This window comes from Xenopus laevis, chromosome 6L (assembly GCF_017654675.1).
Source record: "Xenopus laevis strain J_2021 chromosome 6L, Xenopus_laevis_v10.1, whole genome shotgun sequence".
NCBI classification, from domain to species: domain Eukaryota; kingdom Metazoa; phylum Chordata; class Amphibia; order Anura; family Pipidae; genus Xenopus; species Xenopus laevis.
The window spans coordinates 24,281,565-24,342,512 of NC_054381.1; the positions used below are offsets into that span (position 1 = coordinate 24,281,565).

A 60,948-nucleotide genomic window follows, 5' to 3' on the forward strand; every position below is an offset into this window, starting at 1 on the left:
GGTTCGGAGTTCTAGACAACTGCAGACATACCTATTGCAGAACTGGGCCTACTGCATCACATATATGATAAGGGAAGGTAGCATTCTGCACATACTTCAATACAAATTAAAGGAAAGTCCCACATCTTTTACTTAAAGGAACAATAACCCCAAAAAATGAGTGTTATAAAGGAATGACAATATAATGTAGTGTTGCCCCGCACTGGTAAAACGGGTGTATTTTCTTCAGAAACACTACTATAGTTTATATAAACAAGCTTCTGTGTAGCCATGGGGGCAGTCATTCAAAGCTGAAAAAGGAGAAAAGGCACAGGATACACAACAGATAAGAGATTAGCTCTGTAGTATACAATGGGATTCTTCAGAACTTATCTGTTATCTACTGTGTATCCTGTGTTTGAATGGCTGCCCCCATGACTGCACAGCAGCTTGTGTATATAAACTATAGTAGCGTTTCTGAAGCAAACACCAGTTTTACCAGTGCAGCACAACAATACAGTTTATTGTTATTCCTTTATAACACTTTTTGGTGTTACTGTTCCTTTAAGTAACAGAAGTGGGACTTATTTTCTATTAGACGCATTACCTGCTGCTGATCCACCCCCTTTGGCTTCCACCTGATGACATTTTAATACATTTTATAAAGAATAAAACATTGTGAGCTTATCATGCTCTGGAACCAGCACAATTAAGGGTATATCTATATTATATATTAATTTATATTATGTTCTATTGAAACCTACAAAGGCTGTAATTAAATTTCTTCTAAAGGCAGTTTTTTGCAAAGGAAATAAAAAAAACATTCACGTTATGTTTTGAGGTCCCATACCAGCCCACCACAGCCCTTTAGCAGTAAAGATCTGTACCTCTGAAGATGTACCGTGTGTATTCAATATAAAACTGATGACAAAAGGCTGATTTTTAATTAATTCAGATTCCCATTATGCGTCCGCTTAAATTCCAGAGCCTTCTGCACCTGCACCGGCCCTGCACAGAAAAGAGATAATCATTTTTAAAAATCTGGATTATTTGGATAAAATGGAATTTATGTGAGCTTTCTGGAAAACGGGTCTCATACCTGTGTAAAATACAGCTATATTCATTCCTAGACATTGGTTCCATTTGAACAGTGCAGAATATAATCTAATTTTTGAGCTGGACCCTTTTGCCAGCAAGCAGCTCACTTATTCTGCAAGTCTGGGCGATCTGCTATGGCAACGGCCAAAATCCCACTTTATAAATATATATACCTGTCCCATATTTCCAGAACTCTGCATTGACCTGAGCCACCATTAAAAAAAACAAAACAAAACATAGATTTACACACTTAAATTACTGGGGTCCATACGAGTGTCTGCTCCAGTCGTTACTGGATTGTGAAATGGTTTAGCCAAGGTTTATACCAAGATGCGGGTATTTATGCAGGGTCTGTAGTATGTAAGTAATGCTCCGTGGATAACATTAAAGGCATACTAAAGCTTTGAGGCATGATAAGAAGCTTATATACTGTGGCTGATGCATGAATCCTATAATGCATGTGTCCGTATGGGCCTTTTGTGGGTGGGAATAGTTTTAACCCTTTCATGTCAACGTTTGGATTTTCCCACTAGACGAATGGCTAAGAAACACACGTTCTGAAGGACTTTGTTGGTCTCAGGCCCCAGAGGCCTTTCAGAACTTGTTTTAAAGGAACGGTAACACCAAAAAAAAAAAGAAAAAGTGTTGTTAAAGTAATGAAAATATAATTTACTGTTGTCCTGCTCTAGTATGACTGGTGTGTTTGCTTCAGAAACTCTACTATAGTTTATATAAACAAACTAATTCATAGCCATGGGGGCAGCCATTTAAAGCTGAAAAAGGCACAGGATACACAGCTGTTAAGAGATGAGCTCTGTAGTATATAATTGGGATTCTGCAGAATGTATCTGTTATCTACTGTGTATCCTGTGCCCCCATTGCTACACAGCAGCTTGTTTATATAAACTATAGTAGTGTTTCTGAAGCAAACACCAGTTTGACCAGTGCAGGGAAACACTACATTATAGAGTCATTCCTTTAAAACACTTTTATTTTCTGACGTTACTGTTTCTATCATTAATGCATATGACGTGTGAAAGGGTTAAAACAAATAAGCCAATGCCATGGCAGGGTCCTAATCCTGGCTGGACGTTTCATTTTTTTGCTCCTAGTTGCCGACAGTCCAACACCGCCACCACCTCCACCGCCTGATGAGATCCCCTTGTTTGATGATTCTCCTCCTCCACCTCCCCCGCCACCAGTTGACTATGAAGAAGAAGAAGCTGCTGTTGTGCAGTACAATGACCCCTACGCCGACGGAGACCCGATTTGGGCACCCAAGACTTATATTGAAAAAGGTGAGTCTCTAATGCTTCATTAAAGACATCTTGCATTTTCTTTAATTTCATGTGTTTGTACAAATGGGTGCCTGCATGACACCTGCATAGTTTAATGTATTAATGGAGAACGAACCCCCCCCCCCAAAGAGAATAGCCCCTATCCACTGGCCTCTCTCCCCGTTTCCTCTCGCATAGTCTTTTACTTGAAAAAGTGTCCATGCTAGTAATTCTGACCAATCCATACAGAGTAGTGCAGCGAAGCTCATGGGAACCATTGTAACGGCCACGTTGTCTGGAACCTTGGTTGGTGATTGTACCTTGTGGACGCACAGGAATACCCTGTGGGTTCTGGTGTTCACGGACGCCCTTTTGGGAAGTGCGGAGCAATAATCGTGAGATAGGTACCGGCAAAGATGAGACATAGTTGAAGTCAGGCAAAGGTTCAAGGCAGGCGGCAGGAAACGAGTCAGGCAAAAAGCAAAATAAAAGCAGGAATTCAACAATATAGAACGCTTTGGCAGGATCAGAAAAACTGGAACCAGCTTGGGCATCAGCAAAATGGTGGACTGGCCGTTTAAGCAGTCTTTGGCGACAAAAATTCAAATTAGACACATCCTGATGACGCCTGCGACTTGACGCATGCGTCAATATGATCAGCGTCAAGACGCCAGCGTCACTTTAGAGACGAACCCGGAAGTGTTCGCATGCGTGCCATCATTCGAGGAGAGACGCGCCGGGAGGTAAGGAGCCGAGGAAATCTCCCGGCGCTTCTTACAGCCATATTTGGTATCTTCCAAAGATGGTGCTCATGAGCTACACTGCACTACTCTGCATGGATGGGACACTTTTTCAAGTAAAAGGCAATGGGGCATGTTTACTAACATTGGAGATAAATATCCACAGATTTCCGGAGATGTTGCCCATAGCAACCAATCAGATCTTTGCGTTGGTTAACTTGTAGGTGACTGTTTAAATCTTATTGCTGATTGGTTACCATAGACATCTCAGAAAATCTGTGGCGATCTTTATCTCCAATGTTCGTAAACATGCCACTAAGTGGGGAGATAGCACGGAGGGGGCAGTGGAGGGTAGTGGATAGGGGCTTTTCGCTTAGGGAGGCTTATTGCTTCTTTAACCCTGTATGCACCATTTAGAGTACAGGGCAGATAAGAAGATTAGTGGTGGCAGATATGGTGAAGGGAGTCTGCTGTCACTCAGAGCTGACTCGCACAGCTTTCTGGGCTTTGGAAGTGTTCAGCTAGCTCAAGTATTTGAGCCAAAAGCAGACCTCTCATTCGTCTACACATAGTGGTTGACACATTTTTTCGGTTGAAGCCCCACTTGGTTGTTCAGACTTAGACCTTAGATTGCCTTATTTCCTAAAGCCTAATGGCAGAGACGCACGTGGAGATTCAGGAGATTAGTCGCCCGGCGACAAATCGGCTCGTCTTTGGGCAACTAATCTCCCCGAACTGCCTTCCCGCTGGCTAGAATGTAAATCGTCGTCGGGATGGCATTCTGAGTGCTTCACATTCCTAAGTTGCCTTTGCACTTCGGGTGACTTCGGAAAACGAAGTGCTCTGCGTGCTGAAGGCATTTCGGGGAGATTAGTTGCCCGAAGAAGAGGCGATTTGTCTCCCCGAATCTCCACGTGTGTCTCTGCCCTAATGCTTCTGTACATAAGCGTTCTGATTTAATAGAATTCTGGTACTGTAAAGAAAAATGGTCAAAAAAGACTGAAGCCACGGTGTCGGCAGCATTTTGCTAGTGCCTCAGCTGCACTTGGAATGCACATGGGCACACCATACATAATACCTGTGGGATATATAGGCAAGATCTGTACGATTTTCACCTGAGTCGCAGTAAACATCACACTTCTTCCTAACTAAAGCAAAGCAGAAAAAAAAAATGGAATTATGTAGTGCCTAGAGTACAAGAGAGGAATCTGTAGGAGAGCTATAATCCATTTTTTTGTAGACATTATGGACAAGTGTAGGAAAAGCACATAGTTGTATTCTGTTGATTTATATGGGAATGTCTGAGTGGATATAGTGGTGCAGTGGAAGAGCACTGTGCAGGCCATATGCTACAGGCGTGGGATCCGTTATCCAGAAACCCCTGAATTACGGAAAGGCCCTCTCCCATAGACTCCATTTTATCCAAATTATCCAAATGTTTAAAAATTATTTCCTTTTTCTCTATAATAATAAACCACTACCTTGTACTTGATCCAAACTAAGATATAATTAATCCTTATTTGAAGCAGAACCAGCCTATTGGGTTTATTTAATGTTTACATGATTTTCTAGTAGACTTAAGGTATAAAGATCCAAAATACGGAAAGATAGATTATCTGGAAAACCCCAGGTCCCGAGCATTCTGGATAACAGGTCCGGTACCTGTAATTATTTTTCTTCTAATTATTGCCAATTATCGTGTACTTCGACATTTAGTGATGCCACAGCTAATGACAAACCTAACCCCCCCCCGTTCTCTTTTCCAGTGGTCGCCATTTATGACTATTCAAAAGACAAAGAAGACGAGCTGTCGTTTATGGAGGGAGCCATCATTTACGTTATAAAGAAGAACGACGACGGCTGGTACGAAGGGGTCTCCAACGGAGTGACCGGCCTCTTCCCTGGCAATTACGTCGAATCAGTCATGCACTATGCAGATTAAAACTCGCATTTTAAAGGTTTTTTTTTTTTTAATTATCTGGTTCCTTGAGAGAACTGTCCGTTTCTTATCAAGTCTCAATCTGGTTTTAAATCCATTTTAAGAGGTAACGTCTATGTATGTTGATCTAAGGCCGTGACTTCTATTTAACCCATTTGGTGCCAGGGCATGGCTCTATCATCGAAAGGGTTTAGACCTTGATTCATATGTGGTATGGTAGAATGTCTGACATCCATAAGCCTCAAGCAACCAAATTGGTTTAGGGACCTACCAACAGCGACTCCAGTTGTCCATGCTTCAGTATTCCTCCTCCTGCATTGTTGATCCGATGACCTAAATACACCACAGGGGAATGAGGGTGTCCGGTTGAATTAAAGGGGACCTGTTGCCCTAAGAAATAATTCCAAATTCTATTTTATGATGTTAGTCAAGCAAAATGAACTTCACTTAGACTATATAAATTATTTAAATCTTGTTTCTGTTAGTCTTGGAATTCACAATCACGTCAAACAGGCAGCCGCCATTCTGTGGACACGTATTAAAGAGATACTGACACCAAAAATTTAACCTTTTTTTTTTTTTACATCTACCATATTAATGGCTTTGCATGCTTCTTATAATTTTGCCATAAAGTATTTGCCCAAAGCTTTTACATTACCTAACTGAATCCCTGTGATGGGGGCTGCCATATTTGTGCAGCAGGCGTCCATTAGCATTAGAAACTTCAACAGGCTGAGATGGGACAGTCAGGTTGGCAAAACTGTCAGGTTTAGGAACTTCATCTAACAATTACTGACAAAAACAAACCTCTCGACAAAAAACAATCAGCATGACCTATAGGTAACTTTTAATGGACATTCATATTTTAAAAAGTAGTTTTTTAGTGTCAGTATCACTTTAAGGAAACTTTTGCATCATGCCAAAATCTTGGTTTTTTTTTTTCCCAGAATGGGGCACCTGATGCCAAAGCCCATGCACTGGCTTCACAATAAGATGGTGAGGAGGGAGGGGGAATGTGGGGAGTGCAGTGATATCTAGGAAGTGCAGAATCAAAAGTGAAAGTAATTGTCTGCCCTGCCTTAATGCCTAAGGCATAGAGGAGGGGGAAGCAATATATGATTGACAGCTGAGATTTTTAAACAAGTTTATTTCAGGTAGGGATATTTTAATAAAAAATTGGGCTTCATGTTTAATTGTGAAAAAAGGACTTTTATTATACAGCTTTTTTTTTTTCTCTGGATGACAGGCCCCCTTTACTTTCTCAGTTCTCTTGTGCCATTGACCTTTCTTTCTTTCTGTGCAGCATGGCAGCTAACACTAAGTTAGGCAAACATTAACCCATGGACTGGAAGCCAATGCCGCGGCTGGTCATATTGCCTTCTCATTAGATAATTGCTCATTTTTAATATGAAACTATTCGTTTAAAGCATGCGTATGAAATTTAAATATTTTCTTTTTTTTAAAAAAAATCCACAATGCTTCCAGTCTATTGTACTGTATTCCATGAGTACTCTCACACGTTCTAAGATTTTTGTCCGGTCTCTTGAAGTGTCCATCGGTGGAACCATTGTCGTAATATGTCATACTTTGTATTCCTGCCTATGTTTTCTTTTTAATTTCCCTGACCCCAAAAACAGCCATATTGGATTCCTTATCACAAAATACACCTCAACGTTCTGTGTGTATCCTGATTTATGCCCCTCAAAATCTATGGTAAAGTCCAAGACCAGAGAGGGAAGAATCCAAATTCTTCCAAGCCACAGTCTTTTCCATTAAAAATGGGAACTGTTTTCCGTTTTTGTTTACACTTAAGGGCAGATATATTAAGGGTTGAATTGGAAATTCACATTTTTTTAATGTTTTTTTTGGTCAAAAATCATGAATTCGAATTGGGAATAATCAAAACTCGATTAGGATTTTGAGATTTGTCAAACCTTTACCCTGGGAATAATTCGAATTTGACTATTCACTTAAAAACCTGCCAAGTTCATTTGTAAATCAATGGCAGAGGTCCATTGACCCATTTGAAGATGTTAATAACCTTCCTTACATTCAATTTTGGGTTTTTTTTGAGAAAAAAACTCAATTTGAGTTTAATTAAATTCAATTAGAGTTTCCAGTCGGTAAAATTAGTTCCAGTTTTAGATATTTGATTTTCTTCTTAAATAACCTCCCATTCGAATTTATTAGAGTTTAAAAAAAACTTGAATTGAATTCGAAATTAGGCCTTTGATAAATGGGCCTCTTGAAGGGGATGAGTATTTGCAGCAGCATTTACACCTCTCAAATAGAAAAGCTGTGCCTTTAGGTTCAGGGCACACACGCAGATTCGGGGGGATTAGTTGCCCGGCGACGAATCTCCTTTTCTTCAGGCGACTGCAGTCATATCTTTCCCTGTGCGAAATCTGGGCTGTGATTGGCTGCCCACATCCTACTGTGCTTTTGGGATAGGACACCCCCCAAATAGAATATTAATACTTAATTTTTTTTATTCTGTTCCCCACTCTTAACCACAGGGGAGCCTGGTAAGTCTATCTTTGGCAACAAGTTATTTTTATTACTTTAATAAAGTATATTTTGCACCTTTTAACATTACAAGATTTACAGACTTGCTCATTTATCTGATAGATATACGTGGTTGGGAATAATGAGGGGCTAATGCAGCAGCAGCAAGGGACAGATAGTTACAGGGTTTGCTGTGGGCTCAGGCCATGGTCCTGGATCTGATCATAGATTAGATTTATCAAACAGTGAAGTTTGAGATCGCCACAGTCCGCTAAGGGTCAGCCCATACTAGCATTCGGGGAGATTAGGCGCCCCAGCGACAAATCGCCTCTTCTTCGTCTGCCCTCTGCCGGCTAGGCGACCAAATCTCCCCAAAACGCCCAGTGTGGCCTTACCCGAAGTGTTACACTGCAACCCTGGGAAATTGTACCATGACTTTCGGCAGATTCCGATGCCCCCTCCCCAATAAAGTATTGCAGAATTTACTAAATGATGTGCATAGCTGTATCAGCTTTCATTCTGTCACTCATTCTGTCGCTCAATCATGGTGGGAATTATGTATTAATGAGAGATAATAATGCAGAACCGTAGGGAATTCCGACCAATCGTGGCAGTACCCAAAGGTCAAACTAAAATGTTAGTGAAGTAGTTTGTGTATAATTACAACATGCAGTGGAGGTGCCAAGATACAGTTCTTTGCTTTGTCATTTCAAGTCCCTGCAACCAGTGTATTGCACCAGTGTATTGCACCGAGAGCCGCGTCACCTCAAAACAAATGAATGTAAAATTGCTGAGGTTCCTGAGGTTTTTTTTCAAAATAAGAGCAATATTTAAACTGCTAAAATAGTAAATCAGAAACAGAAAAGCTTCCTTATGTTCAGATAAAGTTAAGGAGATCAAATGCCTTTAGAAAGGCTCTTTGGGTCAGCCCCATGAGCCCCCAGACAGTCAGCCTGGGGGGGGGGGGGGGGGGACTGCTTCCGACCCCCCATTTGCTCACCGCAACCTTCTTCCATCTGCCCCCAAGCAGCGCATACCAGTTTTTCGGTCAGGGAGCTGCAGCTAGAGGGGAGCAGATCTGGGCCAATGGGGTCCACCAGATTTCTTCCCAACGTCCTGCCGGCCCCATCTGACTCTGCTTATGTTAATTCTCCTCTGCTGTTTTTTTTTTAAAGGGGAACTGTCGCGAAAATTTAATTTGAATATTAGCTTCATCATACTTAAATAAGAAACTTTCTAAATACAATTGGTCAAAAATTCTGTACCGTTTATGAAATCATCAAGTTTACGTTCGATATTCCTCTCTCAGCATCTGTTTCTCTTTATTCTCTCTTCATGCAGCAGTTGGGTGTCAGATGAATGATCCAATATAACTTATAGGGGGGCTCCTTTTGCCTTGAAGATGTATTAAAGCTCACTCTATTAAAATCACCAGACATCATGTCTCTCTACATGCAGAATTTGTGCAAAAGGCAGTTATTTTGTTAGATTTTATTTGTACTGGAATCAGTTATTTGAGTGAGCTCTAATTCATCTGCTAGGAAAGGGAGCCCCCCTATAAGATATATTGGATCTGTCAATGAATTAGGGATGCACCGAATCCAGGATTCGGTTTGGGATTCGGGCTTTTTCAGCAGGATTCAGATTCGGCCGAATCTTTCTGCCCGGCCTAACTGAATCCAAATCTTAATTTGCATATGCAAATTAGGGGAGGGAAATTGCGTGACTTTTTGTCACAAAACAAGAAAGTAAAAAATATTTTCCCCTTCCCACCCCTAATTTGCATATTTATTCGGTATTCGGCTGAATCTTTCGCAAAGGATTCGGGGGTTCGGCCGAATCCAAAATAGTGGATTTGGTGCATCCCTACAATGAATATCTGACACCAACTCCTGCATGAAGACAGAATGAAGAGAAACAGATGCTGAGAGAGGGATAGTGAATATAAACTTGATTATTTCAGAAACAATGCAGAATATTCAATTAATTATGTTTAAAAAGTTTCTTACTTCAGTATGAGGAAGCTTATATTAAATTTTCATGATAGTTCCCCTTGAAGCAGAGCAATATCAGGAGACTCTCCTCTTCTAAAATGTTCAACTGTCAGGCCAGTCGGCAGGATTGAGCAGAAGGTGGCACTGTTTCATCACTTTCATTAGATTACAGGTATGGGATCCGTTATCCGGAAACCCGTTATGCAGAAAGCTCCGAATTATGGAAAGCCCCTCTCCAGTAGATTCCATTTTATCCAAATAATCCAAATTGTTAAAAAGGATTTCCTTGTTCTCTGTAAAAGCCGAACACGGGTTGGGAGGCAGCCTGTTGCATTTTTCCTGCGTTCGGCACTTACTTGCGCCGGGAGTAAAAGTCCTTAAGGTATGAAGATCCAAATTACTGAAAGATCTATTATCAGGAAAGCACCAGGTCCAGAGTATTCTGGATAACGGGTCCCATGCCTGTACTAGTGTAAAATTGTGAATATTTGAAAAGTTATTCATTTCTTCTTGAGCACACTGTCATTTAACCCTTTTGACAAATGTGGCCCTTAGTGGAACTTCTTCAAATACTTGGAACATGTAAATATGTATAGAGGATCCCTTCCGGTGTGGGGAACCCTCGGTACCAGTGCTGGGATTTAGAAGAATAGAGACGTTTTCCCAAGCCCACTGTCGGCTTCAGGAGAGCCCATGGCATAATCTCCTGTCCGCCATCAGTCATGAGCTCAATACGCCTATTAAAGTGCTTGTTCACCTTCCAAACACTTTTTTTCAGTTCAGTTGTTTTCAGATTGTTCCCCAGAAATAAAGACTTTCAATTACTTTCTATTATTTATTTTTTAGTTTTTCTAGAATTTAGAAGTTGAATAATTGTGTCTCTGGTGTTTGAGTCTGGCAGCTCAGTAATTCAGGTGCAGACTCTAAACTATTCCAATTTTGCTCCATTAGTTGATCCATTTCTCAGCAGCATCTCTGGAGTATTAGCAACTATTGTAACATCTGCCTGTAATGAAACCCAGAGATTCTGCTCAGCAGGGACACAGATAAGAAATATATCAACTAAATGTATCCATTTAAAACAGTTTACAGGGTCGACGACCCCCCCCCCGAGCTGCTTTAGAAGGTGAAAAATGACACTTTACACTGCAATATTAGAAAAACGGTGACACATAGAAAATGGAAAATAATTGGAAAAAGTCGTTATTTCTGGTGATCTATCTGAAAACAACCCATTTAAAGGTACAGTGTGAAACCGGCACCTTATGAATGAGAATTGCTTTTGGAGCAAACATTGGCTTTAATGCAGAGGCCTTTGTATCATAAATCTTTTTCAAAGGACAGATAGCTGCTTTGTGGGCCACTTTATATCCCCTAATACAGGGGTCCCCAACTGCCGGACAGTCCTGAACTGGGTCAGTGAGCCTAGCCCGCAATAACGTTGGCGCGATGAATTGGACGTGCAGTTGCCACTGGCCCCACCCCCCCTTGCAAAAAAATGATCCTTTACACTGACCCCTGTGCCAAAATAGGTTGGAGCCCACTGCCCTAATACACTGGGTTGCCATGCAACCGCCTACAGCAAGGCTTTAATCTGCAGTACCATCTGTGTTTCTATATGTATTTAAAAGGATAGTTCAACTTTATATTTTGTTATGTTATAGTATAACCAACTTTTATAATTGGTCTTCGCTTTCATTTGTTATCGTTTCACTGTTCACCTGCTTTAAAGGTGACCTACCCCTTTCAACAAGTTTTTTTTTTTTTTTAATAGAAAAAGTGACAGTGGAGAGAAGTTGAAGACACAATAGTAAATTTCCCTTTAATCAGTGTTCCCTACCTTAATGCTTTCTTCTTGTAATGACACCGTAACGCCTCTTACACACCCGTTTCTATACTTGCCAATTCTTTTCATGTGTATATAACTTGTTCTATGTACAGTCTTTTATAATAAACCATTCTCATGAGAAATCAAGGTGGCAGTCTTTTTGGATTAAAAAAAAAACAAATGGAAAAAGCAGTTATTAAAAAAAGAATATATTTTAATGATTGTACCTTCGGCAACACATCTAGGCAAATACATTTACACAGTGTTGGACAGAGTAGGGATTGGACCTCCGCACTCTCTCCTCCATGTAAACACTGCCGACTGCTTATAGTGTTTATTCCCTAAAATTGGCAGCAGGAGGGGGGAACAGATATGAGCACAGCAGTAATGATATGTTTGTACATCCCTAAGAAAGAAGAGGGCGGCCTATCCATCCTACAGCACAACATTCATTAATAGTAACCAAGTCTGTATTTTATGAAACTGGCTTTGGAATGGTAGTGGCTTGGGAGAGCCTCAAACTCCTCCTTGGAAAGAATTCTGTAGGTATTGGCTTCCATGGGTGGGAGAAAAAAAAGAACCTAAAGGAGTAGAACCTATGGTACTGGCATTTCTGTATCAGCCTATGAGTCTGTTCTTCTCAACAAGATCAGACTTGCCAACACTTTCACAACTGACCAGATACGTTAAAAGGAGAACTAAAGCCTAACTAAAGAAGTCGCTAGAAATGTTGTACATTATGTTTTGGGCTTCTGTACCAGCCCAAGGCAACCACAGCCCTTTAGCAGTAAAGATCTGTGTCTCCAAAGATGCCCCAGTAGCTCCCCATCTTCTTTTCTGCTGATTCACTGCACATGTTCTGTGCTGCTGTCACTTACTGAGCTTAGGGACCCACTCACAATATACAGTACACATAGAATAGAAATGTCACAATATAAGGCTGATTAGTAATTAATACAGCATGTAATACTACATGGCAGCACAGAAACCAGTGCAACTAGCATCAGAATTTAATAATCAACAGCTGCTCAGAGCCCACTGAGCATGTGAGTGTCACAGACACTTTCCAAGATGGTGACCCCCTGTGACAAGTTTGAAGTCCTGGATCATTGCTGCTATTGACAAGCTGAAACTTTAGGCTGGTGCGATAAGTTCAGTATATAAAATGACATTTTTAGCCATATTCATTTTTAAGGTTTAGTTCTCCTTTAATACAGAACAGCCCAGTAGCATATTCTACAGCAATGGATTGTATTACTCCTACCAATAACGTAAAGGCTCACTTACTAATCGTTAGCCGGTCAGCAGCAGCAGCGCTCCCGACAGGTGTATAGTACTTTAGTGGAAATACAACTGTATATAAGACCCCATTTAACATTATAGGATGATGATCAAGAACATCACTTTGGTAAAGGTCTCACCAGCACATAACACTCATATCTTAAAGGGCCACTACACCCTCCAATTGTCCAGAAGAATTGTAGTGTTTGGGCAAATCTGTGCAGTACAAGAATCGGCTTGTGAAAACTTGCAGGGAGTCTTCATTTACAGATTACAGATTTTCGGATGAATTTACCTCAATTGATCCAATCAACAAAGTGAAGATGCGCTTCTGACAGTTGTGCTTAAAGGGCTGGTTGACCTTTAAGGTAACTTTCATTATGTTATAGAATGGCCAATTCTAATTAGGGATACCCTGAATTCACGATTTTTGATTCAGCAGAAACCCCGAATCCTTCGCAAACGATTTGGCTGAATACCGAAACAAATCCTTATTTGCATATGCAAATTAGGGGTGGGAAGGGGAAAATATTTTTTAATTCCTTGTTTTGTGACAAAAAATCACGCAATTCCCCTCCATGCCCCTAATTTGTATATGCAAATTAGGATTCGGATTCAGTTTGGCCAGGCAGAGGATTCAGCCGAATCCTGCTGAAAAAGGCCGAATCCCGAACTGAATCCTGTATTCAGAGCATTCCTAATTCTAATCAACTTTTCAATTGGGTTTTCATTATTTATTTTTTTATAGTTTTCTAGTTATTTGCCTTTTTCTTCGGACTCTTTGCAGCTTTCAAATGGGCGTCACTGACCCCTTCTAAAAAACAAATGCTCTGTAAGGCTACACATGTATTGTTATTGCTACTTTTTATTACTGTTCCTTCTATTTAGATTCTCTCCTATTCATATTCCAGTCTCTTATTCAAATCAATGCATGGTTGCTAGGGTGATTTGGACCCTAGTTACCCGATTGGTTAAGATGCAAATTGAAGAGTTGCTGAATAAAAAGCTAAATAACTCAAAAACCACAAATAATGAAAACCAATTGCAAATTGTCTCAGAATATCCCTCTCTACATCATACTAAAAGTTATCTCAAAGGTGAACAACTCATTTAAGCAAATATAAAACACCAGGCTCAGATAGTAATGACTTCACAGTATTTATAAACAAATACAGCATTTAAATTTGGATTTAAAGGAGGAGGAAGGTAGAATCTCAGTGGAGATGCCAAGTCCTCCTACAATCACTAGGGTCCTTTAATTGCAAGCATTAAGCCCTTTATGTCCATTGTCCTATGCATCCCCTGCACAGCACCGAACATCAATTCACCAGTGTCTGTACTGCCCACCTTTAAAAGGGGTGATTCGCCTTTAAGCTACCTTTTAATAGGTTATAGAATGGTCAAGTCTAAGCACCTTTTCAATTGGTCTTCATTATTATTATTTTTTTAATTATTTGTCTTTTTTCTTCTGACTCTTTCCAGGTTTCAAAAGAGGTTCACTGACTAGGGATGGGCGAATTTGACCCGTTTCGTTTCACCAAAAATTTGCTGCTGGCGGAATGTCGCCGACGCCCATTAAAGTCTATGGGTGTCAAAAAAATTGTTGCGCGGCGAAATTTTTCTGACGCACGTCTTTTTTTCTGACGCACAACGCCATACAGGTCTATGGTCGTCATTTTTGTGGCAAAACAAGGCAAAAAAAATCACCCATCCCTATCACTGACCCCATCTAAAACAAATGCTCTGTAATTTGCTAATTTTTATTACTCGTCTTTCTATTTAGGACCTATCCAATTCACATTCCAGCCTTTTATTCAAATCAGTGCATGGTTGCTAGGGTAATTTGTGCCCTAGCAATCAGACCACTGAAATTGCAAACTGGAGAGCTGCTGAATACAAACCTTAAATAATAAAAAATTAAACCAATTGCAAATTGTATCAGACTATCACTCTCTACATCATACTAAAAGATAACTCAAAGGTGAACAACCCGTTTAACAGATGCAGGGGATGCCTCACACATGGCAGTTGGTGCTGCTTACAAGTAGCCTGAGCCAGTGAATTTTTGGAGGAGAGGAGGAGCCTGGTGTGGACAGTAAGGGACTAAGAATCACTGGGGGTGTCTAAAAACTTTAACTGTGCCTTTGAAGGGATTGTTCACCTCTGAGAACTTTTAGTAAGATGTAGAGATCGATATTTTGAGACAATTTACAATTGGTTTTCATTCATGGTTTTTGAGTTATTTAGCTTTTTATTCAGCAGCTCTCCAATTTGCAATTTCAACAATCTGGTTGCTAAGGTCCAAATGACCCTAGCAACCATGCATTGATTTGAATAAGAGACTGGAATATGAATAGGAGACCTGAATAGAAAGATGAGTAATAAAAAGTAACAAGAACAATACATTTGTAGCCTTACAGAGCATTTGTTATTTGTTTAGAAGGGGTCGGCGACACCCATTTGAAATTTGCAAAGTCAGAAGAAAAAGGCAAATAACTATAAAAAATAAATAATGAAGACCAATTGAAAAGTTGCTTGGAATAAGACTCTATAACATACTAAAAGTTACTTTAAAGGGGCGGTTAACCTTTAAGGTAACTTGTAGTATGTTATAGAGTGGCCCATTCTAGGCAAATGGTCTTCATTATTTATTCTCTATAGTTTTATAGTTTTTGCCTTTTTCTTCCAACTCTTTGCAAATTTCAAATGGGCGTCGCTGACCCCTTCTAAAAAGCAAATGCTCTGTAAGGCTACAAATGTAATGTTATTGTTACTTGGTATTAGTCATCTTTCTATTCCTGCCCTGCCCATCCTATTCATAGTCCAGTCTCTTATTCAAACCAGTGCATAGTTGCTAGGTGAATTTGCACCCTAGCAACCAGATTGCTTAAACTGCAAATTGAAGAGCTGCTGAATAAAAAACAAAATAACTCAAAAACCACAAATAATAAAAAATGAAAACCAATTGGAAATTGTCTCAGAATATCACTCTCTACATCCTACTAAAAGTCATCTCAAAGGTGAACCACCCCTTTAAATACTTTTGTTAGAATTTTTCTGGCCCTTCTATTAACGCCAAACACTGACATAAGTCAAACACCTACTTGCAGATTTTGCTCCAATATTGCCAGTAAGGGGGTTCAGCGGTCAGTATAGGGCTTTAACCCCCATGAGTACCAGTGTACAACTAACACAACAGTTTAATTTCTCCTGGAAATTAAGCAGCAAATCAATGCTTGTACAGTTAGATCTGGGAAATCAGAACATTCATACCCCAACCTTCCAGAACAGTATGGTCTGCCTTCCTGCATGAGGTCAGTACCATAACACGTTCATTAGCCACATTATACTAAAATACAGTCATCCAATGAGTTCGGAGAGACTGTTGCTTAGGCTGGGGGCAGACAGCTCTGATGTAGATCACATTCACTATTATTGTGCTTAAGGGATACTGTCATGGGAAATTTGTTTTTTTCCCAAAATGAATCAGTTAATAGTGCTGCTCCAGCAGAATTCTGCACTGAAATCCATTTCTCAAAAGAGCAAACAGCTTTTTTTATATTCAATTTTGAAATCTGACATGGGGCTTGACATTTTGTCAATTTCCCAGCTGCCCCACGTCATGTGATTTGTGCTCTGATAAACTTCAATCACTCTTTACTGCTGTACTGCAAGTTAGAGTGATATCACCCCCCTCCCTTTCCCCCCAGCAGCCAAACAAAAGAACAATGGGAAGGTAACCAGATAACAGCTCCCTAACACAAGATAACAGCTGCCTGGTAGATCTAAGAACAACACTCAATAGTAAAAACCCATGTCCCACTGAGACACATTCAGTTACATTGAGAAGGAAAAACAGCAGCCTGCCAGAAAGCATTTCTTTTCTAAAGTGCAGGCACAAGTCACATGACCAGGGGCAGCTGGGAAATTGACAAAATGTCTAGCCCCATGTCAGATTTCAAAATTGAATATAAAAAAATCTGTTTGCTTTTTTGAGAAATGGATTTCAGTGCAGAATTCTGCTGGAGTAGCACTATTAACTGATTCATTTTGAAAAAAACATGTTTTCCAATGACAGGATCCCTTTAGCTTGGCATAGAGACAGAATCTCACAATATACTCTCTTAATAAAAAGGACTTTCCCTGCATCTGCTTAGTTTTAAATAAAATGGCTTCAATGAATAAAAAATCCAAATAAAAAAAAAAAGACTTTCAATGCCAAGAGAAAGCCGTCCCGAGATGGTACATAGCGCTTTGGTTGGATGTCGGCTGTGTTTGATGTGTTGCATTAGGCACAGTTTGGTGTTAGCTGCCTGGTAGAGCCAGAGGTTCTTGTCATTTGTCCCTTGTAAGTACAATTTCTGTGAGCTGAATGAGCGCTTCTCTCTCAGGGGACGGCTGCAGCTTGCTGATCTCTTGCACTGCTTGACTGCAGTAACTCTGGGCGAGGTAGGTTGTTTGCTGGACACCATTGCTCTGCAAAGGGAACATGAGAGAAGTTAGTGTTGGTAATAATAGGACATAATAACCCATTCTAATAACTCACCCTTTATTTAAATATACACACATCAAGTTTTGACATTGCCTTTTTTTTTTATTTAAAGTGGACCTGTCACCCATATATTAAAAAGAGCAAATAATGCCCTTGGTTATTGGTTATTTACTTTTAATTTATCCACTTGATTAAAGACGAGGTCTGATTAAAATCAGTATAATAGAATAAAATTAATTAAAAGAGAAAGAAAAGCACCCCACTTCTAACAATTACAACTGGTCTCCAAACATTATGTCTTTGCAATTCTAAAACCGAATCCTAATCTGCATATATAAATTAGGGGCAGGGAGGGAAATCAAGGAAGTAAAAACGGTTTTCCCCTTCCCACGCCCAATCTGCATATTCAAATTAGGATTCAGATTCGTTTTCGGCCGAATCTTTCGCGAAGGATTCGGGGGTTCGGCCGAATCCAAAATAGTGGATTCAGTGCATCCCTAATATTTATCCAGTTTGTATTTTTATATTGAACAATTCCATTAATATTATACTGGCTAAATGAGTTTGCATGCCCACCAAAGAACCCAGAATATGTAATAGAAATCACTGTGGGTTGTGGAATAAAATGCAAGAAATGGTGCATGCTGGGGAGCCCTGTGTCTTGCACATAACAAGGCTGCACTTGAAGTTTCTGCCAGAAGATCTAGAAGAAAGCTGCCATTACCTTTCCACTCCTGCACTTGCCTGAGCAATTCCTAAAGAAGCGCTAAAGGGTCACACATACATCAGTGAATGAAAACACTTGCCAGCAAAATATTCTAAAAATACTGTACCTCTACAAGGAAAACCTTTATACCCTTTAACATATTATTCCTTGGGAATTCTTCACTCTCCCTTAACAATAATCCTGCCATACATTATTTAATTTGTTTCTAAGGCCAGCTCAAATGTGTCAGTACAATAAGAGAAGTTGGTCATTAGGCCATTAGAACATGCTTAAGGAACAGTAACATAATACTACAGAGCGTATCTGTTATCTGCTGTGTCTCATGTACCTTTTCTCCTTTTTCAGTTTTGAATGGCTGCCCCCATGGCTACACAGCAGCTTGTTTATATAAACAATAGTAGAGTTGCAAAAGCAAACAAACCAATTGTACCAATGCAGGGCAACATTGCATTACATTTGAATTAATTAAATGCACTTTCATTTGTTGGTGTTACTGTTCCTTTAAAACGAAGCCTCATACACTTTGGCATCTCAGCCCGATCAGACAGTCCAAATTTCTTGCATTCAGTCCTGCATTCGGTTCCTGCATTCCGCTTCAAACTTTTATCTCTGAGTTAAAAGTCTTGCATTCGCTCCTGCATTCCGCTTCAAACTTTTATCTCTGAGTTAAACATGATGTATACAAAGCACATCCATTACCTGGAGAACATACTGCCACGCTCGCTCTACATCTCCTGGCAAACTGAATCTTCTCATGATCAGGGCATTGAGCTCCGGAAACTAAGAGAGGGACAAAAAAACACAGTGATACCACCTGCAGACACCACCAACCAAACCCATACAACAAATGCTGGGTGGATGCTGAGTAACACAAGTATGTGTGATATAAATGGTTTATTAGTGTGCTTTCTCTGTAATGAACCCAACAATGGGCTGTGTCAGTAGTGCATGCAAAACTCTGGGATATGGAATTCCTCAGCTTTTCACATAACCTGTGCACCACTCACCAAGCAGCTCCATGCAAAGCAGAGGGACTCCAAGCCCCAGAAAGGGAGAAGGCGAGTCCCTAGTAGTGATGTGCAGGTCAGGAAAAACTCAACTACACCCAACCCTAACCCACAAAATGTTGCCACTGTATGACCCTGACCCATACCCTTGTTATCTCGCTCTGTACTCTACTTCTGTGCACTCTTCTGGTTCCACGACGGAATCTTCACGAGCAGTGGAGTGTACTTCCCCAGTCTGATCCACACCCAACCCTAACCAAAATTGTTGACCAAATTTCAACCTGAACCCGCCAAACCGATGGTCAACCCACAGGTTTCAGGTCAGCCCACACATCACTAGTCCATAGTATACATGTATGATAACCAATATGGCTTTGCCTATGCCCTGAGTCTTCTACCTAGAACAATCCCGATATGGAGGCACATTTATCAAGGGTCGAATTTTTAATTCATCTGAGGTTTTTTTTTTTTTGGTTTTTTTTACAACTCCCATAAATTCGACCAATTTAATTCATATTTTTTAAACTCGGATGAATAGGATCGACCCAAAAACTCAAAACTAATTTAAAAAGCTTGATTCAAGTTATTTTCTCTGAAATTTCAGGAAGGCTGCAAACATCAATGGACCTCTCCCATTTTAAACAGCAATTCGACAGGTTTTAGGAGGCGAATAGTCGATTTCGAGTTCTTAAATGGCCAGGGTATGACAAATATCAAAAATCTATTTTTTTTATTTTTTTAAAAACACTCTAGTTGAATTTGACAGTTTTGACCATGCAAAAACTTTTTTCAATTCGACCCTTGATAAATCTGCCCCTTTGTGTTTACTTGATGGCAATCAATATGATTTGCTGTGGTACAAACGGTACCTGTTGGCAAGCAAATAAAACTGGACCAGTTGCCAATCCCAGTTTCAAATCGGCTGCTGCTGGTTTCCCCAACTGGTCGGCACAAGATGTAAAGTCCAAGACATCATCTATAAGCTAGAAGAATCACAGTAACAAGGGAAGTTAGCCAATGGGGGGCACACAAGCTGCAGATCGTTTGGCAAGAACAAATCAGAAACCAGTGTGGTTAAGCCTTGGGAATATATTATATAGAAAACAACCACTAGGATGTTATATGTTCCCACAAGGACCACTTCTATTTTACAGAGCACAATTCAAATGTAAAATATTATATTAATACATGGAGGGAATCGGTTCAATAATCAGTCTGCCCATAATAAGACTATTATGAAGTGAGAATAATTCTTAGAGCAGCCAAAGGCTATGGATAGTTACGTACCTGAAAAGCTATGCCAACATTCTTGCCATACTGGTATGCAATCTCATGAACGGCGGGATCAGGACAAGCTAACACAGAGACCTGTGGAGAGATGAGTGGCAAATGTATCCCAGTGAGTTTGCTCCTTCCTATCTAGAACAACCTCTAGAACTACACTGTACAACAGTGATCCCCAACCAGTAGCTCGTGAGCAACATGTTACTCTCCAACCCATTGGATGTTGCTCCCGGTGGTCTCAAAGCAGGTGATTATTTTTGAATTCCAGGCTTTGAGGTACATTTTGGTTGCATAAAAAGCAGGTGCACTGCCAAACAGAGTCTCAGTGTAGGTTGACAGTCCATATAGGGGCTACCAATAGCCAATCACAGCCCTTAATTGGCACCACCCAGGAACATTTTTAATGCTTGTTTTGTTCCCCAACTCTTTTTATGTCTGAATGTTGCTCACGGGTGAAAAAGGTTGGGGACCACCATAGAATTATCAGCTTTCATCTAAAAAGAACACTCAAGTGTTGCCACTTTAAAAAGCATCTGAGGGAGACCCATTAACAAAAGCTTTAATTTTGGGTAGACAATTTTTTTTCCCTACAAAATTAACTTTAAATTAAATTTGAGTAGTTTCCACCTAACTACGTTGCTGTTCCCATTACCTTGCTATGCATACTAACTAGGGATGTACTGAATCCAGGATTCAGCCTTTTTAAGCAGGATTCATATTCGGCCGAATCCTTGTGTGTGGCCGGACTGAATCGGAATTTGCATATGTAAATTAGGCGTGGGAAGGGAACTCCTTGGCTTTTCGTCTCAAAACAAGGAAGAAAAACATTATTTTCCCACTTTTTCCCTTTCCTGCCTCTAATTTGCACATGCAAATTAGGATTCGGCTCGATATTCTGCCGAATCTTTCAGAAAGGATTCGGCCGAATCCCAAATAGTGCATTCAGTGCATCCCTAATACTAACCTATCATTCTTAATCTATCAACCTTCTTAAAGGGCTGGCTGACCTTTAAGTTAACTTTCTGTATGTTATAGAATGCCTAATTTTTTTCTTCTTTATAGTTTTTAAATTATTTGCCTCCTTCTTTTAATTCTGTCCAGCTTTCAAATAGGGGTCACTGACCCCATCTAAAAAAACAAATGCTCCGTAAGGCTACACATTTATTGCTATTACTACTTTTTATTAATCATCCTTCTATTCAGGCCTAATTTGGACCCTAGCAACAAGATTGCTGAAATTGCAAACTGGAGAACTGCTGAATAAAAAGTTAAATAACTAAAAAAAATCATAAATAATAAAAAGTGAGAATCAGAGTCAGTGAGAGTGAGAGTCAGAATGTCACTCTCTACATCATACTAAAAGTTAACTCAAAGGTGAACAACCAATTTAACCCAATGTGAAAATATTTATTCCCTTGAGAATGGTCTTTGGAATAATAATAATAATGATAATAATAATAATAAAATCTGATATAGGGCCCTGCATAACTACAGGAAAGACGGAACGTACATACTGCTTTACAGCTGTTGGCTATGAGGCTTGCAGTCTTCTTAAAGGTCTTTTCAAGGTAGTGAGAGAATCTTTCATTTTCATTCTCTTTGGAGCCCAGTTGAAGAAATTCACCTAGGAAAAAAAAAAACAGATACATGCCCAAACCCTGCTATAATCTGGAATGTCCTGCACATAAGCAGCTTGCTAATTGATATAAAGTCAAACCATTGGTGTAGAACAGTGAGAAGCCAAATAAAACCATGTGTTCCTACTAGGGATGCACTGAATCCAGGATTTGGTTTGGGATATGGCCAAGATTCAGCAGGATTCAGATTTGGCTGAATCCAAGTGCCTGGCAGAACCGAATCAGAATCCAAAACATCATATGACTTTTAGTCCCACAAACAAGGAAGTCAAGTTTTTTTTACTCTTTTTTGATCTCTTTCCCACTCATTTCCCTAATTCTCATTTTCCCTAGGGTTCAGATTCAGTTCAGTATTCGGCCGCATCTTTCACAAAGGTTTCGGGATTGGGCCGAATCCTAAAATAGTGGATTCGGTGCATCCCTAGTTCCTAGCTCATATGGATGTCGAAATCTGGAACAATTTTTGTGCAATCTGGTTGATCAATCACATAGGGGCAGATTTATCAAAGGCCGAGGTGAATTTTCGAATGAAAAAAATTCGAATTTCGAGCTATTTTTTTGTGTACTTCGACTAGGGAATAGTCCAAATTCGATTCGAATTTGTACTGTCTCTTTAAAAATTCGACTTCGACCATTCGCATCTAAAATCTGCCGAATTGCTGTTTTAGCATATGGGGACCTCCTAGAACATATCTGGAGTCAATTGGTGGACTTTGAAAAATGTAAGGTTTTTTTGGGGAAAAACTTTGCATCGGATTCGATCAAATGCGGTATTCGTTTGATACGAGCGATTCGAATTCACCCGAATACGGACCTATTCGATCGAAAATGGACCTATTCGACCAAAAAAAACCTTTGACTTAATTTCGGTTGGTCTTTTTGAAAATTTCAAAATTAGACTCTTGATAAATATGCCCCATAGAGTGCAATTCGGTCAAAGCACGGATGTACAGTGTTCTCTTCCAACTAATGAGTTCACAGCAGGGAAGCATGACACAAGGGGGTTGTTCACCTTTGAGTTAACATATAGAGGCCCATTTATCAAAGGTTGCATTTCGAATTCATGCGAAATTCGATCAATCAAAATGTATTAAATCGAATTAGATTCAAATTTAAAAAACTTGATTCGATGTCAGGGAGGCTGAAAACAACTCCAAATTGATCCCTGGACCTCTCCCATTTATTAAAACAGCAATACAGCAATTCGGCAGGTTTTAGGTGGCGAATAGTCTAATTCGAGTATGACAAATTTCGAAAATCGCATTAATTAAACTCTAATTGAATGTGAATTACTCCCTAGTCAAATTTGACAGTTTTGACCATAAAAAAAAAAAAAACTCAAATTCCAATTTCGAATTTTCAATTCGACCCTTGCTAAATCTGCCCCCAAGTATTATGTAGAGAGGCCTGAATAGAAAGAGGACTGATTGAAAAAATACCAATAACAATACAATTGTAGCCTTACAGAGTGTTTGGTTATTAGATGGGGTCAGTGACCCCTATTCGAAAACTGAAAAAGAGCCAGCAGAAGAAGGCAAATAATTAAAACATTATAAAAATAAATAATGAAGACCAATTCGAATGGGCCATCCTATAACATACTAATAGTTAACTTAAAGGTGAACCAACCCTTTAAATATGATAATACATAACCTAGGGAATGTGTCACATGGGCCGGTAAGTGACTGAGCAACATCAGGTGCCAATGACAAAAGCAGTATAGCATTTTTTAGCTTCATACAAAAGGAACAGCCGCTACTTACCACGCACCAAATCTTCAATGATTTGAGAGATCAGGGCTATTACTGTGTTATTCCCAATTCGTGCCAAGGCCACTGCAGCTACTGACAGTATAAGATCGCCGGCAAGGACCGCCTTCATAAAAACAAATAGCACAACTCAATACAAACCCATCTGGAGGGACTGTTTAGACTAGGGCCACAAAAATCAGCCTGATGAAATCCACAGACACAGAAAACCCCAACCGCCTTTTAATTTCTTTTTATTACAGATATTTAATACAGATATTACAGAAGCTTCTGTGTTCCTATGCAGCTAGCGAGAAAATAGTGTGAATTTGCTAATGAGATACACACAATGGACACGGAGTAGGGAGACAATCTGGCTCAAGAAGAGCCACAGTATTGGAAATGTGTTCTGCTCATTATTTTTAATTACCACTGAATATGTAGCTAAAATGTATATTATATTAAAGGGGATTTTTTTCATTGTCCCTGCAATAAATCACATAGAAAGCCAATTAAATCTTCCTCTATGTTTTTAGAGTGTGGGAGGAAACCGGAGCCTTGATTTCTACATCCAATCACTTCTCCACTGGACTGAAATATCAGGAAAGACTGGATTAACTGATGTACTAAGGATAATACAAAATAGTCCTGGGCAATTTTGTTGATGGAAACTGGGTAGTTCATAACAAAATGTATTCCATTTTAATAAGATAAATTGAATAACTTGATATGGGTGAGACCTCCTCAATCTGAATTCTGCAGACAACAAAATAAGAAACTGAAAGAGTAATATCTATATACCTCTATATATCTATATCTCTATATATCTATATCTATATATCTTTATCTATATATCTTTATCTATATATCTCTCTCTCTCTCTCTATAGGGATGCAACGAATACAGGATTCAGTTCGGGATTCGGCCTTTTTCAACAGGATTCGGTCAAATCCTTCTGCCCAGCCAAACCGAATCCTAATTTGCATATGCAAATTAAGTGTGGGAAAGGAAATTGCATCACAATTGGTCACAAAACAAGGAAGTAAACATTTTCCCCCTTCCCACTACTAATTTGCATATGCAAATTAGGATTTGGATTCGGTATTTGGCCGAATCTCTCGAAGGCTTCGAATCCAAAATAGTGGATTCGGTGCATCCCTAATATATATCTATATAAATAATAAACATCTATATAAATAAGAAACATCAATATATAAGCAACTGAAAGAGCAATATCTACTATCACCGTCTAATATCACTCACTTTTCTTTCTCCCCAGATTTGATTGACAGTTTGTTTCCCTCTCCGAGAGTCGGAACCATCAATGACATCATCGTGGACTAAACTCGCTGTGTGGATCATTTCGGAGATTTCAGCAATGGTGCGCTGAGAAGGATGCACCTCCCTAGAGATGAACAACAAAAGTGCGTTAGTGTGTGTGTGTTAGTGTGTTCAGGTGCCTAGATCTTGTTTATGTAGGTCTCACTGTAACATAGATATTGTCTGTGTAGGTCTCAACCTTGCATGCCGACACACTGTTGTTAGGCATTCTGCAGGTCTCCAGGGTTACTGGAACCCAAAATACATAGCTTTCCATGGAAAGCTGGATCTGGCTAGAATTACTGAATACAGGACTGGATCAGATTTCCACTTGCCTCCACAGATATAAATGGGAAAGTGGCAGTTGTACAAGTGAAGATGAAAGTGCCAGTATAATGCTATACCCTCAACAGCTGGATCAGAGAGGGCAAACAGACACTTTGGACATTCACTTCTATAAAGAGGTTTCATTACACTTGATAAGTTGGCCTCGCTGCAACCAGATTAAAGCCAGCAGACTTAAATATCAATGTTTAAAGCAGAACTAAACCATAAAAATGAATATGTCCAAATATGCCATATTTTATATACTGAACTTATTGCACCAGCCTAAAGTTTCAGCTTGTCAATAGCAGCAATGATCCAGGACTTCAAACTTGTCACAGGGGGTCACCATCTTGGAAAGTGTCTGTGACACTCACATGCTCAGTGGGCTCTGAGCAGCTGTTGAGAAGCTAAGCTTAGGGCTCGTCACTAATTATCCAGCAGAAAATGAGGTTGGTCTGTAATATAAGCTGATGCTACAGGGCTGATTAAATTCTGATGCTAATTGCACTGGTTTCTGTGCTGCCATGTAGTAATTATCTGTATTAATTACTAATCAGCCATATACTGTGACATTTCTATTCTATGTGTACTGTATATTGTGAGTGGGTCCCTAAGCTCAGTAAGTGACAGCAGCACAGAGCATGTGCAGTGAATCAGCAGAAAGCAAGATAGGGAGCTACTGGGGCATCTTTGGAGACACAGATCTTTACTGCTAAAGGGCTGTGGTTGCCTTGGGCTGGAACAGAAGAACAAAACATAATGTACAACATTTCTAGTGACTTCTTTAAAAGGAAACTTACCGGCAGTTATTGTAATGGCTATTGCACGCCCGTGCCATTAGCATGACAAGCATTGGTCTGAAAGCTTTCCCTTTTCCATCAAAATAATAATCGCACATTTCTTTCAGCTCCTTGGTTGTTATTAACAGCTCCTATTTTTGCAGAATAGACAGAAAATAAACAAATATGATTCAGAAGAACTGGTAAGAGGGGTTTGGCAGCAGTACCTAGCAATTCTCATAGATTAACCATGGTTACTATGAGGCATATTCGGCAATAAGGGAACAGTTAGGCTGTGGCACAACAGAGCTGACCACAAGCATGTGTAGAAGCCTATTTTATCCAATCGAACAAGCAGATATTTAAACAATTTGATGCAGTCACTGGCAGATCACATTGCAAGCGGTTGCTTCATACGTGGACACCTTAGAGGGGTTGTTCACCTTTGAATTAACTTTTACTATGATGTAGAGAGTGATATTCTGAGACAAATTGTAATTGGTTTTCATTTTTAATCATTTGTGGTTTTTGAATTATTTAGCTTTTTATTCAGCAGCTCTCTAGTTTGCAAGTTCAGGCAATCTGGTTGCTAAGGTCCAAATTACCCTAGCAACCATGCATTGATTTGAATAAGAGACGGGAATATGAATAGGACAGGACCTGAATAGAAAGAGGAGTAATAAAAAGTAGTAGGGATGCACCGAATCCACTATCTTGGATTCGGCCTAACTCCCGAATCCTTTGCGAAAGATTCGGCAAATACCGTACCGAATCCTAATGTGCATATGCAAATTAGGGGTGGGAAGAGGCAAACATTTTAAGCTTCCTTGTTTTGTGACAAAAAGTAATGCAATTTCCCTCCCTTTGTGTAGCCAATCCCTACTGCAGAAGGCTTGCAGACCAGATAAGATAAAACCAATATCCAATTAAAAAAAGGTATGGGGAGGGCTAACGGAGCTGGTTTCACATAGAGGGGTGATGTTGTATCCAGTAAGGGTAGAACAACAATTCCTGTGTTTATATACAGGCCGGACATAGCCATAAGTACTGTAAGGAGCACGTCACCTTCTTGATATCATCATAGAAATTATTTAGGTCTCTGCTTCCAAGTGTAAACGGGTCTTTATATTTGGCCTCGCTACTGGTCTTGCTGCAGCAGCATCCTCCATGCGTTACATGCAGAAGCCTAGATGGAGGCCTACGGGAGGATTGAAAGATAATATGAATGAAAAACATGAATAAATATGACATAGGTGCTACAATAGTTGACTAAAATGAGATGTGATCTTTAACAATTGCAGTTTCCACCTTTATCAAAAGGCAAGGGCTGCAGCAGGACTCTTACATCATTTGGGGCTTATTTATAAATGCATGGGGCACAAGCAGGCATGTAGTGTTTCTGACTGATGAGCTCAGGGTGGATCCATTTCGAACACTTACCTCCAAAGAAGGCTCCTCCGATCTGTAAAGTGTGCCGAGGTAACTAGACATGGCACTGCCTAGAAAACAATGACAGATTAGCTCAATCTTACAAAACACATGGGTATGAATTAAAGGAGAAGGAAAGTCTTCGTGGGCTTCAGGGTGCCAAATGTTAGACACCACCAAGTGATTGTATTGACTTACCTGACACCCTGGCCCCTGCACCGGCCCGGGGTTATACCAGTGAGAATCACGGAAAGATCCTCTTCCGTCTCCTTCTTTCTTCTCGCGGCTGCACATGCGCAGTAGAACGATAAGCTGAACTTTAACTAAAAAGTCGGATATTTCATTCAACAGCGCATGCGTCTGCCCCGGGAAATTTAAAGAAAGAGGAAGACAGAAGAGGATCACTCTGTGGTGCTCACTGGTATAACCCAGGGCCGGTGCAGTTTTCTGCTGATAGGAGCACCAGCCCTGGGTTTCAGGTAAGTAAATACTTGGGGTTACATTTTAGGCACCCCCAAGTGCAAGATGACTTTTCTTCTCCTTTAAACCACCCTCAGGCAGTTGGTGTTGCTTTACATGTTGGGTTGGACATTTCCAAAGGCATGTGATATGCGAGTGCCCCTGGATACAACTTAATACAACCACAGCTCCACCCACTTGGACACAAATATATACCTTGCACTGGGCACCTTTCCAACTTTAAGGTTTCTGAAAAGTTTGAGCAGCGGAGCAGCAATTTAATTATGACCGGGCTGCAGTGTTGTGCACAAGCCTGACAGATAATGTCCAGAGGCATCAACACGGGGCAAGTCTGTGAGCAGGTTTTGTCCATTGAACATGATTGTGCCTAATGCCAAGCTTTACAAACAAGCAGAAAGGAGGAGCAGCACTGGAACACATTGGGTGTATCCAGCAATTAAAGGAAAACTATACCCCCCAAATGAATATTTAAGCAACAGATATCAAATTAAGTGACATATGAAAGAATCTTACCAAACTGGAATATATATTTAAGTAAAAACTGCCCTTTTACATCTCTTGCCTTGAACCCCCATTTCGTGATGGTCTGTGTGCTGCCTCAGAGATCACCTGACCAGAAATACTACAGCTCTAACTGTAACAGGAAGAAGTGTGGAAGCAAAATACAGAATACTGTCTGTTAATTGACTCATGTGACCTAACATGTATGGTTTGTTCCGTGTGTTTGTGTGCACCGTGAATCGTAGGATCCAAGGGGGCTGTCCCTTATTTTTTAAAATGGCAATTTTCTATTTAGGATTAGCCAATGGCACAAACTCTTAAAAAAGTCTATTATTATGAAAATGGTTTATTTACATGAAGCAGGGTTTTATATATGAGCTGTTTTATGCAATATCTTTTTATAGAGACCTACATTGTTTGGGGGGGGGGGGTATAGTGTTCCTTTAAAGGGATGCACAGCTCTGCAGAATGTAACACTTACATGCACACTGCCCCCATAACAGCTGGAGGGCTGCAGGTTCGAGATCCTTACTGTATATACTAATGATATCAACGGTTAAACTTTTTAATATGAACTTACTAACACTAAAAGTTATCACCCCCTGTCATACTCGGGTCCCTGGCATAAGATCCCCTCTTTCTCTACAATAAAGCCTCCTTGATCTGCAGGGAGTTGCACAGATGCACATAGGGTACCTGAGGCTCAGGCTATAGACATTACAATTACAATCTTTCCTGGAAAAGATCTTCGTTCATTTCAATACAAACATGTAGAGCTGATTCGTTAGATATAAAGGTAGAAATAATAGAATTCTCCTTGTACCTGACGATTCAGCACCAACAATGGCAGATGTTCAGGTGCCTTTTAAAGCTGGCCAAAGATGTTAGGATTTTTTTTAAAATCTTTTCGTTATCGTTAGACCATGACTGTCTTGAAACGATCGTTTAAATGTACGATTTGTCCATCAACTAAAAAGACCATTTCAAGCGATGTTGTCTAGTTGAAGCCAGGAAAACTGAGGGGAGCTGTCTGCTTGGCCCTGCAAACTATTGGGCAATAGAAAGATTTCACTGTGACCGATGAAAATTTTCAGACCTGGCCAATCAATTTTCTGACCGATGACGGACGGAAAATCGTTAGATGCACGATCATTCGATTCCCACTAACCTCGCGATAATTTTCCGGATTGGTTGGATTGCACTGAAATCGGTTGTTCATCAAAGAAAAATCTTTACGTCTATGGGGGCTTAAGACTAGTGATGGGCGAATTTCTTCTGTTTCTCAAAATTTGCAAAACGGCTAAAAATTCTCGAAGAAATTGTGAAATCGGAAAGTTCACGGAAAAAACGTGAAATTCTAACGATTTCACTAAAAGATTGTGAAATTTGAACATTTTCACGACAAAGTCGTGAAAATTTTTTTCTTCTGACTCTTTCCAGCATTCAAATGACCACATCTAAAAAACAAATGCTCTCTAAGGCTACAAATGTATAATTTCTGCTACTTTTAATTGCTCATCTTTCTATTATGGTCTCTCCTATTCACATTCCAGTCTATTATTCAAATCAGTGCATGGTTGCTAGGGTCATTTGGACCCTAGCAACCAGATTGCAGAAATTCCAAACAGAATAAAAAAAAACTAAGATCAAAAACCACAAATAATAAAAAATGAAAATCGGACATTTTCAAAACAAATCTTGAAAATCTGAAATTGACGCCAGTGATTTTTCACGGGAGATTTGCAAATGTATTCGCCGGTGGCGAAATGTGGAAATTCACAGTGAATTCGTGCCATGCGAATTTATTCGCCCATCACTACTTAAAGACACCCCATCAAAAATTTCCAACGAGCAGACGGATATCCAAGTCCTCTGCAGATATCGGTCGGCTCGTGTCCCGCCATACACACAGCAAATATCGTAGGAAATTTATTTTGTATTTTATTGGAATGTCTATGGCCCCCTGTAGCACAGTAGGAAGCTGAGAGGTGAAGTTCAGTGGAGCTGTTGTCTGCCCCTCCCTATAAGGGATTGTTCACCTTTAAATGTACTTTTAGTATGATGAATAGGGTGATCTTCTGAGATAATTTGCAATTGGTTTGCATTTTTTATTATTTGTGGTTTTTGAGTTAAGCTTTTTTATTCAGTTTGCAATTTCTGCAATCTGGTTGCTAGGGTCCAAATTCCCCCTAGCAACCATGCACTGTTTTGCATAAGAGACTGGAATATGAATAGGAGAGACCATAATAGAAAGACGAGTAATAAAAAGTAGCAAAAACAATACATTTGTATTCTTACAGAGCATTTGTTTTTTAGATGGGGTCAGTGACCCCCATTTGAAAGCTGCAAAGAGTCAGAAGAAGAAGGCAAATAATTAAAAAAAACTATTGAAAAAATGAATAATAAAGGCTAATAGAAAAGTTGCATAGAATTAGCCATTCTATAGTATACTAAAAGTTAACATAAAGGTGAAGCACTCCTATAAAGGCCTGACTGAGCTTGATCCATTCAGCACTCGTGTAAGTAAAAGATGTGTGAGCAATAGTAATCAGTCCCAGAATCCCCTGTTATACACTTGCCTTCCTACTGACAGACAGGAAGTAGCAAACACCATACTGACAGACAGGAAGTAGCAAACCCCATACTGACACCGTGACCTTCCTCTCTTGCCCTCACCTTTCCGCAGTTTCCTCCTTTGCGGGCGACTCTCGCGCAGTGTCCGACTTGTCTGTGCAACTCCAGGGCCCAGGGCTGAATGACCGCGTGATGTGCTCTACACAAGAGCCTCCTGCCCCAAGCCTGAGCCATCACCTTCTCTTCCCTCCCTCCGGCACCACAGTACCGGCAATCCAGCCCAAGCACTCTCACCCCTTACATCCGGAACCAGAAATTGGAATTCCGGAACAGAACTGACGTCAAAGGAAAGCGAGAGACGCCATTTCTGATAAGGGCTGCGGTGTTTACAGGGCTAGGGGAGGGAAGAGAATAGGGTCGTGTAGTTTACAGTCTCCTAGGTTCCTCTCAGGGAAATAGAGTTTTATAACAGGCTTTATGGTAACAATTAAGCAGTAAGAGGAGATGCCGCGCGGGAATATGGAGTGTTGGTTTGGGCAAGTAAGTCAACTCCATGGACACTGGTATCAGGGCAGTAAATACGCAGCTTTCTCTGGTATAGCTCAGTTCCTATTCATTGTACTGAAATGTAAATGGCTGAACGGGAGTGTATGTGCGCCCACGTGACTTCTAGCTGAGGCCGAGGCAGGTGGCAAAATGGTTCCCCTAATCCACTCATAGACACAGTGTTAATGGTGCTCAGTGCTGGGCTCTGCTCTTGTGATTGTGGATAGAATATGTCAGTGGCCAGGGCTGGTACATTGCTGTGTTAGGCCCCACAGGTCCTACAGGTACAGTCTGTGGATGTGGCACATCATTCTTTTTTTTACTAATATAGTGCAGTAACTTTTTAATTCTTCATTATGTATTTTTTTTTTTAATAGTTTATTAATTATTTGCAATTTTCCTTCTGACTCTTTCCTGCCTTCAAATGGGGGGTCACTGACCCCGTCTAAAAAACAAAGGCTACTTATTTATTGTTATCGCTACTTTGTATTACTCATCTTTTTATTCAGGCCTCTCCTATTCATATTCCAGTCTCTTATTAAAAACAGTGCATGGTTGCTAGGGGAATTTGTAGGGATTTCAACATTAAAATGTTTAATTGGGCAACAATACAATGAGACCTAAGATGGAATTTGCCAAAAGAGTATCTTCACTAGCACAAAGGCACACCAAATCAAAAACTATTTACAAAGTGGGATTTGTACTCTTTGTACCGGCTGTATACTACTCAATTATTACCATCAAGATGCAGTAAAGCAATGTTGATTAACAACCGTGCCTGTTTTTTTTTTTTTTTTTTTAAATGTTTTTAATATATATTGTGATTCATTGGCAAGGTTTAATATATAGTATTCAGCCGGTACAAAAAGTACACATCCCACTTAAATAATTTTAGATGTTTTGAAAACGCGCAATTTCCCTCCCCGCCCCTAATTTGCATATGCAGATTTGGTTCAGCCGGGCAGAAGGATTATTCAAAATAAATGAAAAAATTAATAAATAAAAACCAAATGCAAATTAACTCAGAATATCTCTCTCTGCATCATACTAAAAGTGAACTCAAAAGTGAACAACCCCTTTAAAGCTGCCACCCTAGGAATTGGTTCTTGCTTACAAAGACCATGTAGCCTTGCCAGAATCATTACTCTGACAGGGCAGACACAGTTACCATTGTGGTCTACAGAGGTATTTTCAAGTCCTGGCTGGTAGCCAGGGAAACCCACTAGAGCAGTGACCCTCAACCAGTGGCTCGTGAGCAACATGTTGCTCTCTGGCCCCTTGGATGTTGCTTCCAGTGGCCTGAACACAGTTTTTCCTTTTGAATTTCTGACTTAACGTCAAGCTTTAATTGCATAAAAATAATGTATATGGCCTAACAGAGCCTCCCACACAGGGGCTACCAGTAGTCAATCAAATCCAATATTTTGCACCCCTATTCATTTTTTGCATGATTATGTTGCTTTTCAACATTGAGGACCTCTGCACTAGAGAATTGGTTGGAGATATTGGGAAAGCTGGTACTTATATGTGCCTTCCACGGTATCAGTTCCTAAGCATACACCCCTGAGAATCTAACCTAACACACCAAGGATATGTGAATAACAGAAATTGACACAATCCAAATCCTCCATGTTTTTTGTGTACTACAAAGTAGCCTCAGTGTCATGTGCAAGATTTTGTACCTATGACTAGAAATGTGAGATGTACTAATACAGTGCACTCACTAGTATCCTCTGTATATCTTGTGCAGGTTGCATCTGCATCATTATCAGCTACACAGGACTTCTTCTTACTGCCTTCATTTTGCCCCTGATTGAGTTGGCTCAAAGAAAATAGCTTGAAGGTACACTCACTCATCCTGGAGCAATATCTGTAGAGATTATACAAGAAAGAGATGGTCACCCACTCACCCCCTCCCCCTTATTAAGGTAAAAATAGAATGTACCTAGAGTTACTTATTTATTACCAACTATTCCCTGCATACAAGGCATGGGTCACAAGGGGATGATATGATCATCCGAGGTAATAATGGTGTCCAATTATCAGAGCCATCTTATCCTATTAGTCTATCGTTAACGATACCAGTGATGGTTTAATTAAAATTTCTCTGTTGTAAAACTGGCAAATGTCTTACTTACAGCAGCCAGATATGCCATAGTGGGAAAATTTCGCTTTATTAGGAGAATACCTAACGGCTCTTAGAAATGACACAGAATATGGACCACCTGGGACACCATCCAGGAAGTCTAGATGGACTGCCAAGACTACTCTTGACCATGTTCTCTTTTAGTATTGGGAGACACATAAACAGATCAAACAAACTTGGAGCGAAAGGGAGGCAACTAAGGGTGGACGCCACAGTTATTAACATGTATGCCCTTACTATAATATAATCTAAATTAGGCCCAAAAATTTTTTTATTTCGAATTTTTATTTTGAAAATTCATTAATAAAAAAAAAAAATTAAAAAAAGTCTCTGGTGTATAGTTCATCCCTTAAAGTTGGGTATCCAGTTGCATTGTTTCCATTTGAGACGTTTTTGGTTCCCCAGCCAAAACCTACGTGTGAACCTACATGTGTGCTATTTCCATTCTCTACTCAAAAACTAGTGGCTGCCACAAAAGCCCTTTACTGGAAGTTCTCATTTCCAAGACTTCTACTACAATGTAGCTATACTGTACAATTCATAGACATAAATAGTTTTAGTATTAAAGGAGACGAAAAGGGATAATCGTCGGACTTGCCAAAATGTTAGGTGACCCCTAGTGATTCAAATCTCTTACCGGATACGTCAGGCTAGTGCTCCAGTTCACTGAAAAGTGCACCAGGCCACGGTACTACCACAGGAGAGCCATACAGGCATCATCGTCTAGGTCATTTTCTATAATACTGTCTAGGTGCATATGTCCAGTAGAGAGAGAAGCAAAAAGCCAGATTTTCACACTACTTCACATACGCACCCGCTAGTGATGTGCGGGTCGGGTTTCTCGATCCTAACCTGCCTGCATCCGCACTTCCAGGTTGCTTTATAGATCCGTCCGCCGATGACGTCATAAAAGCAGGCACATCGTCTACAATAGACGAAGTCGGAAGCCGGCAATTGACGTGGCGGGCGGCCTGCGGGTAAACTGGTATCGGGTCCGCCCGCACATCACTAGCACCCTCCAATGGCCAAAGAGAAGATCAAATGTGCGGTAAAGGAGCAAGACATTGTGCTCCTATAGAAGTACTCCAGGCCAGTGCACTTTTTAGCGAACAGGAGCTCTATAGGTAGTTAAAATATTGTGGTGTGGGAGATGAGTAATATATCCATGAGACCAGCATCAGAAAACTTTCCATTATTATTTTTTTTTTGAGGAGTAATTTACTGATTCTTGTTTCCTCTGCTGCAGATATAATGGAACAATGTTACAGAAGATATGAATTGGATCATTGCAACTAATACTAAATATTCCAGCATGATTCAAGATGGTTCCATACACATATATTTTTGGGTCATGTTTTACCCCTTTTGTATCGGATGGAAGGCAACTCTTCTGCTGGATGAAGGGGGATCTCCTGCTTTGTATATGAATCACACATCAGGCACCTGGGGCTTTAGTGAAAAAAGAATGAAAGTGTATTCAGTAGACCAGTGGAGCTTGTCACCAGATGATGTTCTGGGTATGGTGCCTTTTTGTAATAGAAAACACTTAAACGGGGTTATGTAATAAAAGGCACTACGTTTGCCCAAGAGCAGTAACCAATAGCAACCAATCAGCAGGAAGCATTTACTGATCACCTGCTTAAATGCAAACATCTTATTGGTTGCTATGGGTTACTGCTTCTGGTAAAACTCAGTGTCTTTTATTACATAAGGGGGATAACCTATTAACACATTATAAACAGTGATGCATCATTTTTGGATTTAGCCAAATACAGACTCTTCCTTCAAAGATATGGCCAAAATTAATCTTAAACATAATTGGAAATTTAAAAGAAATCTGCATTATTTAATAAAAATTGTTGCCTTCACATGTGCAGTGCTTTATAGTAACATTACTTTAAGAATTCATGAATTCCAAACCAATCTTGGATTTGGTACATCTATATAGAAAAACCCTAAATAATGGGAATGTAGTCTACAGCACATGGGGCACAGGGCAAATCAAAGCACAGGTTTTATGGCCTCAATAGACAGACTCCATGCAAAGTTATTAAATAACTCTTTAAAGGACATTTAAAGCTTAAATAAAGAAGTAGCTACAAATGTTGTAAATTATGTTTTGTGCTTCTGTACCAGCCCAAGGAAACCACAGTGCTTTAGCAGTAAAGATCTGTGTCTCCAAAGATGCCCCAGTAGCTCCTCATCTTCTTTTCTGCTGATTCACTGCACATGCTCTGTGCTGCTGTCGCTTACTGAGCTTAGGGACCCACACCCACAATATACAGTACACACAGAATAGAAATGTCACAATATAAGGCTGATTAGTAATTAATACAGATAATTACTACATGGCAGCACAGAAACCAGTGAAATTAGCATCAGAATTTAATAATCAGCCTTGTAGCATCAGCTTATATTACAGGACAACCTCATTTTTTTGCTTGATAATTTGCAATGACCCCTAAGCTTAGCTTCTCAACAGCTGCTCAGAGCCCACTGAGCATGTGAGTGTCACAGACACTTTCCAAGATGGTGAACCCCCTGTGACAAGTCTGAAGTCCTAGATCATTGCTGCTATTGACAAGCTGAAACTTTAGGCTGGTGCAATAAGTTCAGGATATAAAATATGATATTTTTTATCCACCATCATTTTTAGGGTTTAGTTCTCCTGTAATGGTGTTTTACAGTAAGTTTCTTGGGACTGTGATATGGCAGGTGATATGTATATTCAGCAACTTAGTTTGAAGTCTTCATTTGAAGGGAAAACAAATGATAAATATTGCTCCTTATAATACTAAATATATATCTCTCCCTAACAGATGAATTGCCTATTGATCCTAACAGAAACAATTATGTTAGAAGGGTGCACAAATGTATTTTTTCCTGTGTCTCCCCAACTCCATTCACTTCAGAGGTCCGACTCATAGCTGTGTCAGAGGTAAGTTCAGTGTCAGTTATATTTCTTGTGCCTTCTTTTCTTCTACTGTATTGTAGTCCATATTGGTGTTCATATAGCAGGACACAGGGCTAACTGCAGACTTTCTGCTTGACTAAGCATTGGGATTAAGATCCCCATGTCCAGAGTAAAGCTGTCCGTACAAACAGAGATCCTTCCTGATATGCCCACATTGAGGTGGGCATTATCAGGGCCCAACTATCAGATTACAACGAGAAGAATACGGTGAGTGAATTTAGAACCGCATCAAAGAACTGATGCGGTCATCGATCCAACAAAATTTTTAAATCTGGCTGATTGAAATCTGGCTGACTTTCGGCCAGCTATCAATCGGAGAGACATGTTGGAGGGCCCCATACACTGCCCAATATACTGAAAGCTTGGCTGTTGTCAGCCTGCGGAGATGCCTCCATTTGTGTATTTGGGCTGACCTCAGCTTTATCTCCGTTGTGTGTGACCGCACGCAGGCTGATCAAATTCAAATCATTGAAGCAGGGGCACTGAGCAGATCTGCTTGTATCAGCCTGCAAAAATATGCAGGCTAACAACAGCCGCAGCCTTAGGTCATTTCACTGTAATACTTTTAAAAAATACTATAAACTTTTGTATTCCAATCTTAACTGTAATATTTCAGTTTTGTTTCAATTAATCTAATTAAATTTTGTAATAGAGAAAGTTCTTTGCTCTTATGTTTTAACAGGATGTGTTGGAGAACCTTCTAGATCTTGCCGTTTCTGTCGGAGCGACAGACGAATTTCTTCAGTTTGTAAGTGGGAGAGACTTTACTGGCTGGAGGCCACTTGCACACAGATATGGGGGTCATCAGGTAAATGCAAACGCTCAAATACCTGTTAACATCAGTTATGGAATTCCACACATTCTACTCAAATCTTCATTGATACATAACTTTTATTATATGTTAAGAGTCAGTGGTGTAACTAGTGTGCACAGGGACTCCCGCAAAAAATATCCTGAGGGGCCAGGTGCACGAAGATCCTTATTTGGCCTCCCATCCGCCCTCTGCGCACCAGAATCTCCCGCTTGCCTCCGTCCCCCATTCACAGGTATGAGAGCGGCTTTAAAGGCGTTGGTCATATTTTGCCAAGTCCTATCAAAGAACACAGAAAGAACTTGTGCCACACTAATGTATATACGGTAGTCCTTTGTGCGCCTTTGCTCCTATTCATTGTGAACTAGATGCAAAGCACTATGGGTATGAGGTATCCCTGTAACTAAACCTCGCCTTTTATGCTATTGTGTGAGTAGTGGAACTTGCATTTACTATTCTTAAAGGGGTGGTTCACCTTTAATTTAACTTTTAGTATGTTATAGAATGGCTAATTCTAAGCAACTTTTCAATTGGCCTTCATTTTTCCTTTTTTATACTTTTTGAATTATTTGCCTTTTTCTTCTGACTCTTTCCAGCTTTCAGATGTGGGTCACTGACTCCCATCTAAAAACAAATGCGCTGTAAGGCTACAAACAGCGCCGGATTTGTTTGCCGGCCACGCGGTCCGAGCAGGCGGCCATGTGGTCCTAGCGCCTGCCTACACTTCACGCACACGTCCCCATAATGCGGCTGGGCGGCATGCCGCCCCTATTTTTGCTGCCCTAGGCACGGGCCTATGTGACCTCGCCACAAATCTGGGCCTGGCTACAAATATAATGTTTTTGCTACTTTTTAATTAATCAGGCCCTCTCCTATTCATATTCTTGTTTCTCATTCATATCAAAGCATGGCAACCAGATTTCTAAAATTGCAAACTGGAGAGCTGCTGAATAAAAAGCTAAATAACTCAAAATCCACAAATAATGAAAAATAAAAACCAATTGCAAATTATCTCAGAATCACACTCTACATCATACTAAAAGTTAATTTAAAGGTGAACAACCCCTTTAATGGTAGTTGGATCTACAGTCTTTCATGCACTTCATATTTAGCTGGGCCTTATACCTGTATGGTGAAAGATCTCCGTCTGACAGAATATGAATGATTTCCTCACCATGTTATCCATTTGGTTTAAGGGCCCGAGCTAAGCTGGATCACACATTCATAAATAAGATTCTTAGAAATTGTTTTGCCAACTGATGTGATAAAACTGCACTCTGTGTATGAGGCCTTTTTATAAGCTGAGAGTTTTTGTCTGTGAGGGGCTCTATATTCTGTATTACTTACAATATATGTAGCATTCAGGCCGAGATGTGAGTGTCATAAACAATTTTAATTGCATACGTCTCTAATCTAATTAAATTGGTTCCAAAATCCTAATAAATCCAAAAGTAATGACAAGAAAGAAACATGATTAAAAATATTTGCTTTTTGCATATGAAATGGTGCAAATATAATAAACAGACACACATTTAATAAGTGACAAGTTTTTTATTCTTATTCATGCTGCCGTCAGTTTGGTGTTTGGGCTGGCCAGCTGGGGGATGGCAGAGCACATTTAGTTGGCACCTACATCAACAGGTAAGTCACACATTCCGGATATCCTTCTTCCCAAATTCAAGTACATTAACATCTACCTGACCCTTCTCCCTAGAACATTTAATACATTCTTGAATAAAATATCCTTAACTTTGAATTTTGAAAATCATGGTGATTTCTGTGTTAAGGTTTGGAGAGCGATGGGAACTGCAGTTAAAGGGCTCAGGAAGGACACCGTATTCCAGGTAATTAAAACAGGATCAATGGTTGCATTTGTGTTCATTGCCATACATTATTGACAAAATACATAAAATGATGTAGTTTCATTGTTTTGGACTAGGCAACGTAATTTAGATTTTATAGTGTCTGTTCCAGACTTGTAATAACAGTTCCGTTTAGTTTCAGTAGGTGGCAGTGAGGTCCAGTGAATATAATGTTTGACTGCTTTGTATGTAAGAGAGAGAAACTTTGAAATCTGATTATTACATTAGCCAGTGTTTAAAAACGGGAAGGTGCCCTCTAAAAAAATCCACCGGCATAGGGAACTCTCCCAGCACTGTCAATTCTAACTGCCACCTGCTGTGCCCTCACACCACCAGACCAGTTTGGCCTTTTTATGATTTTTATGGTGTAGTTTTTATTTCTAAATTACACTGTTTACACTGCAAATAATTTACTCTACAATATAAAATGTAATTCCTCAACCAGGAAGTGCATTTTTTATAGTTGTAATATTGGTGTGTAGGCGCCATCTCAGGTCATTTTGCCTGGTCATGTGCTTTCGGAAAGAGCGAGCACTTTAGGATGGAACTGCTTTCTGGCAGGCTGTTGTTTCTCCTACTCAATGTAACTGAAAATGAGGCAACTTCGGGCGACTATAGAAAACGCATCACCGCGTGTGCATTAGCGCAGGCGACTTTGCGTTGTAGCCTATGGGGAAAAACGCTGAGGCAGTTCGGGGAGATAGTCGCGCAAAAGATGAGGCGATTAGTCGCCAGGCGACTAATCTCCCCGAATCTCCTTGTGTGGCCTTACCCTTAGATCTACCAGGCAGCTGTTATCTTGTGTTAGGGAGCTGCTATCTGGTTACCTTCTCATTGTTCTGATGGTGGGCTGTTGGGGGGGGAAGGAGGGGGGTGATATCACTCCAACTTGCAGTGCAGCAGTAAAGAGTGACTGAAATTTATCAGAGCATAAGTTACATGACTGGGGGCAGCTGGGAAACTGACAAAATGTCTAGCCCAGGGGTGCCCAAAAGGCATATCGGGATCTACCATTACCTTTTAGTTGGTTATCAGTAGATCTCAGGACAACGTCATCAAACAGCTTTACTAAATTACCTTTCTGTTTTATTCTTTTCATTAAGATATTTATTATGTTAAGATCACATAAGAAATTGGTTTTTTTTTAAATATAGTAATATAAATTCTCTTATAAATCAATACAATATTTAAATAATATTTTCCATGGAACAGACTGCTAACAATGCTTTTATGGATGTAGATTATAATGGGACAACATCACTAAAAGTAGACCTCACATTAGTAAAGCATGGGCACTCCTGGTCTAGCCCCATGTCAGATTTCAAAATTAAATATAAAAAAAATACATTTGCTCTTTTAAAAAATATATTTCAATGCAGAGGTCTGCTGGAGCAGCACTATTAACTGATGCATTTTGAAAAAAACATTTTTTCCCATGACAGTATCCCTTTAAAGTCTGCTGGAGCAGCACTATTAACTGATGCATTTTGAAGAAAACATTTTCCCCCATGACAGTATCCCTTTAAAATGCCATAGGTTTTTGTTTTCTTTAATCTCAGTCAGTGCATGCCACCCACCTTCATGGTATCAGGTCCTTGGTGTGTGTATTGTCTTTCAGTCTTTATAAGGGGAGTTCTTTATGTTCTGTTGTTTTGCAGAGATGGGGATGGAAGAGCCGTGCTCCGTTCTTCAGTACGAGAATTTCTGTGCAGCGAGGCCATGCATCATCTTGGCATTCCCACCAGCAGGGCTGCGAGGTACTTCTTCCCTTACTTAGTTATTGAAATATAAAATGTATCCCCCCCTAAAAGCCTCTCTTTCAATTTCTTTTGACTGACTTATCCTTGCAAGACACATAACTTCATATGCTTAAGGAACTAGATTTGTGTCTTTTTTAATAAATTGTTATTCTGTTATTACAGTCTTGTCGTAAGTGATGATGCAGTGTGGAGAGACCAGTTCTACAATGGAAATCTGAGAAAGGAAAGGGGTAAGTGTCTAAAACAGGAACAATGCAATGATTTCTAACACAGGGATGTTTTAAACGATGCCATTTTTTTTTATATACATCTAAACAGCCCGGGAACCTTATTTTAGACACAGATACAGATTTTGAAGTCAAGTGCAGTACTGACTGGTTGGGGTAATTTAACTAGTGCAATTTCCACCTGTGGCAATGTAAGAGGGCTCTATTCTCTATACCAGTGAGTGATCCCCAACCAGTGGCTCATGAGCAACAAGTTGCTAACCAACCCCTTGGGTGATTTAGGTTATTGGTATAAAGCTGACTTCGGGCTCAGGGAATTCAAGCTGCCTTTTTGCTTTTCTCCTATGGGGGCAATTAACAGGTCAAATTCAAGCTGAAGATGTGAAAAAAGCCAAGGGGAAGTAAGCCATACCTTTTTTTGGGGGAAATAACTATTAAAAAATTTGGTGTTACTGGTCCTTTAAAGTATCCTCTACCTTCTTTGTTCCTAGGAGCAATGATATTACGTGTTGCCAAGTCATGGTTTCGAATTGGTTCGCTTGAAATTTTGGCTCGTTCTGGAGAGTTTGAGTTACTGAGGTAAAATGGATACATTTCTATTATCCTGTAGTGTGCATTTCTCTTCTAGACCATACACACACACATTGTTTTTAACAGCAGTTTATTCAATATATTTGAGACTAGTGAGTCTAGTTAATTATCTGAGAGACTGCGTTGCTGTTACCTTGAGTTAAATCTCTTTTGCAGGGCTGAGAATGGTAGTCTTTATTTTATCATCGTCAATCATCAGAACCTGATTAGAGCATAATGAAAAACCATACAAAAAAGCAAATTTTTTAAAATAAACTCTGCCAGTGTGTTATGACAGGAGAACAAAACTATCATCAAATACTCATGTCTGTATCATTTGTGAAAAACTCTTGCCCGAAGTAGCTAGAAGTGGAACTGAATAAAAGACTGGTTTCTAGCTTCTATTTTCCAATTTTACTCTACTGCCTTTGTGCACAGCGAAAGGTAACCAAAAGAGATCACTGGGACTGTTATAATATAGTAGCACAGGCAGGTCCGGACTGACAATTAAAATAGGCCCTGGCATTTCAGATACACAGAGGCCCAATCAGCCCACATAGAGTCCCAAACAGCCCCCGACTAAATACTGACTTTCCATAAGACCTTACAGCAGCCCCTCTGGTATTTGCCAGAACCCACAGATTGCCAATCCGGGCCTGAGCACAGGGTTCCCTGGACTGTTATGCTGTGCCGGTGCATTTTTCAAAAAAAGGAGTGCCACCCTGGTGTAGGAGATAACCAACTAGAATCACCGGGAGGGAAGGGGATTCCTTGGCACCTTCACTGGTTTTACCTTTTTTTCTTTAACATCCCAACATTGCATTAAGATAAAGAAGTCACAATAGAGTTTACTCTCTGGCCAATGGCTGATTTCTCCTGTGAAAGGCCCAGGTGTTAAAGGGATATTGTCGTGGAAAAAAATATTTTTTTCAAAATGCATCAGTTATTAGTGCTGCTCTGGCAGAATTCTGCTTTGAAATCCATTTCTCAAAAGAGCAAACAGATTTTTTTTTTTTTTTAATTTTGAAATCTGACATGGGGCTAGACATATTGTCAGTTTCCCAGCTGCCCCCAGTCATGTGACTTGTGCTCAGATAAACGCCTGTCACTCTTTACTGCTGTACTGCAAGTTGGAGTGATATCACCCCCCTCCAGTTGCTTAACAACAGAACAATGGGAAGGTAACCAGATAGCAGCTCCCTAACACAAGATAACAGCTTCCTGGTAGATCTAAGAACAGCACTCAATAGTAAAATCCATGTCCCACTGCGACACATTCAGTTACATTAAGTAGGAGAAACAGCAGCCTGACAAAAAGCAGTTCCGTCCTAAAGTGCTGGCTCTTTCTGAAAGCACATGACCAGGCAAAATGACCTGTGGTGGCTGCCTACACACTGATTTAACAACTAAAAAAAATACACTTGCTCATTTAGGAATAAAATGTTATATTGTAGAGTGAATTATTTGCAGTGTAAACAGTGTAATTCAGAAATAAAAACGACATCATAAAAAAATCATGACAGAATCCCTTTAAGATTTCGTCAGTACAGGTGTATATTCATTTTCAGTGAAGCATGTAGATGTGTAAGGCAATATATGAAGTGCGAAGAGTTATCATTCGTTAAATTAAGTCAGTTTATTGGCTGTTTGATAGGAACTTGGCAGACTTCATCATCACAAACCATTTCCCTTCAATCAACAGCAAAGATCCTAATAGAACCCTGGTAAGATTTAGAGAACTTGATGATACTATGAAATTCGAACTATATTTTGGTGATTTAACTAGAAATTACTGGGCCCACAGCAGTATCCAAACCTCGGGAGAACATAAACATTAGCCTACAGTCCTGGGTCCCCACTATTCACTGACTGCGCTGGCCTTATTGTTACTCCCCTGCTCACTGTAAAATAAAGTAGTTCTGGCCATTACATAAATTTTTATAAAACTGTGCTTTATGTGTTCTAACTTAGGCACAGGACACAATTGCATGTACTTAGAACACTATAGATAACATGGCTTTAAAATACAGAAGCTTTATGCTTAACCAAATATTTATTGCCCATCTCAAAAATGAGAATGGGAGGTAAATTACTATATGTTAGATCAACTTGTTAATTATTCCTGTTATTAGAAGCATTTGAGCATTGTTACTTTGGCTTTAATTTATAAAATATATCAAGGACCCAAACTGGACTGGACTGTATTGTAGATATGCTTATTTCTAACCATACATTTAATTTCAGGCATTTTTCTCTATCGTGGTATCTGAAACTGCCAGTCTCGTAGCCTTGTGGATGTCAGTTGGATTTGCACACGGTAGGTTTACATTGTTTCCCAGTGACTGGAATTCTACTGTCTCCAAATAAAATCTACACACAAAGGCTTCAGAGGCTACTCTGCTGCTATTAACCCTTCCAATGGAATAAGTTGGAGGTGGATATATAATTATTTAAATACTGCAACCTAAATTTCAAGAAAATTTAATTGATTACTACATCTACAAAACTATTTAAAGGGCGTTGTTCCCCTTTGAGTTATCTTATAGTAATTTTTATTCAGCAGCTTTCCAGTTTGCAAATTAAGCAATGTCATTGATAAGGACCAAATTACCCTAGCAACCATGCATTGATTTGAATAAGAGACTGGAGTATGAATAGGAGAGGCCTGAATAGAAAGATGAGTAATAAATAGTAGCAATAACAATACATTTGTAGCCTTACAGAGCACATGTTTTTTAGATGTAGTCAGTGACCCCCATTTGAAAGCTGGAAAGAGTCAGAAGAAGAAGGCAAATGATTAAAAACTATAAAAAAGATAAAATGAAACCAATTCAAAAGTTGCTTATGATTGGCCATTCTATAAAATACTAAAAGTTAACTTAAAGTTGAACCACCCCTTTAACAGTCCACACCAGGGCCCCAATTATAGAAAGAGCATGAATCTGGGATGCTATCATGGCCTTGGTCATAGAGGTAAAAGCCATAGACATATGTATGGTCCGGATATCAAACATCTTGTATGTATGTGTTATTTTGGTCATTTCACATCATTAAAAAATATAACTCCTTACACCACTGTTGATTGGCTCTCGATAATCTCATGCTAACCATACAGAAATATTAATTGAAATGTTAACTCCTTTATCAAAGTCAAATGGATGCGCAAAAACACAAAGGGTTTCAACTTAGAGGATAGAAAAGTTTTTGATAGAAGTGTATGCGCTTTCTTAAAATAAAATACACCTTTACCACAGTTTTTTGAGTTCTCCTTTAGTTAGAATGGCTCTCTTGTCACTTGACTTATGGAGGAATAGCTCCCAGCTGTGAGAGCGAAAAACAGCGTCTCCTCTCCCACCCGGTAGATAAATGTTCCGCAATTCTACCTCAAAGAACAAAAAAACGAGAGGGAAAAAACACAGTTGCACACTGCCAAGATATAGATACGGCTGCCCTGCTTTGATAGTACTCACAGGATTTTGCTGGATTTTACTCGCACATCAGCGCTGTTCCCCAGTGCAGTACGATCCGCGTTTAGTTCCGCGAACGGGAGGCTCTTTTATCAATAACTTACTGTTTGCCTGGCAGTGTGTTGTGTTTAGAATGGATCGGTGGAGTCTGTGATGAATGGGTATGGCCAGTGTGGATCAGAGGCATGGCCTAAAATAGTGATATTTTTGTTTTTTAGGCAGCACTAAATGATCTGTAGATGTGAGAATGGTCAACAATACCCCTGTTTATTTCTCTTCAGGTGTGTGCAATACCGACAATTTTAGTTTATTATCCATCACAATAGACTATGGTCCATTTGGTTTCATGGAGAGCTATGATGCTGGTAAGCGGAACAAGTAGATGTGTGTAAAGGTAGAAGTAGAATCATTATTTTGTAAAGCTATTGCTTCATATTTGTATAAAAAAGACCTTTATGTGACTTTTAGGTTACAATCATGCTTAATTGACGGATTTATGGGATTTATACCATTGACCCTGCATTAATTATAGCACTAGAATGATTGTTAATGGAGGAGTAAAGCTACTTTTTTAATAAGAGGTCCTTGCAAAGGTGGAAAGGCTGGGGATGGCAGCCTGTGCATGGGCCTCTTGTCTAAAACTGGCTTTATTTTGCCTATTTCCCTGATAAAATTCTTCTCTTAATGTTAGTTTGGGGGTTTCTTGTGCAAGTAAAGATAAAAAACATGTAAAATATCTGTAGAACTGCCACAGTCAAATCCTGCTATTGCTTTGATATACATTGGTTGTTAGGTCTCTTGCAACTTTAGTGGCGAAAGCATTTCTGCTACAGTTATTTTTTTTAAAGGTAAGTTTTATTGTTTTAAATATGTAAAACAAAGCACAACAAAACAACCAAGTGCATTACATGGATAAAAGTTGACACATAGGGAATTGTAACAGCAAAAGACATGGGGGGGGGGGGGGGGGTTGTTGGACACCCAAGAAGTAGGTCTTTGCTTTAGGATTTAAGTCACTGTTTACTCCAGGCTGGATCGAGAAATGACATAGCTACCTTGTGTGGTGTACTTAGGCTACCCTACTTCAGGCTTCATCAGAGAGTGCTGAAACCGGATCAATGCTACATTGTTCTTTAATTGTTCTTAGTTAGCAGCCATATTGCACAACTGGCTGGCACTGAAGAAACTGCCAAGTGTGGTAGGGTGTTGTTACCTCTGCAATTATCCCCAATATGTCTGTGGAGAGTTCAACTCCCTGTGTGCCATGGCACATAAGTAGCTATGGTCAAAACCCCAGTCCGTATCCTTGTAACCTACACATAAACTGGTCTATTGCAGTTAGAATAATCAGTGTAAATATCTGATTGGTTGCTGTGTTTACAAACACAGGCAAACTTTTTTTATTCCCTACACAGCTTTCAAATAGCAAATAACTATTGTCCATGGCAAAATGTGCACTAATATGTAAAATCAAATAATGTAAAAGCATAACAAGAGTGCTATAATATTTATATTTATGAATATATAGGATAAAGGCTATCCCTGGTCTATAGACCTTTCACTGATTGATTCCTGTGTATCTTGACTGTTTAACCTGAACCAGAGTAGTTGGAAAGCATGCAGATGGAGTGCCCCTACTTATTTTATTAATGCAGTATTTATGTTGGTTAGTTTTGCATGGGTTAGCCCAGAATCCTAGCTACATGGGCCGGTTGCAGCCTGAAATAATAGGCCCCAGTCATCTCTGATGAAACAAGTCACAGGAGAGCCTGCCCTCCTATTATGTTATAATTGGCATCATTAGATGGAAGGGTTCTGAAGCAACTTCTCTACCTCAGAGTCAGTCCTGGGTTAAAAAGGGAATGGTTTGGCTGGCTATAGACCCAACATACAAATGATACACTAGTGATTAACTGTCTGCTGATTTAAAACTGTAAGAAAGTGCTTGCAACCGGCTGGAAGTTTCTAGCTGGAAATGTTCTCCTCAGCATGTAACAGGGTTAAGGTTAAAGGAACACCAATATCAATAAATGAAAGTGTTTTAAAGTAATAAAAATATAATGCAGTGTTGTCCTGCACTGGTAAAACTGCTGTGTTTGCTTCAGAAACACTACTATTGTTTAAATAAATAAGCTGCTGTGTAGCAATGGGGGCAGCCATTCAAAGGAGAAAAGGCTCAGGTTACACAGAAGATAAGCTCCGTACAACATAATGGTGTTATCTGCTATCAACTATTTAACCTGTGCCATATAGACTTTTTTTCAATTCAGACCATTGCTACACAGCAGCTTGTTTATATGAACTATAGTAGTATTTCTGAAGCAAACACAGCAGTTTTACCAGTGCAGGGCAACACTACTTGAGATTTTCGTTACTTTAAAACACTTTCATTTTTTGGTGTTACTGTTCCTTCAATACTATATAGAAATAGAGGCCTCTGCTTGAGAAGAAAATGTTATTGTTGTTGTAATGAATGATTTGCTTTGAATAGATTATGTTCCAAACACATCTGATGATGAAGGACGGTACAGGATTGGAAACCAAGCCAACGCTGCCATGTTTAATCTGAACAAATTGCGTTTAGCACTAAATCCCCTTTTGGATGCCAGACAACAACAGCTGTGAGTAATCGCCTACAATTGCATGGTAATGTGCACCTTTAGGATTCCAATGCCTGCTATAATGTGGCAGTTGGGGTACCTCTGTCTCTTTTTGCTACGTTCTAATATTTGAAGTAAAACCCCAACAACAGTTTCTCTATCACTGTGAGATTTTAAATGTGTATTAGAAGTATTCAGTGTAATTTATGAATCTCCCCAGCTCTTGTCTTACGTTTCTGGTGTTCTGGATCTGGCCTGTCCCACCTTCCCCATGTTACTCTGTATAGTGTTGGGCTGATGCATGTGACATCCCTAAGTAGAAAACAACTGCGCAAAATCCACTATTTGGGATTCGGCTGAGTTCCTGAATCCTTTAGAAAAGATTCGACCGAATACTGAACCAAATCTGACTCCTAATTTGCATATGCAAATTAGAGGCGGGAAGGGAAAAAGTGGAAAAAATATTTTTTACTTCCTTGTTTTGTGACAAAAAGTTACGTGATTTCCATTCCCACCCCTAATTTACATAAGAAAAAAATTCGGATTTGGTTTGGCCGGGTATCCTTATACTGTATGTCATGTTAGACCATTTCCTATTTCAGCCACACAATTGTCTGCGGAACTTCAGAGAGAGGATCCCCAACGATCATGCAATGCGCTTCAATAAATACAGTAAATAATTGCTTAAAATTCATGGTACCGCTGGAAGGAGGTCCCTTTGCCTAAGAACTTGCAGTCTATGAAGGAAATTTACAGTGATCTGAAACTAACAGAATTGCCTCCCATAAGTAGTATATTTTAAATTAATATGAATAAAAATTTTTTGTGAGAGAGTGCAGGTGTTTCATTGCTGTGGTTTTCCCTGATAGCATTGCAGTGATCCAAAACACCCAAAATGCCACTTTTTGTGACATAATTAATTTGTCTAAAGGGCCAAATGTTATATGCTACCTGGGGGTTCCCATGAGCCACATTCAAATGTAAAAAGAGATGGGGAGCAACACAGGCTTTTGCTGGGGAGCCAAATAAGGACAGCAATTAGCTCTTTGGTAGCCCCTATGTGGACTGACAACCTAAGGGAGCCTCTGGCAGTACACCTGTTTTTATGCAGCCAAAATTTGCCTCCAGCCTTGAATTAAAAAATAAGCACTGGAAACAACATCCAAGGGGTTAGCAACCAACATTTCTTGTGAGCCTCTGGTTGCGGAATACAGTGCTATACAGATATGGGATCTGTTATCCGGAAACCCATTATTCAGAAAGCCCTGAATTACGGGATGGCCTTCTCCCATAAACTCAATTTTATCCAAGTAAAGCAAATTTTTAAAAGTGATTTCCTTTTTCTCTGTAATTATAAAGAAAGTTGATCCCAACTAAGATATAATTAATCCTTATTGGAGACAAAAACAGGCAATTGGCTTTATTTAATGTTTACATGATTTTCTAGTAGACTTAGGGGCAGATTTACATAGGATCGTATATCGAGGGTTAATTAACCCTCGATATTCGACTGCCGAATGTAAATCCTTCGACTTCGAATATTGAAGTCGAAGGATTTAGCGCTATTCCTACAATCGAACGATCGAAGGAATAATCGTTTGATCGAACGATTAAATCCTTCGAATCGAACGATTAAATCCTTCGAATCGAACGATTCGAAGGATTTTAATCCATCGATCGAAGGATATTCCTTCGATCAGGAAATTGTTAGGAAGCCTATGGGGACCTTCCCAATAGGCTAACTTCGGCCTCGGTAGGTTTTAGGTGTCGAACTAGGGGGTCGAAGTATTTTTTAAAGAGACAGTACTTCGACTATCGAATGGTCGAATAGTCGAACGATTTTTAGTTCGATTCAAAGTCGTAGTCGAAGTAGCCTATTCGATGGTCGAAGTAGCCATATTCAACCATTCGAAATTCGAAGTGTTTTTTCTTCTATTCCTTCACTCGAGCTAAGTATATGGGCCCCTTAAGGTATGAAGATCCAAATTACAAAAAGATACATTATTCTGAAAATCCCAGGTCCCAAACATTCTGGATAACAGGTTCCATACCTGTACTAAGGCTACATCTCTTTCTTGTATGTGCTGATGTCTTCTGGCAGTGAATGAAAGAGTCCATTAGTAAGTTCTGGTACTATAATGTATGTTGGAGTTGATTTAATTGGAATTTAATGTCTAATTGTATTTAGAGCTACCCAAGTACTTGAAGGATTTCCAGGTCTCTATTACCAGAGGTAGGTTGTAAATGTTACAGGTAAAACATTATTTCATTGACAATGTATTGCATAACAAAGTGCAAGTACATGGATTTATGTGAATTTCTTTTCATAGACAGCTATAGAACAACCTATTTTTGATCTCAAAGGTGGCTGTAACTATGGCAAGCAATATGGCAGCCTTCATTAACTGTACCCTTACAAACTCACAGCAAAGAGAAACCTTCATTTACTATATGCTTTGGCCAAAAATTTGACTGTTTAGGTCTTGGTAAATGTGTGGAGAAATACGTTTTGCAGCTATTATCTCTCAAGGAATTCAGGATATCTAGCAATTACAGCTTAGCAGATATCTATCTGGGATAGCCTGAGATAAAACTAGGGATACCTCCGATTCCACCACATAAAGGGGTATATTCATCAAAGAGTGATGTTCGAGATCGCCACAGTCCGCTAGCGTGAAATACTGCCACTCTCCATTCATTTAAATGGGATTTTTAAAGGCGTATTTATCAAATGGTGAACTTTCACTTAAAACCTTTGATAAATACGACCTTTAAAAATCCCATAGAAATGTATGGAGAGAGGCGGTGGCGATCTCTAACTTCACTCTTTGATAAATATACCCCATAGAATATATTGTATGCATAAAAATGTGGTTCAGATGGAAACAGACATTACTGAAGCATGGGGCAGTTTCATTATATCTGCTGCTCCATTCTTTGTGCAGCGCAACAATATATTACGTCATATTGTTTCAGAAACCAATGATCTGTTTTAATTGTGTGCAGATTCACAGAGCTATTCAGATCTAAACTGGGCATGCTGGGTGAAAATGATCTGGATTTGACTTTGATATCATCCTTCCTTGATGTAAGTTACATCACTAGTAAATCTTCATATTATACTGTTTAGGCTAAAGGACAATAACACACAACTCATGTGACTGGCTGTTCTTATTTCCTAGCTAATGGCAAGTGCCAAGGCTGATTTTACAATGTCATTTCGTCAGCTGAGTGAGATCTCACTGGATGAGCTACAGAGCCTTACCATTCCTCAGGTATCTAACAGAATATCTTTCCCCCTGTCTGCTACAGCAGTTCTGCTTTCAGGTATCCCCACAAATTATTTTAAATATTTATTATAAAGATATGGGATCCGTTATCCAGAAACCTATTATCCAGAAAGCTTTGAATTATGGAAAGGTTGTCTCCCATAGACTCCATTATGATCAAATATCCAAATTTTTAAAAATTATTTTCTTTTTCTCTGTAACAATAAAACAGTAGCTTGTACTTGATCCAAACTAAGATATGGGGGCCCATTTACTTAGTTCGAGTGAAGGAATATAATAAAAAATACTTCGAATTTCGAATGTTTTTTTTGGCTACTTTGACCATCGAATGGGCTACTTCGACTACGACTTCGAATCGAACGATTCTAACTAAAAATCGTTCGACCATTCGATAGTCGAAGTACTGTTTCTTTAAAAAAAAAACTTCGACCCCCTAGTTTACCACCTAAAACCTACTGAAGTCAATGTTAGCCTATGGGGAAGGTCCCCATAGGCTTTGCTATCTTTTTTAGGTCGAAGAAAAATCGTTCGATCGATGGATTAAATTCGATTTTTCGTTCGATCGAACGAATTGCGGTAAATCCTTCGACTTCGATATTCGAAGTCAAAGGATTTCAATTCGACAGTCGAATATCGAGGGTTAATTAACCCTCGATATTCGACCATAAGTAAATTTGCCCCATAATTAATACTTATTGGAAGCAAAACCAGCCTATTGGTTTTATTTAATGATTACATGATTTTCTAGTAGACTTAAATTACAGAAAGATCCATTATCCAAAAAACACGAGGTCCCGAGCATTCTGGATAACAGCTCCCATACCTGAACCAGTTGTCTATCTTTGTATTCAAGTTTTTAGAATGTTATTTTTTATAGACATTCACATTCTGTTACTTCATATTTACAAGCACAGGATTATACTCACAAATCCCAGGTGATCTGCCTACTAGCTTCATGATCGTTATACCTTTGACCAATAAACATTATTGATTTCAGGAATATTGGGCATTGCAAGACATCAGCCGACAAAATAATTTTCCAGCATGGGTCGATGCCTATATTCTGAGATTAAAAAGGTAAAACTGCCATAAATCATATTATTTCTGCTCATTTTGTCTTGGATTATTCATTATGAATAACTGATATGCAGGTTTTTGGCACCAGTTTTTGGCAGTTCAACAACCACTCGACTCCTAACATGCCCAGAATTTATTTCGTTGATTATTCAAAAGTCATAACCTCTGTTGTGCTCTGATTATAGGAAGAAATCTTTCTGCTCAGGTTTGTTTTATTCACTGATTTCAGAGGAGTTGAGCTTTTGCAATCTTAAAGGGATATACTGTCATGGGAAAAAAAATTTTTTTCAAAATGAATCAGTTAATAGTGCTGCTATTAATAATAAGTCTGCACTGAAATCCATTTCTAAAAAGAGCAAAAAGATTTTTTTATTTTCAATTTTGAAATCTGACATAGGGCTAGACATTTTGTCAATTTCCCAGCTGCCCCAGGTCATGTGACTTGTGCTCTGATAAACTTCAATCACTCTTTACTGCTGTACTGCAAGTTGGAGTGATATCACCCCCTCCCTTCCCCCCCCTCCTCCCCCCCCAGCAGCCAAACAAAAGGACAATGGGAAGGTAACCAGATAACAGCTCCCTAACACAAGATAACAGCTGCCTGGTAGATCTAAGAACAACACTCAATAGTAAAAACCCATGTCTTGCTGAGACACATTCAGTTACATTGAGAAGGAAAAACAGCAGCCTGCCAGAAAGCATTTCTCTCCTAAAGTGCAGGCACAAGTCACATGACCAGGGGCAGCTGGGAAACTGACAATATGTCTAGCCCCATGTCAGATTTCAATTGAATATAAAAAAATCTGTTTGCTCTTTTGAGAAATGTATTTCAGTGCAGAATTCTGCTGGAGCAGCACTATTAACTGATTCATTTTGAAATTTTTTTTTCCCTATGACAGTATCCCTTTAACAAGGAAATAGGCTAAAAGTATAACATTCTGTACTGGGCTTCTTTTAATGACCAGAGTGATTATTTGTGTCCCTGAAGAGGCCCCAGTGTCTCCCCATTTTCTTGCTGATTCACATTGCATGCTCTGGTCAGTTGGGTAAGCTTAGGGACCGACTCACAGTATATATAGAATATAAAATACAGGTTAATTAGCAGTTAATAACAAATACAGTGCATTCTGCATCAGAAATTGATAATCATCCCTGTAGCATCAGCTTCTATGACAACCTAAAAATTCAGCATCTCAACTGCCATCAAAAGCATAAAGAGCATACACACTCTTACTAACACTCGGCTCCTTGTGTCGATCTGGGGTAGAGGGGCCCTGTGGGCTCCACACACCCCAGTCGGACACTGCCTGGATCATAACTGTTACAAGGCTTCTACAACTCTCTGCTGGTACAGTAGGTACACTATATAAAATACAGCATTGCTAGCTATATTCATTTTTAGGGGCAAAATTACTAAAGAACAAGCAAGTTTTTTAAGCGAAAATTTGCCAAAATTACAATTCACAGGGGCAATTTAGTAAAAAGGTGTGAAAAAAAGTGTGATCTATCTAAAACGTTAACCTTTTCGCCAAAGTCTATATCGCCAGGTTCTACCTGGCGATTAATAAGATGAAGCTACATCCTCAACATTATTATGTCAGTAAAATCATATCCTGCATTTTAAACTCAAAAAAAGACAAAACGCTGGCGTCTTTTCACATATTAATGTGGGATTATGTTGTTGTACATGTTATTTACAGTTTTTTAACCATTTGAAGCTCATGTCACATTTGTTTTAGGATGGGCTCATGGCCTAGGGCAATATTAAAACTCTATTGTCTTTATTTAATAAGAAGTGGCCACTTCCAGCAATTTCATCAACATCACCAATAAACATATACATATGACCTTTATATAACCACCATATTTAAATTGATGTAAGTGGAAGTATGTTATAGAAATTTCTCTAGAAAGAAAGTAACATTTGAGAAAATTTACGAAGAAACTTTTGTGCTGATGAATTTTCTCTGGAAAAAGTACGCCAGTGTTCATTTGCCGAGACAACGTTTAGCATTTTGATAAATATGCCTATCTGATATGAAATAACGTCTGATGTAGTTGCACAAAGTATGATGGTGCCTTCCGAAATGAAAGTTTGCATGCAAGTAAATTTGCCCCTTAGATTTTAGTCCTATATTTTGAGTCTTTAGAATGAGTGAGCCTTTGGGCTACTGTAGGAACCTGGCTTGTTGGGGCAGAAACATTGCATGGTCACTAGGAGGTAAATGCTGCAAACCACATTTTCACCAAAGCAATAAGCAACTTCTTTTTTTTTTAATTTAAATGATCTTTTTTCAATTTTCCAATAAACATACCAGGTTCTAAATTGTCTTTAACCCAGAAGACTAGTACCCTGTAATTCAAAATCAATACATAAAAAAATACATTTAACTGTGTTTAGCTTATACTTTATGTTCTCTCTACAGAGCAGGTTCAATACAGTTTTAAAGGGCATGTAAACTCCAAAATAGAATAAGGCTAGAAATGCTGTATTTTGTATACTAAATATAAACATGAACTTACTGCACCACAAGCCTAATCAAACAAATAATTTATGCTTTCAAAGTTGGCTACAGGGGGTCACCATCTTGTAACTTGTTAAACATCTTTGCAAGACTAAGACTGTGCACATGCTCAGTGTGGTTTGGGCTGCTTAGGGATCGTCATAAACAAAGCTGCTTGAGTTCTGCATGGCTGGGAAGTAAGGCGGGGGCTCCCCCTGCTGTTCATAAGTATGATTGTTTCCCTGCTCAGCAATTAGGGACCATCTGACAATTCCTATCCACAGCAGTAAATGAAGGGATAATTTCACTACATACAGTCAGGTTTCTTATAAAAACCATACACATTTTTTAATTAAAGTATATTGGAGATAGGGTTCCTTTTCATTAAAGAAAGTAAAAATGGGATTTTATTTTTTTGCCTTTACATGCCCTTTCAGTAAGATTGTATTTTACCATTTTTAATAATATTAATATTAATTAATTAATATTAATTAAGACGATTTTGACCTCTTCTCCCAGTGATCATAGACCTCCTCAATCTACATTTGGGTAACACCATTAAAAAGAATTTTCAGAATTCTTAGCTTCTCAGATGGCTCTCAGTAGGCCATATATTCGTATATGTTAACCTGTATTGCTTATAAATAAGCAACTTTTGGGCAGTGAAAAGTGAGGTGTATGTGGGCTTAACTGTTCCTCCCATTATTAACAAAACCTTTGCAGGAGCAGGGAGACGCTTCCACTGTAATAATATGAAATAACTGTCTGTGGAAGGCTGATATTATGTTACAGCATCAGTCTCTTCTGATAATTAGAGCAATTAGGGGTAGAATTGTTGTTTTTATATACTATTCCTCTTAAATCATTGATTGAACACTTCATTCATTCATTCATTGATCACTATTCATTGATATGGGAAATTTAGGAACATAAGTCTTGCATTATTATTAAGTTAATTGTGCATGGCAGCAAGCTGGGATACTTGGCAGAACATCGAGTATTTCCAGATGTTGAACTCATCTTGTGTTTGTGCTGTAGCAAATAGGAAGAAACATTAACTTCATATTCCAATCCCATATTTGTAATCCTTTCATAAACAGTCTTAAATAAATTAACTATTTGCTAATTCCAGATCAATGTTCGTGGGTGGGGGATTTCAGGGACTGAAGAGAACTATTGACATTAGATGCTCTCAGTGGAGCAAAAAATTAGTCAATGTTACGCTATTATGTGTTTTTCATGGCACACAAACTGTGATCAAGATTGGATGCAGAGTAGAAGGGGTCCCAGGCAATGCAGGGAAGCACGGGGCCCCACTTTGATTAACTGAATACAAGTTAGGAATGTCCAGCAACAAGTCAGAGTTATCAAACGCTTGCGGAGTGCTGTAATCAGGGTCAGACTGGGCTGGCAGGACAGGGGGAAAACCCGGTGGACCCCCAACCCTCGTGGGCCCCACCAGCCCAAACCTGCTTACCGCTGGCTGTCGATTTGCTCCTTCATGACCTTCATCCCCCTGCCCTTTGAAGAAGGTATGCTTTGGCTGGGAAGGGGTAAGGCTCAGGGGGATATGTGGAGGGGGCCTGTGCGGGTGGCAGAGTGAGGATCGGGGGCTGGGGGCCCCTGATGTGGTAGCCACAGTAGGCTCAGACCCCTCAAGTCCCATGCAGGTTGTAGTGCAACAACTGGAGGGCCACAGGTAGGGCATCTATAATCTGACTAATACAAATTAATTCCATTTATAATATAATTTAATAAATTGTTTCCCCAAGCAGGTTCCTGGTTAAAAATTGCCCACTGCCACTGCTAGGACACTCGTACTGAGGGGGCAATTGTTTAAAAAATAAATAAATAAATAAATAAATAAATACTACTGTTAACTCCAACCGGACTGCACGATCTATTATCACACCTTTGGTTGAGGAAAATATTTTTGCCCAACAGGTGCCCTTTAAGGCACCCCTTCTAAGTCTGAGGCTCTCCGCCCTACCCACTGCTTTGTGTTTGTAATTATGTAAACATGGCGGCTGTTCTTAACCTTCTGTAGCTCAATCATCAGAACCCCAACCTTTTTTCAGCTATACCATTTATTGGAACAGATGATTGGAGCAATTTAGATGCTTAAGTATTACCTCCTAATGTCTAAGGTGTGTACACTGTACTCATTCTTCAGCCTATTCCATTATCTGCTGGCTGCTCTGTCAGCTCACCCCAAAACTAGCAGTCTGAGGCTCCATGAACTGTCCCAGAATAGTTGCCTGTACACAGACAGTATCACTTACCATTGCTAGTATTCCACTGATAACAATAATGTGATAACAAATATACTTCCTATTTTCATAGGAATCTTGAGGACACGGATGCAAAAAGAAGGCGCAGGATGATGTGTAAGATTGCTAATTCAAAATGAATCTAGAGTGTTGGGAAAAAACACAGGAAAGCAATACAGCCTAGCTCAGCTGCTATGGATACATGAAACAGCAGCTCCAGCAATATAAGGGTCTTTCTTCACTCCTAGTAAATGGTAACATCAGTACTGATGGCCTCATTCATTTAGGGTGCTTCCGCCATATGGAGATTGTGCCATGCATTTATAATCCGCAAGCACAGTCTACATAAACTAATCACAGTAATGTAAAGAGTAAAAAAAAAAAAAAAAAACAACCAGTTTATAAAAATAAGAGGAAATAGGACACAAAACATATTATGCAAAAATAAAGCCTCGTTGATTAAAACGACAGGAGGCAAAATGTGTAATGTCATAGCTAGTGTTTAACAATTGGGAATACGGTATGTACAAGTAAAGATCCAATATGCTTCATGAAAGTTTAAAGGATGCAAAACATCCACCTTCAAATGTATTCTACAGATTTAGTACCAAATTAAAGGGCACCTTTTATAGCAAAACTGTTTCCGCCTCCAGAGGTTCAGGCTATTAGAGCCCACCTTTCACAATAACAATATTATTTTTGCCAGAAGATACCCCTTGTGAGTTCTATTCCACCGACATATGGAGGGAACGCTCAGTGCGGGTAGCCATGTTGGGTCATGGACACATGCATGAGGAGCAGATCCCCCAGTTCACTCATAGTTGCCTGCCTGTGACATGTGATTGGCGCAGAGTCTACATATCCTGCATTACACACATGCACAAAATGAGCAAACTGGGCACTCACGCATTTTGAGCATATGCCACCTATACTGGGGCTCCCTCCTGGTTTAGAGGAATAGTGTTCACAAGGGGCATTTCATGTTTCCCCAAACCAGGCTCTTTGAGCCTGCACAGCAAATAATTTTTCTATGATAGGTGACATAGCTACATAGTTATGAATTTTGCTGTAATAGGTGTTCAAAAGCTATCATATATTTCTGCTACATCTTTGCTGTTTGGCACAATATGTCCACAGGGACGCAGTTTCATTTCCAGCCATGGTAAGGCTTTTAGAATGGACAGATACCAAACACGAATGGGCGATTTATTCAGCATATACACCGGGAATGTGTAACCTGTAGCCCTCCAGGTGTATCTTCCCACCAACGGCCAAAGGCACAGCGTCCAATCCAAAGGACTTTTCTATTTGCACACCCAACTGTCACTCACTTAGCTTTGCTTTTTACTGGGGCCATTGCATATTAGCTCTTGGTTTTGGTACAGCTCCTACATGTGAGTTAAAATGCTGTTTCCATTCCTCCAGTGATAAACCCGAGATACATATTAAGAAACTGGATGGCGGAATCAGCAGTGCGCAAGGCTGAATCAAATGACTTCTCGGAGGTAATGACCTGTAATTAATTATCGATTCATTGGGTGCAAGTTGTAAAGGAGCCCTAAAGATTGAATTTAAATTCTGTTTAAATGATCCTTGTTGTTTATCAAACCCCAGTGTTGTGAGCTCATATTTTTATGAATCTGTGTTTTCTAACCCAGGTTCATCTTCTGCAGAAAACCCTAGGCCGACCGTTCCATACACAGAAAATGGCAGAAGAAGCGGGATATTCTCAGCGTACCCCAGCATGGGCCAGACATTTGAAAGTCAGCTGCTCCTCTTAGGGCACTTTAAAGGGCGAGCAACGCTCATTGTTTATGTACCACTTCTTTTTATTACTCATCTTTATATTCAGGCCTCTTATTCAAATCAGTGCATTGTTGCTAGGATAATTTGGATCCTAGCAACCAGATTGCTGAAATAGCAATTTGGAAAGCTGTCGAATAAAAAGCTATATAACTCAAAAACCACAAATAATAAAAAATGAAAACCAATTGCAAATTGTCTCAGAATATCACTCTCTACATCATACTAAAATGTAATTTAAAGTTAAACAACCCCTTAAATATAAGTTAATGAACTTTATGTTAAAATTGAATGTAAACTGCCTATTTAGGGCCATTCATTGGTACCGGGCTGCCTAAATAAAATACTGAATCCCTTTGCCTTAAATTATATTTATGTAACTTTCCCTTAAAATAACAATTTTTTCCAATTAAGTGGAGTGATGTAAAAACCACCTAAAATGACATTGATCATCCTTATACTGTATAAGTGAATAGAACAGAAAACACATTGTATTAGATTTAAACTTATTTATTGATATAGTACAGGCAGGGAGAATCTCGCAGATGGAAAAATGCAGATTTGTTCAGTCGAACCTTCTTTTTCATCTTTTTTATGTGATAATGCCTCTGACTCTGTCTCAGAATATAATGCCCCTTTTTACTGTTCCTCAACTTCTTCTTCCTCAACTTCTTCTTCCTCAACTTCTTCTTCCTCAACTACTTCTTCCTCAACTTCTTCTTCCTCAACTTCTTCTTGCTCAACTACTTCTTCCTCCACTTCTTCCTCCCCATCTGATTCCTCTTCATACTCTGCTTTCTCAGAAGGAGCTTTCTCAACTTCCGTACCAGTTAATTCCTTGTTCTTTCTGCACAGACATAACAAGGGCACAGGGTTTTAAAGCCTCCTAAATCAAAGCTTGGTAATAAACTGGGTCATAGGAGCCTGATAATAAAGTTACAGATTATATATGCCAAAATCCAAAATATGTTTTTTAATTTGGTGCAAATAACTTCTTGTGTTTTCTGTTGTACGGAACAATGGAATGGTTTAGAAATCTATCTCCATATTATGCAATCTATAGTGTGCGTATGAAATGTTACAGTTCTAGTGACTAGGGATGCCCTGAATCCAGCATTTGCCTGAATGTGACTTCACACAAGTCTCTCTTTACACCAGATGCAATTAGGGGTTGGCCGAATCTTTTGTGGAGGATTCTGTGCATCCCTACCCGTCACACCTGTTGAAGTCCCACTTGTTAAATGGTCAAGCCAGTCCTTGCATGTACTGAATTGTATCCCAATTACATGGGAATATATGAAAGATGTGGGCTTAGCAAACCTACAGAATTGAATTCAAGCATACATACCCATTAGAGCTTGCTATTGGAGTTGTTTCTACTGGGTTTTCTACATCACCAAGTGGCACTTTCTTCCGAAGTTTAAAATAAAGAACCCTGAAAAGATAAAGAAAAGTTACACGGATTCAAGTCTCACATTTCCCTATCTATCGTGTTTCAGAGGGGATCATGAGATTTCTGATGAGATACAGCTGGGGAGAACTTTTAGAAAGCTGTGGGCAAAGTTGTCCTAACTAGGTCTGGTTTATACCTTTCTTTCTAAATAAATAACAAAAAAAGACTTACCATGCAACGACTCCCAACACAGAGAATGCAGTAAGTATAGCTCCAACAACCAGCACTATAATAAGGGCTACAGTCTCATTGCCGTTGAGTTTAGGGAGGATGTACCAGCTGATAAAATCACCTCCATTTATAGATGTTACTGTCGTTGGAAGTGTCGTAGTGATTTGAGTAGTGGTCGTATGTGCCACTGTCTTGGGTTGTGGTGTGGCGGATGACCAAAGAACAGTTCCCTCTTGAAATCTCAGACATGAAAAGGTCGTAGAGATCCAGTAGATCAGGTGAGGGCGTTGTCACCTGGTTTTCTTTTAGGCGTATTAGAGGGACGTACTTGTCCTTACCCACTGGGATTTTGCCCCACTCAAGCTCTACTTTGAGAGGGTTGAGCAGACGCTTTGTGTGGAATGAACAGGGTATGATATTCCTGGTGCCGAGCTGCAGCGTCATTTTGGGTTTGAAAAGGGTTAAATATTGC

At 39.5% G+C, this 60,948-nt stretch overlaps 3 protein-coding genes across 20 annotated transcripts in view; 2 read left to right on the plus strand and 1 right to left on the minus strand.

Moving 5' to 3' along the window:
• LOC108718781 (abl interactor 1) overlaps positions 1-5,595 on the plus strand; it is a 62,651-nt gene extending 57,056 nt beyond the window's left edge. For all 10 annotated transcript variants that reach the window (XM_018267219.2, XM_018267223.2, XM_041565841.1 and 7 more), the window contains 2 exons: positions 2,190-2,375; positions 4,861-5,595. In XM_018267219.2, coding sequence (XP_018122708.1) covers positions 2,190-2,375; positions 4,861-5,036 — 362 coding nt within the window. In that variant the 3' untranslated portion in view covers positions 5,037-5,595. The remainder of the gene's footprint in view (positions 1-2,189; positions 2,376-4,860) is intronic.
• An 11,071-nt stretch (positions 5,596-16,666) lies between these two features.
• Positions 16,667-31,327, minus strand: pdss1.L (decaprenyl diphosphate synthase subunit 1 L homeolog). Its single transcript, XM_018267235.2, has 11 exons — positions 31,048-31,327; positions 27,403-27,461; positions 27,028-27,160; positions 25,984-26,114; positions 24,800-24,941; positions 23,552-23,663; positions 21,666-21,775; positions 20,155-20,235; positions 19,737-19,850; positions 18,560-18,640; positions 16,667-17,117 (listed from the first exon to the last, which is right to left on the minus strand). Exons 1-11 carry the CDS (start codon positions 31,177-31,179, stop codon positions 16,977-16,979), a joined length of 1,236 nt encoding a protein of 411 aa, XP_018122724.1. The 5' UTR covers positions 31,180-31,327; the 3' UTR covers positions 16,667-16,976.
• Positions 31,328-31,335: 8 nt separating this feature from the next.
• On the plus strand, positions 31,336-60,309 carry LOC108718782 (protein adenylyltransferase SelO). Of its 9 annotated transcripts, none has more exons than XM_041565844.1 (21): positions 31,340-31,485; positions 33,242-33,419; positions 34,884-35,154; positions 36,457-36,575; positions 37,294-37,419; positions 38,999-39,063; positions 39,210-39,266; positions 40,943-41,041; positions 41,207-41,274; positions 41,763-41,850; positions 43,496-43,565; positions 44,086-44,158; positions 45,590-45,673; positions 47,800-47,929; positions 50,097-50,141; positions 50,915-50,996; positions 51,091-51,183; positions 52,196-52,275; positions 57,123-57,166; positions 58,475-58,554; positions 58,723-58,996. In XM_041565844.1, exons 3-21 carry the CDS (start codon positions 34,911-34,913, stop codon positions 58,828-58,830), a joined length of 1,755 nt encoding a protein of 584 aa, XP_041421778.1. In that variant the 5' UTR covers positions 31,340-31,485; positions 33,242-33,419; positions 34,884-34,910; the 3' UTR covers positions 58,831-58,996. The 9 variants fall into 9 exon arrangements, with proteins under 9 accessions (XP_018122715.1, XP_041421782.1, XP_041421781.1 ...); XM_018267227.2 differs by having other exon boundaries at positions 31,343-31,485; positions 58,708-60,309; XM_018267228.2 differs by having other exon boundaries at positions 31,343-31,485; positions 33,242-33,334; positions 58,708-60,309.
• The last annotated feature ends 639 nt before the right edge of the window (positions 60,310-60,948 follow it).

Bases quoted from the DNA above. Each gene is read 5' to 3' on its own strand.
- pdss1.L (XM_018267235.2), bottom strand. From the start codon at position 31,179: ATGGCTCAGGCTTGGGGCAGGAGGCTCTTGTGTAGAGCACATCACGCG. The intron at 21,776-23,551 runs GTAAGTAGCGGC...TTTTTTTCCTAG, and splicing joins CATTGAAGATTTGGTGCGTG to GTGAATTTCTTCAACTGGGC. The intron at 20,236-21,665 runs GTATGTACGTTC...ATCTCTCCACAG, and splicing joins TAGCCAACAGCTGTAAAGCA to GTCTCTGTGTTAGCTTGTCC.
- LOC108718782 (XM_018267226.2), top strand. From the start codon at position 34,911: ATGAATTGGATCATTGCAACTAATACTAAATATTCCAGCATGATTCAA. The intron at 47,930-50,096 runs GTGAGTAATCGC...AATTGTATTTAG, and splicing joins GATGCCAGACAACAACAGCT to AGCTACCCAAGTACTTGAAG. The intron at 50,142-50,914 runs GTAGGTTGTAAA...AATTGTGTGCAG, and splicing joins CCAGGTCTCTATTACCAGAG to ATTCACAGAGCTATTCAGAT.